Here is a 72089-nt window from a genome sequence, read left to right as displayed (position 1 = left end):
TGAGAGAAGAATGGTAGAAGGAGTAAGGGACATGTAGGGTGACTTTCATTGTCATCTGGCATTTCTGACATTTTTAAGACCAGAGATGTATGTAAGATAATTAATAAAATGTTTAATTATTCTTCTTGATTAAAATAGTTTGATTCTAATTTTAATCAGAAACAGAAGATAATTTTGTATTCTTGCTTCACTGAGATTTCATGACTTCAAGCTCAGAGACAGATAGAAAATACTCAGTGTATTCAAGTGAAAAATGTCTACTTCCAATGCATGAATTTTCCTGAGACTTTAATAGTTTTAAATTTTAATAAGGGAAGGATTTTTATCCCTTTGAGGACCACTTCTATGGCACTTTTAATGTTACATCATATAAAGATTGTCTTCATAAGGAAATTGGCCAGCAGAACTCTAGTGGGAAAAGTATATCACACAGCTATGGTGATGTAAGTCCCTATGCAGGCACTTTCAACATGAGTACCAGTGCTTTTTTCAGTATAGTTCAACACTTCACCAAGTATTAATGAAATTCTGCTGGCCTTGCTGTTGCAATACAGTAGTACCTCTGGAGTTTTGCTGCCAATCTGTCCTTAAAAATAAGACCAAAATACTTCTACCTATTTGGTGATGCAATGTCACTGGGGAGCCCTGATTTTGGCATGACTTGCTCTAATCTACAATACAGAAATCAGTATAATGAAACTAATGAAGCCACTCTACATGCAGGATCCCAACAACTCTCCTGTTACTTTCTTTATATTTATAAGCCATTTTTGTTATGTATGTTTAAATATAGACGCTTAGAAAACCAAACTGTGCTGAAAGTAATTAGCATCTTCATGGACTAAAATAACTTAGCAGCAGAATAATCCATACTTCAGTCAGATGGTTTGCTTAAAAACCTCTCAATAAGAAATGAAGCAAGATGAGATACAAATGAAATGCATTCATAGCAATAACAAAAATTACCACAATTTTCAAAAAATAAGCGGTTTTGTGACATTACAGTGGATGCTGGTGAAGGCAAATAATAAATATATGGATTAATTCAGAGGAAAACAGTTGAAATACAGTTTGAGAATGTCTGAAAGAGGAAGTAGAAATGCATAAAATGGACAGAAGGAAAAGAATAATTGATCGAAGTAAAAGGAGAAGTGAGAGTCCTGGACTTAGGAAGAATGGAAGCTGTCTCCTGCTGGGAGCCACTGAAAGAGAGCAGAAGTGGGAACTTTACTACAAATAGAAATGGAATTCATGTGACAGCTCTTTGGGCAACAAGAAACAGAAATTAATTTCTGCTTTGAAAAAAAAAAAAACAAAACGTGGAGAAATTTGAATAAACCGGGGTAAAAAAGCAGGGCAAAAGGCTATTGATAAGGTCAGCAAAGGATGGAAAGTGTCACAGAAGAAGCAACTGCAGAAGGGAATCATGTGAGTAATGCTCATTCTTGGAAAAGGCTAATTAACTCCAGAAAATGGATCAAACTACACTTGCTTCTTCAATAAAGTTGACACAACTGTGGCATTACTTCCTAGAACTGAAGAAACAATAGAAAAAACAAGTTGTCCCTCACTGACAGATTCTGATTGTCCTGTAGAACTTAACTACCATGTAAATTAGCTAAAATTTGGGCAGTCTCAGTAACATCCTTTGAATCTGCTAATTATTTGTACTGTTCATGGCAAGTGTACTCCATTGGGGGCAATTATGATTGTTTATTGAATAATTGCTGTCCTTGTCAAATGTTTTCTTGAATATTTGCCTGCACTGTATAACATTTTTACTGAGTAACTGTCTGCTGTGGATAATAGCTTCACTCAGTAATTGCCTACTCTGAATAATGTTTTCACTGAATCATTTCTCATTCAATGTAATGTTTTACTGCATTATTTTCTTTTCTGAGTCATGTTAATGTAAGTTAGTTGCTGAATTACATATTAAGTTACAGTTGGATCAAATCCAAGTTTGTCTAAGTGCAGTGCATTTCGATAATTTCAAAGCCTGTGGTGGTGATCGTGGTATTTCCCTTTTAGATAAGGTAGAAAGGGGTAGCAGTTGGAATTTCCTATTAGAGAGGCTGGAGACAAGAGAAGGAGGTTGGCCTCCAAGGAAAAAGGGGGAAGAAAAGAGCAAAAGTGGGGAAAAAAGAGCAAGAACTTACGGGAGATAATTGAACTTTGAGAAAGGAATTCTAGGAGATAGGAGAAACAGACAAAAGGAAAAAATGAAGACAGACTGTAAATGAGTAGGCTAAGAACTAACCCAAGGGAACAGTAAAAAGGAGAATTAAATGAAAGTAATACATACCAATGATGCAGACATAATGGTCAGCCTGATGTTCTCTCACTTGGCCTCTGCACTAGAGTAACCTTATAAAATTAGCAGCTAATACTTTGCAGTGGAGAGAAGAATAAAGGTGTTAAACACATCCTAAGGTACAAATGCCAGTGTTCTCATTGCAAGGTTCATTTTTCCCTTTTTCTTTACTCAGCCTTAGGCTCTACTTCTGCAACATAAAGAAACTGGACTGGAAAACAATTGGACTCCTGTGGAAATAATTAACCTGCTGAGGAAATTTTCTCTTAGCTTGGGAACACTGGGCTCTGACTTGCTCCTGCTCGTGTTGGTGGTCAGACTGGAGCCAAACAAGAACAGAAGTTAACATCTGAATATCCCTCCACCTAGGCCAATATGTGCTTACAGGAAACTTCTGTAAATTCTACTAACTTGTTACACTTAATGTGCTTGCCCATTTATTCCCTTCTTTGCCTGATAATTTTTCAATAGATTAAAGTGGACTGAATCAGCTTCTATAAATATGTTATTCTTTCCTCCTCTTTTCAAAGAGTGGAAAACTATTCCTTTTTTATATATAAACATGCCTTATTATGGTCCTTATTAGTTGGGATTTATTCCTACTATAGGCCAATTGACATTACACGATCTTACATGAGATCAAAAATAACTTTGTTAATTTCCTGCTCTGAACTTCCGTTTTACATATGCTTTTGTAAATGAAATCTACTACTTTCTTTGTTTCTTTGTCAGGGATGATATTGCTTTGCTTAGTTTTCTGATGTCTTAAAGCTACATTGTAAAATCACACAAAGAAATAACTAATATCTGAACGTCATTTTGACAAACAGTCTAATAATTATTTTCTTCTTTAGTTTCCATGTCTACACACTTTTATTATGAATGTTCTGTAAACACTTTCACACAAGAGAATACTTCCATTGTATTGCAGAATTTAAAGATGATGGCGGTATAAAACACTGAGAATTGGAGGTACCCAGGATTTCCAGTTCTTCCTCCATTGTTATCATATTGCTTTATAAATCACTTCCATAACCCATATGAAAAGAGAACAATGGCAATGTGTCTGATGACAAAGGAGTTGAATTGATATTAGAATTCCTGCCTATTTCTACCTAATTCACATTTTACAGCATGATCTCAACCTGCTTATTATTTTTGAATGACATTAATAATTTGTGAAAGCAGGTCTAACAAGACAAGCTCTGAGAGCTTTGAAACAGTAAGATTTAAGACAGAATATGCAATAGGTATCTCAGCATTTCCTACTTAACTATATGAGAACACCTGGGGCTGTATTCAATAAAAGAAATTACATCAGTCTTTTGTACATTTGTCTCCTGTGCCAAGGGGCACAAGGAACCTTCTGAAATATACATTATGAAGTTGATTAGGATTTTGGTCTTCCTTAAGAAGATGAAAGCTGTTGGATAGACATCAGTAAATATATGAAAAAAAAGTGCAAATTTCTTTGATTTTTCTCTGCTTCAATCTCTTTGGGATACCTCACTGGAAGTCAATCAGGTTTGTATGCAGAGCTTTCAACTGAATATTTCTTTGTGTTACATAATTTTTTAATAAATAATGATAGCCATTGAACATTACCTTTATAAGCCATGACTTAATAGCAAATCTGAATGTTTAAAAACTTGTCATTTAAAATTATGACAAAACTTGAACATGACAAATCATGAACTTGACCAGAGTTCTGTGCTGGGTGGACACCACACGCCCACCAGGGAGCTCTATCTCTCCCCTCCCCAAATTGCATAGGGGAGAGAAACAAAGATGGAAAATTATTCATAGGTTGAGATAAGGATTTTTACTGAAGCACAGTGTTCCTTGTGCCACAGTGGCCTCAATAAAATCGTGAAAATTGATGAACAGTGCTTCTCCAGCAAGGTTTGGTCTCCACAGAGGAATAACATTAAAATAACATTTTACATTGTTGAAAGGCAAGAACAGAAATAGAAAATGCCAGAATATTTCTTAAAATACAAATAATTCTCTACCTCTCGCCTAATCCCGTCATCCACTATGAAGTGAGGACATTAAATGAACTTTTTGCACTGTTGAAAAGCAAGAATGGAAACAGAAATTCTAGAATGCTCCTTCAGATATCCTACAAGTCCCCACCCCTCATGCCACACCCACATAATAGTTCCTACTGGAATAATTCAATACATCATTTTTTTTCTCCCAAAAATAGTTTTTTTGTTCTGCTCTGAAGGTAGATCCTTTGGGGGATAGCCACCACTTCAACCTTGAATTATAAAAAAAAATGAAAACTTCTACATTTAGCCTAGTTAAGTATATTTTCAGAGCACCAAATAACCTCAAAGGTTACATTTAGGACACGGAGGCACTGTGTATGTGATGGTTGCCTTACTAAGGGCATAGGACACAAGAGGCATCACCTCTGCCTTGGGCACAAAGGCTTTACTTGTAGCTCAGGAAGTCCTTGACACAAAGTCACTGCAGACTAGAAAGTAATCCCAGACCAAGAGCCACTGTATGGGTTTCTCAGCTCCTGTTTGCCTAAATTGTATTTGACTTGGTTAAACTAGTCTGGCTAAACACTTTCAGTCCTTCTTGTAGGACCAGTAAAGGACCACATTTCTTGGCTAATTCCTGCCGTAGGAATTGGTTTCAAGTATATGCTAAATATGTTTAATTTGCACTTGTACAGGTAGTCTAAGTGTCCTGGATCTATACAAATCAACTGTTCACAGACCTTCTTCTCTGTTTGTTTGTTGCTTGTTTTTTTTTTTTTTATTTAAATTAATAACTGTTGGATATCTAGATTGCATCCTACAGAATAAATAGTAATTTAAAGGACGCTACAAAGCACTGTTTGATGCTTTCTTCCTTCATTTTGCTTTCTTCTTTTGTATTCAAGCTTTCAATGTTTGGCTAATGAACAAGACTTTTCCAAAGGCATTGGCACCAAAGACTTGAATTCCAGTCTTTGGAGTCTACAGAACTGAGGTGAAGTCTAAGTACTTTCCTCTCCTTCCCTTCCATTCTTTAGAGTCTTCTCTGTTTCCCTGGAGATGAGATACAAGTATGGTGCAATCAGCTTTTCTCCCACATGATTTCAGTGTGCTTTGCTTGTGGCTAGAATTTGTATATGAATGAACAAAATAAGAAAACTTGGCAGTGATAGGATAGCCGCATATTCTAAACTTCAGATCTTCAGTTAGTTTTTTGAACTTGCAGATGCCTTAAATTACTTATGAAAATAGGTTCCAATTGGGACTTGGGATGTGTCCCATGACACAAGTGACTGTATGGATAATTAATGCACAATGTGGCAATGACACTTTTGGGAAATTGTTTGCAAAACACCTGTTTGTTGACAGAGAGTGTTGATTCCTTAGTGTATTCACTTAAAATCATCCTGCAGTGGAGCTTCAAGAATAGGTAAAGAATTAGCTGGAGTGCCAGGTGATCTATAGCTATGGCATTGGCAGATATGGTAAAATGCCCAGTTGTACAGCCACTCATCCAGGACATGGCTGAATTCAGCTTTGCATACCCCTAAGGAGAAGAGAAAAGCCAAAAAAGGGAGGGCTTTGTGGCCTTGGCCACCATTTCTTCTCTGATATCATGCCTCTGGGAGTTACTTTCACAGTTGTTTTGAAATATGCTCTTTCTAAAATTACCTGGCCCCCAGAAGTTTCTTTCTGATAAAAATAGATGGCAATGATTGTCAGTGGGCAAGTTCTGACTTTTATCACCATCTGTTAAATTAAAACAAAAACAAAAATGAGTCCTGCAGAGAAGCCTTTTTGTTTGGAGATTCAAGACCAGTTTTCTCACCAGCCTTGGAGCCTGCTGTGCTGCTCTAATAGTACAAGGAAACCATGGAGCTAGTGAACCCAGCTGGCAAAGGATTTTTCAATCTAAGGAAATCTCTTACTGGCTGTCAGCCGGTGTACACAGAGCAGAAGGCAGCACTGGACAGAGAATGGTAGAGTCACAAAGGGTTTTGGTATCTTGTGGCATTTCCGATTTGTAGCGCAAGAAAGTCTGAAATGCTCTGCCAAAGAAAAGAGTGCCCTGGATCTAAGGCAGCCCATCAGGATTGCTGGAGGGGAGCTGGGCCAAGTGCTTGATGATGTTTGGTTGGAACACCATCAAGATTGCACCATCTCATTTCAAGTTTGATAAATCAACTTGATAAGTCTACTGAGAGCAAGTTATGCTTGACTCTTGCCAAATACAGCAAATGTAGAACTTCCTCTTCCTTCGGCAGAGTGGGAGTGGGGAGTCAGATTGTAATTTGGTCTTTTGAGCAGAGTTATCTTTTACACAGAGTTATTCAGAAAGTTGCTGTGAAATGCTCACTGTCCATTGACAGCGTCTTACTACTAGATCTATTTAAGGTTAAGACTTTCCATGAGGTATTACCTTTGTCTCAGTCAAGACCTTCTCCTTTTTATCCATCAACTTGGACGCATATATGGAATTTATTAGTTTCACAACCTCGTCCACAATCTGTCCTCAAGGGAAATGTCTCCACTTCAGAGAGGACAGATTCAGCAGCAGATGGTTAAGTGTTATTGCCATCCAGCAAAATCACAGCCATGCAACCCCCCCTGAGAACTGACAGCTGAACCAAGGGTCTTTCCTGGGATACAGCTGACCTCTCTATTGACATGTCTGTAGCCGTAACGAGCTTTCCTGTGTATTGATATAATCCCAAGCTTGACCAGCTCCTGATCCTGCCTGGAAAATCTCTAATCCCATTAGTAATATGTTGTGGGAGTAATTTGAAATTATATGGATTCAATTAAGGGGGGAAATATTATAGATTTCTGACTCCTCATATCTACCCACATGTTCTAGGTAGAAAATTAACGATTGTTAGTTTCTCCCACAAAAATTTAGTATCAATCAAATCAAAATTTTCTCTATGGCTCCTTATTGTTCATCAGTAAGAAAATGTGCTGGTATTACACTACTACTTGAGGATAAAACATATTGCAAATGGTCACCACTTTAGTATAATTCACAATAATGATGTTTCCTTGGTAAAGAAGATCTGCATTTAAATATGTGTGAGTTTGTGCCTCCTAAGGATATATTTAAGTCTGAGCAGTCTCAAACAACTGAAGTAGTTATCAAACTGACTACATGACCATTTTTCTTAAAGATTAAAATGTCATAGTGATGATGATTACTGTAATCTCATTTTAAGTACCTCATAAAATGCTTGAGAGGTTTGAAGCAATCTTGACTTCAGAAGTTTACTTCTAATTACAAGCTCTGTGTACAATTTGGCAAAGATGATCTACTGTTGTTTCACTCTGCCTGGAGAAGAGCAATGTAAAGGAAGAAGGGCAAAGGAGAAACATTCACAGGCGGACCTGGATTCAGAAACAGAGCAACAATATTCATCTTTCACAGAATTTGAATATGAATAAGGGTAAAATCCTCCACTTTTCCAGACAGCTCTTCCAAGATCGGTGGTCTGAGTCCCTTCTAAAGTTGTCTAAGATTCACTGAACTTATTCACTCACTTCAGTGAAATATAATTGAATAGAATTCATTGGCCAGCATCCTGCCAGACATGATGATTGTCATCATTTTTTCTTAGACTATCTGGACTATCTGTTAGCAAACTGCTGGTCCATGACAGTTACCACTGCTTTTCCCTTATCCTTTAATTTCTACAAGATAAGAGGCTGTTCATGTAAGTGGGTCAATTTTCCTTGATGGGCAGAAACTCGGGGAATGTGCATGGCCTGAAGAACATAACCTAGCAGAGGCTAAGCAGCACAGATGAAAGTTCACCCTGGTCTTTGCATATAAGTAATGTACCAGTAAAGAGTTTTTGGACTTGTTCTTACATGCTTAAATTCAGAGAAGTTCAATTCAAATTGTACATTTTCCAATTTCTTCTTCATCCCCTGCCCACCACAAGATGGCCATTTGGTGATATGAAAGTCCCCTTTTGGATTCAGTAAAATGGAGTATGTGATAAGACATCTGATAACATTCCCTAGATAAAGGAATAACACTGATTTAGAATAGTATGGCTGTTTAATTCTATTAAAAGAATAAGCTGTAGTTCCTTCTGCCAGCTGCCATTTGCAATGCTTTTAATAAAAAAATTTAGGCTCGTGCTTTCAGTCTCCAAATCAGTTTTGCTACATCTATTCTTCTTCCAAGCTATCAGTTTTTCATGGTTTTTTTCTGTTTTGTTTTGGGGCAGTAGGTAATGTCCGATCTCATTACTGCATTTTAATTTCCTAATTCCCAAATTAAAGGTTCTTTCTGTCCTGGAAGTATTTGAAAAAAATGGATCTACTGGAGACTCATTAACAAACAATAATGGGACTACAGAATAAACATAAAAAATGTTTATTCTAGACATGTTAGACCTTATAACTTGTATTACTCTCAACTTGTGCTTTTTCTAAAACAGATGTTTTGAGATAGCAGATTTACAGACAGCAGGTCGCATGAAGACAGTCCAGATATGGGTGGCATCATTTCCAAATCCTTTTGATTTATGATGGGATGGAGTTTTAGACTGCCTAGTTTAGGATGAACTATGGTTCTGTCATAGCACAGAGGCATAGACTTGGCTAACTGCAATGTTGCATGTGTGATTATTTTAACTTTACTTGTCCAAATTTAATTGAGAAAAAGAGAACCAATTGGAATTACTATAAACATTGAAAATGGCATTCTTTTTAGCCAGGTAGCTATTGAGTTGGTCTGTTCAGATAAAACTTCTCCTATTCCAGCTTGTGACTGTTGTGTCTCAACCTCCCACCACACACCACTGAAGACCTCAGCTCCACAACTCCACTGAGGTACCAGGGGCTGCTGCTGGATGCCCCCAGAGCCATCCTGTCTCCAGGCAAAGCCAGTCCTGGCACCACAACCTCCCCTTACAGAGCAGCTGCTCAAGCCTGACTGAGCTGCTGTGCCTCCAGTGACCTTGCTACAGTTTACTGATAGCGTTCCCATATTTGGTGTCCCAAATCTGGGTGCACTACTTCAAATTCAGTTTAACTAATCTGGAAAGATGTGGAAAATTTCAGGCATAAAGATAAAAAGCAGAAGAGAATGAGGGAATGTCAGTCTGTTCATTTATCTGATTACAATACCATTATTAGTATAGTTATTGCTGCACTTGCACCCTACTACAACTGCAATCAGTTGCTACATTCATCTTAGAACAATGCCTTGATCAAGAGGCTACCATATTAGGACCAGAGAAAAAGTAACTTAAAAATCCCTTCAAAATATTTCTCAGGAGTAAAAAGAAGTTGTTGAAGTGTTATGATTTGAAATGTTGACCCTTTTCTTTCCTATCTTGTGTCAGATTTTCAAAGATGACCTTGTGAGGGTCATCTCTGCAATAAAAAGTAAGCTTTGCAGCTAGACAGGTTGTGTTCATCTTTCTTTAGAGCATTGCATGGTCTCCAGGCTTGATGTCAAATCTGTGGAATTCTTGCACTGCTACTTTAATAAAAACAACAATTATTTTGTCTGATGGAACTTTAAATTCATGTAATGTATTTAAATTGTAAATAACCTGAATTCTGTTTTGACATTGTGCATTGTAAAAAATTTAGTTTGCTGTACATTTTGCCTGATTGATGGCTTGAGAAAACTTTTTTGACATTTTGAGGAGTTTACTCTTTTATACATACAGCTTTATCATTTGGGAAAAAAAACAACCCAAAACCAACAACAACAACAAAAACAACGAAGAAAAAGCCAAGGTCATAAATGTCTCTCTAAAATCAATAAAAGCAGAAGGAATAAATTATTCTGGACCTTCATTCATGCTAACATGATTCTGTTTTCTAAATAAAAAAATTTTAAGTGTCATTAGAATCCTGGCATGAAAGCTGCAGCATCATTGACAGTATTAGAATAATATAGAAAAGCTGAGACATAAATTGCAGGATGTTTATTCAGCTTCTGGAATTTTCCATTCAAGAACTAGATTTAGAGTTTTAACTGCTGCTGGGGAACCTCCTTAGTGCAAGCTGTCTCCACGGCTTCAGTATGAACCTACTTGTTGCTACCTTTTTAACTCTCATTAATGGAAAGTTACTTTACAACTCCCATTACAACTCTTCAAAACCACAATTTTTTTAAAGCAGTAAGATCTCATGAACACAGTGTCTTGGAAGACAAGACATGTCATGAGTCAATGTCAGCTCATGTGGATTTCCCTCCAAACTGGGCTCTGGGCACTCTGTAATCTGGCAGCCACTTCTGCCATTCAGCTTTAAACCCCATTTCTTTGGTGTTTGCAGATTAGCTAGTGATGCCTATCTTCCAGATTTCCCCCAGCCATCCCAAAATAACAGTGGTATTTCCAACCACTGTTAGAGTGAGATATGTATCTGAAGTTATGTATGTGCAGTTGAACAGCATCACCTATGTGAGGACAAAATAGTTAAAAATACAGAGACTCGGGCATGAGCATTGAACATAGATGATGAATTCAGCTGAAGTCATGGATGACTTCCCAGCATATCTGTTGTGTTGTGAAGTCATCTGGCAAGTAGTTCTAAAAACGAAAGCCCAGGGACTTTAAAATTCCTCAACCAGTGCAAAGCAAAACTAAAAATATTCGTCTTACGTAAATACGTTATCAAAAGCCTGCCCATGGGTACATTACATTCCTACACATCCTGATGTATAGACCTCAAAGACATTGTTTAGCATGGAGCTTAAAAGCTGAGTGGAAATTCTCTTACCACTCTTGAGAATGAGAACAGAACTGAGAACAGAGAATGTAAAATAACTTGCAGGATTGATATTCTAAACTTGCTTCCCTGAGAAGACATTAAGCTACACCATGTGTTATTCTTTGCTTGACCACTTTCAAATATATCTTTAATATCCCCAACAACAGCCAAGAGGATTTGCCACTTCTCTAAGTTAGAAGAGGGTTTTGTAAACTAAACCCTTTGCTGGTAGCTGGTAAAAATCTTCCAAGAAGAAAAATAAATGCCTTATCCTTCTATCTTCTTGTTTCTTTGTGGGTTTTGGTTTGGGGTGGTTTTTTGCTCATTTTCTGTTCGTTGGTTTTGGGAGGGTTGTTTTGCTTTGGTTTGTTTTGTTTATGCTCAGCTGTGTGAGCTATCTGAATTGTGCATAAATTTGAAAGGTAATAGAGATGGCTTTACAAATATGAACATTTTTGCATGGAGAAGCAAAAACATATGAGGCAAATATTCTCAAAAATCTTACAATCTGAGGAAAGGAGAATAAAAAATAATGACTCTCAAGGGCAGTCAGGGTTGGCAAGCAAGCTGAATGCGAGGTTAGGCTGACTTAAAATCTGATCCATGGAAAGTAAGGTGAATTTAACAAGAATATTTTTTTGCTTTCATTTTAAAAAATTGACTGAACAATATAGCAATGGCCCACCCAAGCTTGTACAAATATACAATTTAAGACAGTATCTCTGTGATCAAGTTCATCATCAGTTCATCAGTCTAATGTGCATTAAATTCCTTCCTGTTAAGATTCACCTCAATGAACTAATCCTGTAGAAAGTTACAATTAAATTTAAAATTATTAACTGTATATTTCCCCCTAATGGGGCCAGAGGAGCACTGGAGAGTGCAACTGTGAAGGTGATCAGAGAGATAAGAAAACAGCTTAAATCTTCTTCCTATACTCAAAAATCAGAGAGAAGACAATATCTCAGCTATCTGTGGTCATGGGAGTGTTGAGAGTCGTATCATTAAAGAGAAAATGAAATAGATGTAGAAGAAATACAGTTTCCTCCCACCAAATCTGCATCTGAAGAGGTATTCTAGAAACCAAGCCATCACTAATTGCTTGCCTGTGTGGGGAAGTTTTAAAGGAGACAGAGAGGATATTAGTCAGTAATATATGGTGTGGGTGGGGGAGTGGGATTCTGAGGTACTGTGTGTGAGGGTGAGAGCACAGAGCTCTGCATTAGTACCAGGGGCTGATGCAGTGAAACGTCCTAAGAAGGTGAGGAGGGCAGCAGTGCACTGGAAGATGGCTTTTGCCTTTGAGTTTTTCTTTCAGGGGAGGGATGTTTTCTTGACACCCATATTTTCTGAGTCATTCAAGATATTCTGATGGTGGGAGAAAGAGAAAACAGGACAGGATATGCCAATCACAACAAGAAATGTAATTTTCCATATTGTCTGCATGGTGTCAGTGCTCACTCTTGCCATTGTATATCTTTGCTAGAAGATAAACAGTTCTAAGGAGTGTCAATAGATTGATCAATTATATACCTAAAGATAGACTGATTACTGTCTGTACTGTCTCGAGTCATGAGTTAGGAAGGCACTGTTGCTAGGAAGCCAGGAGCAGTGAGATTTCAACTGCAGCCAGAAAACCTGGACACACTGTGCTTCACTCTATATATCTCTTTTTAAGTTCTCAAAGTGAGTGCATTTGTTTTTCCAATCTATATATTTTTCTTTTTTCTCTGACAGATATACAGAAAATCACCAAGGTTAATGCATGATCTTATAATATAATGTCTCAGCTTCAATTTTTAAAAATTAATTTATCTCCTGAAAAGAGCACTTGTACCCTTGTTCCAAAGATGGTGAACCTTTTCAGCACTACATCTGGCAATTATTTTAATAAGCTGATACCAGAAAGAAGAGAATAACCTGGGGTCTTAAAACTACCCTTATGATCTAAATTGGGGTCTAAATAAGCAGCTGCACTATAGGTCAAAGAAAGAACTCTGAAAATGAAACTATTCATGTCAGTACCTAAATACAAATTTGAAAGTCAATGTAATGTTTGAAAGTCAATGATAAGAATATTTTAAGTAATTTTAGCCTTAAATATTTAACCTTCAGCTCCTTCCAGATATGACCTGTTTTTCTACAGGTCCTATCAGAGAGAGGATGTTTTTCAGAGCTTCTGAGCACCCAGTGATCCGGTCGGCCATGCCTTAATTCACAGACAGCCAGCTTTCCTCAGCAGAAGGCCAAAAGTGCCTCAGATCAGTGTCACAGAAGGACACTCTTATCCTGAGTTTAAAGAGGTTTTTACATTGACTTGGAAATTGTGATTTTTCTTTTGGCCGTGGTACCTCTGCTGCAGCATTGCTGTGGCAATAAGTGGAACCTGATAACACCTGAAGAGGATTTGAGGTCTGGCAGAGGAACCTGGACAAGGCTGCAAAGGCATAGGTCCCACAGGGCAAAGCTGTAATTTCCTGCAGGAGGCATAGATTCTGGCCATTTCCAAAACCCATTTTCCATTGCAAAAACATTTTCAAAGGCAAGGATTGACCAGTCATAAAATATTTTCCCAAACATTCCTTCCCAAATGTCGTCATTATTTTCACTGTCATTGATCAAAAAGTCCTGCAGATCATCTTTCACTTCTATTATCAAACTCTCATCTGGAAATCCTCTATAATCTATGGGATTCTGCAGATCATCCTGGAAAACATTAGTCTACATCCTAATTTGCTCAGAGGCTCTAAAAATCACCACTGAAATAAACAACGAAAGTGGCTGAGCAAAAGAATTGTCACTTTTGTTTTTATTGTTTATGTTGTGCAACACTGGTATAAGTATTGTAAAGAAGTGGAAAGAAAGAAGGGTTCGGTTAAAGCATAATTTCAAGGATATATTAATGTAGGAAAGTTTTTTTAAACTATGCAAACATAAAATTTGCTTTGAAGCACCTTTAGGAGAAAGTGCTGTTTTATTTATTTTATTTATAAAAATTTCCAAACCTTCAAATCATGCTCCAAAACTAACACAGAATGTCTAGATGTCTCTTTTAAAAGTTCCTCTGTAAAAGTTTGAATGTTTTATTGCATCATTTCTTTGAACAAAATTATGAGAAACTAAAACTAAGCCAAAACAAATCATGTGTAACCCCCACAAAAGTTAATTGGAGTCTGTACATTTATTTTTAAATTATATTTTGTTGGCTCCTCTGATCCAGATGGGCCATAGGCCAAGCTGAATCCCTCAACCTTAACTGAAGCCCAATTAACTAAGATAAATTGTCAAATCACTGTGGAGAGGTGATCAGCATTATTTAATCTTCAAAGCTGAAGCTGTAGGCCAAAATAGGTGTTCCGCTGAGTGTCACAGAGCATGTGCTATCAAATCCAACGCTTCTTTAGCTGAAGTATTTTGTGTCATAGCCATATCCCTAAAAGCTGGGAAATGTCAAAAAGTTCCTAGTGTTTCAGACCAAAGGAAAACAGCCTGTGATGGCTCTCTACACAACATAGATTTTTTCCCCATCTTTTCTCTGAGGACTTAATACTTTCCAGCTAACTTTTTGTCTTTCTTAGACATATTTAACAAAAGCCCCAGTCCTGCAGCATTCGTATTCCAGCCATTTGCTTCAGCTGCATCACTGGAGCTATACAGAGCTGAGTAAAACACTGGTTTTATTTACATTTCCATGCATAGTTTCTGATGTTTCCAGACTGAGGTGTTAAATACAGGCATTTTGTCAAGTGCACCTCTGGGCCCTAAGCCTGCCCCTGCAAGAGTAACTTTGAACCCAACTTTCTTGCCCAACCCAGGAGCTCAGCTCAGTGCTGAGCTACAGGGAGCTCTGGGAGCTCAGGGAGCTCAGACTTGGCCTTTCAGACCTCCATGGGCACTGAGGCACAGCATTGCCCTTTCCCATGGCACACTAAGGTATGCCCAATGTAAGCCACTCCCAAGGGCAGGATTTTAACTCTCCCTGTGCACTGCATCACTCTTAAATATGAAATACTCCTAGCCAATTTTGAATAGAAGTGTAAATTTCTCTTGTGTCGTTTCTAGAAATCGGAGTTAAATGCCAGCTTCTCAAAAGACTGAGAAACTTTAAAGATGGTTTATCTTTGGCATTGTATTCCTGACTATACTATCTCCCTTTTAATTGTAGTTCTTGTCTCATATTTCAGTTATAAACCCATGAAGCTATGAATATCAAACGTTGTAATTGGGATTTTTTTAGATAAAAAGAAGCTACTATGATTCAAAGCTATAATCTTAGCTGCTTATACTGTTTATCTCTGTGTCTATCAGGGTGAGAAGCATGTTTATCAGGATTATCTGTAGTATGGAAGGTATTGCAGCTGTTTGTCATGCATTTCAAATGCAGTCTTCTCAGCAGCAAAATCAAAATTCTGCAAGGAGCACATGTGGAAAACTATACAAAGCACCTTTGAATTTAACCCTCAAAAATCAGATTTCACTAACAGTTTCTTATGCTCAAATAACCTACAGTGTACACTCTCATTATACAAATATTCACAGAAATTTTTTGTTCAGATTATTCTTCAGTGATGTATAATAGAAAAACCTATGGATGTTTTGCTTTTTCAAAAATTGACAAAACCATGTCTATTGAACAGGGTTTTGATAACTCCTCAATGTTAAAAAGCCTGGGCCCACTTTCACGTACACGTTCTACTTTCACATACACATTCTACACAAAGCTGTAATGGATTTTTACACAGAGGATTTGTTTATGAGCATTCAAGAATGCTCAGGCTATAGAAAATTATGCTCTTGAACTCTTGAGTGAGGCATAAGGGATGGCGAGGACATTTTTTTTTTCTATGAAGGTAGAAAAATGCTCTTAAGCTTGCATTACTGGTTATGTGTATGGAGGAAAAAAACCCTGTCTAATTATGAAACAATTTTGTTCATTTAGTAAGAATATTTGCTTTGTATGGAGAAGGTGATAAATGACAGCTGAAGTACTAACAGTAATATTTATTTGAATGTGCCCTGGTGGAGTAGAAGAAATTCTGAAGACAAAACAAATTGTCAGCCTAGGTTAATAGTTATAATTAAGTCAAATGTTTCCTTTTTCCCTTTTTTTTTTTCCTGCTGCAGCAATGGGATTCCTTTCATCTAGCAAAGAAAAACAGAAAGCACAATATCCTTCAGTTGCCATACATTTAGGATGGAGTAGTCATCTTCTGCCTATAGTGACCACAGATGAAGGTTAGACAACTGGTTTAATCCATGGTGAGATGAATTTTATTATCATTGTGTAAATACCACAGCTCAATATCTGAAGCCCAGAACTGTCTCTGGGAGCAGAGTAAGTTGCAGATGGCTTAGGACTTCTGAACATGAGGTTGTACAGTTCAGATTAATTTTTTTTTTCTGAGAAATAAGCATATGCACATGTTTTGAGAGTCTAGTTCATCATATGATATATATAAAATGTTTAAATGCAACAATAAAATTGTGTTAAATAAAAAATCATTTTACAAGAATTTCACCAGTTAAAAATGAACATTAAGTTTTCAGAAGAAAACTAAAACTTAAATTTAAGAAAAAATTAATGTTGTATTTAAAGAGAAGAATTTAAAAGACCATAAGGTCATAAAGTCAATGTGAAGAAGGAAGATATTCAAGGCCAACAGGGTAGGAAAAGAGAAGGCTAAGGATTGAAAGGGTAATAGAGTTCTTTGAGTTAGCCGAATCGTTGTGTGGACACATTTAGGATAAGACTGGTAAAGAGAACAGAGATTCAGAGAATATGAACTGTGGTGTAGGTAATTTGAGAGATCTGGGGAAGGGCAAGTCATAAAAGATGATAATGAGGATGACATATGTAAGAGAGCAAATGTTGTATAATGCAGTACATTACTAGAGAATTCTAAAATTCAAAACTTCTCTTCCTAATTACTATTCTATTAATAAGAAAAGACATCTTAAACTGGTATATGATGTGGTAAAGAGCTGCTTCATTTAATATGACTTGCTCTTTGCAAAGAACAAAAACCTTTTGCCTTCATGATTAAATACTCTTCTTTTGACAAAAGCAGCCAATTAATTGCACTTATGTGGTATCCTACTGACAAAACCCAAACAGCAAATGCTCTCTGGGAGCCTACACTTTATGTAAGAGGAATAAAGGGTCTCTTATATATGTAAAGACAAATGACTTCAGTGTCAACTTCAACTCAAAACAACTCTTCCAGAGATTGAAGGCAATCATGATTCAGGGAATGGAAGGATCCAAACCCTGACAAAGAATCTTATTTGTCAAAGGAGAGATGCAATACAAATCTCTGGAACTGAAACAAAAGACATCAGTGAAACGTACCTTTTAAAAAGTAAATATCATTAAAACTTGTAAATAACAAGTATTATTTTTTCCCTTTGTCCAGACTTTACACTAACAAGGTATGCTAACTCCCTGTCAGAAATATGAAAGTTCACCTCTGCTTTCTTTTGGACCTCATATGGGTGAGTACTGATTCAACTACTGAGAATAGCAAAAGGATGGTTTTAATCAGCTCTTTTCTACACCTGTTCAGGACATAATTCTTATTAAATTTATGTCTATTATTTATAGTCTATTGTAGAAAAGAAAATCTGAAATCTGACTGAAATGAGAGGGAAGAGAATGGCATGCCAGACTTGAATGATATGGAAGGCAATGCTATTGAAAATGCCAGCAGCATATGCTAGCTTCAATTAGAACATGAAAGGAAAATCTGTTGCTAAAATATAACAACATGCTTTGAGGACCTTACATGTCCTTGTTTAGAACTTATAGGGTTGAATATCCTTTAAAAATCCAAAATTTTGACATTTTGTTGAAGCTGTTGTTATGTATCGGTCTTACTGTAGGAGTCTCTGAATGAAATACTGTGTCCTGTGCTTTGCAGAAATTCAAAATTGATTATCTGGCTTGAGAACCTTTCAGAATAGTCTGAGAAATTATTCATTAAAGTTATTGCATCTTGTCCTTCCATGTCACATTTCCCAGATAATTGCCTACAGTAGGAATGAGAGAGCTGCTTTCCAGGTGGCTGCGTCTGTGGGCAACTGTGCTCCCTCACATGCTGGAAAGACAGTGAAGTGTAAAGAGCATTGTTCCAGAGAGCATGAGGTCAATCCACGTGGCAAGGCCTGAACTGTATCAGACAAAAAAAGATTTTTCCTTTAGTTTCCATTGCTGCTGAACATACCCCATACTGTTGCTGAAACAGCCACACAGCACAGTATAATCCTGTCATGGTTTAACCCCAACCAAGAAGCAAGGACCAGGCAGCCACTCATTTATTCTCCTCCTTGCTCCCCTGGTGAGGAGAACAATTGGGAAAAAAAAATAAAACTCTTGGGTTGAGATCAGAACCGTTTAAGGATTAAAGTAAAATAAAATAAAATAAAATAAAATAAAATAAAATAAAATAAAATAAAATAAAATAAAATAAAATAAAATAAAATAAAATAAAAATAAAACAAAATAAAATAAAATAAAATAAAATAAAATAAAATAAAATAAAATAAAATAAAATAAAATAAAATATAATTGTAATGAAGAGGATAGAGAGAGAGAGAGAGAGATGAATAAAACCCAAGAGAAACCAGTGATGCACAATATGATCACTCACCACTGACTGCTACTCAGCCCACCCCTGATCAGCAATCAGCAGCTCCTGGCCAAGTCCCCCAGTTTATATACTGAGCATGAGTTCTATGACATGGAATATCCCTTTGTCTGGTTCTGTTAGCTGTCCAAGCTGTGTTACCCCCTAGATTCTTGTGCAGCTCCCCTCTGGCAGAGCATGAAAAGTCCCTGACTTAGATAACACACTGATAGTTTAATTCTTGTTAAATAGTTCTTAACAAGAATTAAACTATCAGTGTGTTATTTTTATCCTCATACTAAATCCAAAACACAGCACTGTACCAACAACTAAGACGAAAATTAACCTTATCCCAGATGAAACAAGGGCAAATCTACAGGTTAAACTGATGTGAATCTCATGTAAAACCCTGGAGCATTGTTTTAAATCAGGGACAGCTCAGGAATCCTTGTTCCAGTAGTCTGGCACTCCCTTTGATGAGGCTTATTTCATTTATTGGAATTGGTTAGGAGCCACAATCCATGTCTTTGAACATTTATTGTCTTAGACACCAAAAGTGTCTTTGGAATAGTCTCAGACTTCTTATCTAGGATCAGTACCTGCTATCTAGGATGTTTTCTAGGAAAAACTTTGGTTGATCTGCACAGCTTACAGAAAGTTTTTTAGAAGAACGGACAGCTGTCATGAACTGTGGCTTAATTCAAGCAGTCCTGTCCTTAATAGAGTTTATAATACAGTTGAATCTTAATTACTGATATTTTCCTATTATTTTTTATGTAAAATACACACTGTCCACTTTCTCTGTGGTGCACTAATGTTTTGTGATGATAAAATGTCATTTGTTTTTAAAAGGCCCCGTAGGAGTCAAAGTAGTCTTAGTTATCCTCTTCCTGGTATTATAGGGAAATTGTCATAAATTTAACATTAATTACTTTTAGTAGTCTAAAAATCTAGAACAAAAAAATCAAATTTGAAGTAATTCAATAATTTTTCCCGTGAATAAATTTTTAAATGTATCAAGTGACAGAAGAAGTTATTTCTAAGACTTTGGTTTAATATGACATTGCAGATGACCTTCTGGCCCTAATAGGCAGAGCCTTATTCTTGTCTGCTAACCTCTCAAGCACTCCTTTAAAGACATATTGGACAGTAAAAACAAAGAAATATTAGTGGGAATATAAACAGAAACTAGATATTCCTGTCTGAAAATACAACAGAATACTTTTAGTCAGCATTTAGATAAAATAAGCTCATTAAAAGATTTAGATTTTAAAATAAAATAATCTAGTTTCCAGATCTATGGCAGACAAGACTTTTAAAATATTTACCCTTTCACACAGGGGCATAACACCCCTTGAAGCAGAAGCTGCCTGAACCGCTTTGTAATTGAAAAGTAAGTGTGGTCTCTCTCAATCTCTTTTCCTATGGGACATTAGCAATGGTTCTCTCCCCTGCCCCCATTCAGTGGTATCGTCTTTTTGCCTGGTTTTATTTTATTTTCTCATTTGCAAGATGTGTGTATCATGCTAAGGATGCAAAGCTCCTGCTTTTGCATCAGTGACACCGAATGCAAAAATTATAAATGAGGCTAATCAAAAATCATTCAGAAGTCCTTTGCCTTCCCCAAAGAAAAAGGAGCTTTGAATATAATAGTCTGTAGAATATGACTAATGTTGCCATTTTTCTTCTTTCCAGTAGAAATAAAGAAAAAGGAAGAAGAATATCTTTTGTGGGAGCATATTACCACCAAAATCTTATTTAAAATATAACTCCTGTGTCATATTGAGCTATCCAGATTGTTCATGGTCAGAATGTTGTATTCAGCTCCTGATTTAGGATTCTGGCCTTGTAATTCACTTTCTCATTACTGTATCCTGAGTGTCTGCTTGGGTAGTCTCAAGATTCTGCTCCCCAAACCTCTGCAAGAACCCCTAGGAGAGAAGAAACAAGCTGAAACTTCAACCAGAGGATCAGAAAGTCTGCAACTTCAACTGCATGTGGGCTCCAGCCATCAAGTTCAAATTCAAAGTAACACCAGTCAGGAAAACAAAAGCCCTGTTTTAGTGAACATACAGTCATGTTCAGTGCAAATCACTAGGGAGGACATGCAAATCTCTCAGCAGATGATAACTCTGCTACATCTTCTGATTCAGAGACTGAAGAAAGCCAAAGAGATGAGCTTTATAATTTTAAGTAAAGCAGGTTATTCTGTAATCATTTTGGAAGGAAATGATTGTATGTTACAAATACAGTAAGGGGATGCCTCATGTGCAGAGCTACAAAGACACAAAAAAAGAGAAACAAAGGGAAAAGAACTAAAGCATAGTCAAGCCTAATTAGCATCCAGTGTGAAACACTGAGACAGGTCCCAGCCAAGAGAAGGATGGAGAGGATCACGGCAGCAGGAAAACAGTGCCCCCTTCAAACTGCAGCAGCTCCATCACCAAGAGAGTCTCCTCTCCAACGCAGGGCTCGTGCCCTGGGAAGGCAGCCAAGAAGTTGCAACAGGTGGAGAAGTTACCCCAATGTCACTGATCAAAGGACAGAGTAAAATATTGCATCTTTCTTCAAGAAAATGCAAAATTTTAAATACTTAAGAAAACCAAACCCAAAGTAGACAATCAGGGAGTTTTTAGGGAGCTTTATAATCAGCATTTTGTTCAGCAGCAAACATTTTGAATCATAAATTGGGATATCATAGGAACATAAGGTAAAGGTTTTCGGGGTTCTATAGAGAAATGAACAACACCTTATCTGTATTTGAACTCATGTTGCTACATCTACTCTGCCCAGGGTTCAGGATGATTATTTTTGTTCTGAATATGTGAGACTGTTCTGTAACCAAGAGACATTATGTGGGGAAATGATGAAGATGGACATCAATAAGACAACAGAGCACGCATGTGTGTCACGCTATGTCCCAATACCACCAAATATTATGCCAAAATTAGATGCAATTAGAACAGGAATTCTGTAAGGGCAGAAGACAGCACACTGAAGCAGTGTTGTGAAAGTTTGCAGATATCCGTGTATTTGTTTCGCGTGAATTAAAGTTGTTAGTCCTTCCCTTTCAGGAACTTCCTATTTCCCCAGGAAAAAAAAAATAGATATGGACAAGAAACAGTCAGTCCTTTAATAAGGAATACTGAGCTGCCTTGTCAGGAGGCTGCAATGACTTACTCTTTTCCAGAAGAAAAATATGTGGGATGAATTAAGACACTCCCTTCCTTCCAGGACAAAGCAGTTTCATGTAATTCATACTTAATATCAAGATGAAAACTTGTCCTACCCTAGTTGTCTTCCTTTAAATTTATGGGAAAATTGCGTGGTGTTCTCAGTCACTGGGAGTAAAATAAGCAATCTGGGAATGCCCAGTGAAGCTTTCCCTAAAATATCAAAATTCTCTCTATATTTTCTCTACATTATTAGGAGAGGGGAATTGACTTGGTAAACTTCATTACCACATTTAATACTGTGAAGAGGAAGGTGAATGGATCTCATAGGCAGAAATAGGACAAATAGGTACAGAAGAGACTAAAAAGAAGTTATCAACCCAATAGAACCAGCTTGGAAAAAAAGCCACCTTGGTTTTCATGAAATACAACAGGAAATACTGGGGAGGAAGAGTACATATAGTTTTATTATTGAATTTTCAAATAATAAAATAATTATTAAATACCAGAAAATATATATGAATCACAGTTGATGGCCACAGCATAAATTTGATTCTGGAACTGGTATGAAAATAGCTTTCAGTGTTATGAAAAATTTTGAAATTTTAAGAATTCACACTGAGTAGAAACAAAAAACCTCAAAGACGAAAAATTATGCTAAATCAGCTTGAGTATTTTATAATAATAATAATAATAATAATTAATAATAAACAAAACATAATTTCTTATTATCTTTGTATTTCTAAACAAGAATACTTTAAAACAAAAAAAACCACTCGAAATTGTAAAAAAAAAAGTCATGATCAGACATTGAAATATCACCATATAAATATAGCTCTCATCTGTCACCAAACAGTTTGGTTCCACATGCAAATGAAATAATATGAATCAGCCATGGCCTGTTTTTTTACAGATCAGATTGCGTTCTATGCCATGAAGTAGAGGTCCAGAATACTCCTAGTGGAACATCCTTGCATAACCAAAATTAGTTCCACAGATGGCACACTCAAATAGAAAGAGAGAAACATGCTCTGTGAAGGTCATAGAGCATAATGCTAACACTTCTGAGGATGACTTTTTTCAGTAGAGAATGGAACCCATCAGAGGGAGCAGAAAAACCCTGTTGAAATAATTGTGCTGCAGTCCATTTCCATTGAAAATATTCTACATGATAACATTCATTATAAGCTCCTCCACAAAATACAAGATCTATCTCAGAAATACTGAGGCATCACATAAAAGAACCTTCTGCCTTAATGAAAAGGGTAAAATCAGATATGGCTAGAATGTGTATACAGAAAACAGGCCAGTGGTGCCATTGATTTTTAGTGATCAAAGTAAAAATCAATGGATTAATGCATTTCAGACTCAGTAAAAAACATTTTTTGAGTCTTTCATTTAATACATAGTACTCTAAAATCCAATGGTCCCCTCTCTAAGTGGTCTTTTATTTCCATAGGACTAATTAGAAATGTGTTTCTGCATTGTAAAGCGCATCTGTCGAAACTCCAGCTTGCTTGAGAGCATACTGGCACAAGCTATCCTGCACAGCAAGGATAAAAAATCATATGTGATGTGGTGTAAAAAATCCTATGAGGTGATCCATCTAGTTCTGCCCATATTTCAGCCTTGCATGTACAGAGTTAGGATGACTGGAGGATATTCATGAGGACTGGGGACTATTTTGTATGATCTAAGTGAAGAAGTCTTGTAAATATAGCCCAGCACTTTCATCATTCTACATTTCCTGAATCAGGAAAGAGATTCTTTCACCCATGTGATATGTTTTTCTAGTCATATTTCCTTTTATAAACCTGTAAATCATAAAAACAGGAGCATGCAAAGGAAGCAGTTATTTTTAAGTAATGTTAAATACACTCATTGACAACTCTCGTCGGTGTCTCTTTTTCTGTACATCCTTGCTGGATCACAAATAGCACATACAGTGCCTGATTTGGAAGATGCTTGAAGAAGGAAAAAAAGGAAAATGTAACATTGCATCATTTCAGGTCTGATGACTGTAAAAAACCAATTGCTGCATTGCTGATGTATGCATCTAATGTCACAGATTTTAGAGTGCTTTAAGACATACATTAAGGAGATGTTTAGAGTAGAAAAGGACATCCAAACATATGCATTAGGAGAGCCAGCAGGATTCTGGACTTTGCAAGTAAACATTTTCGTCCTGTTCCTATGAAACAATGTATCCTTCCAACAAACCTTCCGTGAGCTTAATTATGTTGCTCCTGAAATAATGGTGTGAAGTGCCAAAATACTGAAGAGTAATTAACCTTGTTTTATTTTAGATTATCTTCTCAGCTCAGAATCAGAAGAAAAATAAACCCTGTGTCTCACTAGAACCTCAAGTCAATACCACATAGAGGTCCCTGACAAGAGAAGAGAGTGAAGCACTAAAAAAAACATGTAGAAAGATAGAACTAACAGTATTAAAATAATAAGACAGGTCATTTTCTCAGAATAGAAGGTCTGATTTGAAAAGAACATCATTCCAGGTCTAGTGGAATCTAAGGAAAACAGAAAGTATTTAATTTCTTTTAATGGAATGTGCAGCGAGGCATGGAAGTACTTTTTAAGGAGCATGCAATTGAGGAGCAATGTGGTTCTGTATATCTTGGGGAAGGCCCTGCTTCTATGATCTCTGCAAAGTACCATAAAAGCACCAGCAAATGAACCAAGTTTATTTGTCTCACCTGCACTGTTAGTAATAATTAAAGCAAACTTTAAGTCCATGCACATGAATTGAACAGTGCAGCAAAGGTTGAGAAGAGAACATGCGAGAGAAAGCAGAAGAAAGCAGCCCCCTGTGGTAAGTCCTCCAGGTACCTCCTTGGACAGGGTCCTCCTTTCTCTTGGGATCTTGAGCAATTTTATTTTCTCCTGATTTTGATTAGGTCAGTTTCTCTAACAGTGCAGCATTTAATTCGACAAAGAAAAAATACCTTCCTGTTCCACTGTCATTTTCATATCTTTCAACTTTGTTCACCTTTTCATGCTGCTGTCTTCAAAACAGGAGCCAAAATGAAGTTCTACCATGTTCTCATTTGGAACAAGCTTCCATTTTATCTTTCCCCTTGCACATAAAATTCCTTCTAATGCTGCTCAAACGGGAATGTGCTGGGTTGTGCTTTTGTTACTATAGGACACAAAATAACACAACATGAACACATACCTCTTCTAAGGGTAAAAGAGACTATTTAATTTCTGACTCTAGCATTTATAGATTTCTAAAAGTGACAGTGGATTGGAGGGTGACAGTTCCACCTCTCCAATGACACTGGACAAACTAACAGTCTATTAAATTTTTCCTCCTCTCTAAAAGAATGTAAAACAATAAGTTATTTATATAAAGCATGTAAAAAAGTTCATTACAAGAATGTAAACATCAGAAGGCTTAGAAAATCTTCAAAAATCAGGGCGACATTCTTTGACTCCTGCAGGAGAGGAGAGTAAGAAAGAGCTGTTGGCTTCAGTCATTAAGCTGTACCAGGACCTGAAATAACCACCTGACTGAATGATCCACAGTTTTGACCACTGAAAACAAGAGTGAACATATCAATGGAAAACAGAGTTCCTCAGAATAGAAGGGGACTGTTATAATCATCTCTTCCTATCTTGGATTCCACCAATGTTTTCTGCTCCAAACTGAAGTGGTGTGTAACTTCAAGATGACATTGTGTTTAGATTTGTAATGCAGACCTTCAGTTTTGATGAGAAAATAATCTTATTTTATGCCCACTCATATTTAATGACTTAACAAATTTTATCACAGAAAGAGTGGTGTGAATGATAGAGTACTTCAGTTTGCCAGTAATTTGTGGATTTTGAAATACAGCCTAGTTCCAGATGAAAAGGAGACTGAACTTTTAAAATTTACATCTGAAACAAAAAGTCCAGGAGTGTTGGGCAGAAAAAGATATGTTTTTCTAGTAATTGAAATAATTATATTTTACTGTTTAATCTTAAAATGTTATGAAAAAAAATCCCAGAATTTTAAAATGAAGAAAGCTCTACCAAGCAAAAACTGAAAAACCTCCATCAAAAATGTCAAATTTAGTTATGTTGACATTGTTGAAACTTTGTCCCTGCTCTTTTACAATTAAAGCCCAGCTAAAAATGCCTCATTTCATTGAATAATTGGATTTCAACAGAGTGACATAATATGATGGAATATGCTTGTGTCTAAGTCTCTCTCAGCTTGTCTCATAAGTCCAGACTAATAGGATTCTCAAAGCAAACACCTAACAACAACCCTATGTAATTATCTGATGGGGACTTTGAAATTTACCTTCCTTACACATGTAAATCCTTCTTTTAATTTGAAGATTAAAAGGTGAAGGGTTGGAAATTTGATATCTACATTGCTCAGTGATTTGAAATGGATATATTAAAGTCTATCTGATTGCATTGTAGCAAGCTCTAGTGGCAACAATGTGAAAAATCAATAAAGCAAAAACATAAATGCAAGATCTAAACAGTAATCTGCATTGTAGGATAATCCAGTGGTAATTTAACCCTCCCTGACACTACAGTAAGGAAGTGTTTTTTTCCAGGGGTAGCATTTAAAATTTGAAATACCTTATAACTCATTTAAGAGCAGTATAAGGTACTGCAATTAAGTCCATGTTAAGATCTGCACTTACAATCTCTGTGGTACATTTATCCCAGTAGATAAGGAAGAAGTCTATGTATAATATATATATATTCTAGTATATTATACAGAAGTCTATGCATAATATATATTACTGGTGCAGTGGAGTCCTTTTGAATGTTTGCTTTTAATGTATTTTGCTTTATGTGTCCCAGTAAGCTGTCCCAGCTCAATATGCCATGAACCTCTTATAAAAAGTCCCCTGGCTTTTCCTCTCTGTCCTTCTTGTATAGGCACAGATAGCAGGCATCTCCCCACAGCTGTGGCAGTTCTTTGAACCATATTACATTTTAACACTGAAACACAAAGCGTGTCCTATCCCCCCCTACCTGTATTTTTAATTCCTGTTTCCATGCCAAGCACAGACCTCTGGCAGTTTCAGACAGAGATGTTCTCCTCACAGCCTTATTCCTCCCACTGTGTTGTATCCGTTGCTGAAGTGAAGTGAGTTCTCCTATGCACTGATGTTTTTAGGGTAGGTGTCTCCAGAGTGTAGATGCATTTAAAATTACTTTCATACATAGCTGAACCTGTCAACAAATGCCATGCCAGTCACACAACTGAACTACAGTCAATCCCTCTCTGGCCTTTATTTACAAACTTTAATTATAATTGTCTGTTTGAGGTCTGTGTCTGTCAAGGCACTGCATCATTGGGCTCTTGGTACAATTAGAATTGGAATTCCCTCTACTGGAAAGTTCTTCAAGAGAAACTGTTTTGTGGTTGTCTCAAAAGTAAACTTGCACAGGACTGTTCATAAGAGCTTCATCAGTACCTGCTGGGAATTACATTTTGGAGACTCCTGTGCCTTTTTTGCTCTCACTTGCACTCATCAGAGCCTTCCACTGTGCTGCATTGCCCAAGACATCTTGAGTGGGATTACATTAAAATTTTTGGGGAGGGAAGTGTTATAGAAGAGATGCTTTTCATCTTGTAAGACTGATCTCTACACACACGTGCCTCCCCAAAAAAGAACCAAACAAACCAAAGGAGCACAAAGCAGTGACACTACAAATCTCAAAGTTAATGGCATCATTTTAACATATTGATGTTTCTTATGTTTCTTTTTTTCCTTGGTTTCTTTTTACATTTCCTTTTTTTCTAAATGAAAAGCTCAACATTTCCCATGAATCAAAAACGCCAACATTTCTAACAAATGTGAAGTCATGGGGGAGCTGCACAAAGATGAGGTAAACTGAAAGAATGCATTTAACTGCCAATTTTATCTCTGTCGTTATTACCTGGAAGATCTCATCTGCCTAATTCAACATCTTTAAACACACTAAGAAGAGAAGAAAAAGTAGCTTGTTTCATAAACTTATCTTCATCTGCTGGTGCCTGCTGGGAACACCTTTCTGTATTGCCAGATTATGTTGCCAGAAAACAAAATCTTTTAAGCCTACTCCATCTGACTTAATTTTCTCTTCAGTTATTGTCTTGTAAATCAGAATTTATTATCAGGCATCTCATCTACAGAAATGCTAAAAATTTGAGCCAGGCTTTAAAAAGTATTTCTTGTCTGTGACTTTAGAAAGGCAGATGGGAATAGTTATTGGAGTGAAAGGCTTTTTGCTCATCTCTTTCCCTTCTTTGACACTTCAGAGTTCTGTGTCACAACCCACTTGCTGTGTAAACTTCCAGTAACCACAGCCCCCACCTTGACTGTTTGAAACAACATTGGCATTTTCTTAATGAATTTATCCCTCCTGCAACTATTCACATGTTTTCCTCTCATCAAGCACTCATTCTGACTGTTTCTTTTTACTCTTTTTTCCCTGCATTAGCTATAAGCTTTTTCCTTTGTCTCAAGTATCTGTATTCACATATACATGCACAGACACATTTATACATATATAGACATACAACTATATACAACTGTGTACCAACAGGTATAGCTGAAAAACTGAAATAGCTTTTTGTGGAGAGGAAGGGTGGCAGAGTTTGGGTCTGTAAATTCAAATATCCCTGCCCAAGCTATACAGTCAATATATGATAATCCAGATGAGCAAACTTAATTTATAGGTTAAACCCAAATTCTGCCTAGGGAATCTGAAATATTCATAAATTATGATAAAGGGAGGGTTGTACAGGGGTGGAAAATGCTGGGAATTAGGTCCCAGCATTGTGATTTGTTTACTACAATTTTTTTTCTATGAATATCATAATTTCATAGCAGTCTGCTGAATTCAATAATTTTACTGTTGTGTAAATTGTGTAAATAATGTGTGCATTAGGTGACAGGGGCACAGTTCAGGTCTCACTTAATCTTTAGCACGATTAAGATTTTGCTTTTACAAAACCTTCATGTATTAAATTCACATCGTATCCATATGGACATTAAAAGAACAAATCCAACTCTAAAAATTAAATCCCATCACAAAATACAACAGCAACAACAACAATGACAACAATATCTTGATAGTTTACGGTAGGAATGTTTTTAAGTATCATTGCTATTTCTGCTATGCTCACAGATACAGAAATAAGTATGCAAATATTATTTAGTCTGAGTACTCCTAGGAACATTTTTCAGCCATTTTATGGGTTCGAGTTGCATGGTAGCATGTGTAAGAACAGGACATCCATCCTTGTGTCCCATCCTTTTCCACTACAGATAATTAATAGACATAGACCATAGCTCTTGTTTATGTTCTTTGGTTTAAGGTCCACATGAAACAGCTGACAGTAGATCAATTAATTGTGAATGATTAATGAAATAGTAATTGCAATTAATATTTTGTTCTGTCCTGTGATTTTCTTTCAGATTTATAACCCAGTGAAGACCAATCTGACTTCAAGTACCTTTTCTGAACTTAAAAATGCAATCAAATAAGAAGAAAACCAGCAGCTGCTCCCCACTGAACAGTAATCACCACATTAAAAATTAAGCTAAGCAATATTCCATTCCTGATATAAATATCAGTCATCTTCAGCTCCATTTCTCCCCCAAAACTCACTAAGCAACCAGGCCTTGCAGAAAACAGTGACATGAAACAGTGACATCACATTAAAATGCAGAGAAATATTCAAACTCCTAAAGCTTAATTAACAAAAAGACAACAAGAAAACATGTTTTTTTTCTTTAAAAGAAAACAAGACAAATTAACCAAGTGGTACAGTGGCAGTTAGCTCTGACTCATTTCTTTAATAAACCTACCTAAAAAATGTTTCTGTGCTTTCCTCAGCACATTGTGGGGACCAAAATGTCCCTGCTGGTCCAAGCACTGATGACCAAGGGATCCTGTCACTAGTGTGACACATTGTCACCCATGACCCACTGACTGTCACCATCCAGGGATGCTAAATCTTGCAAAGCCAGAAGCCAAGCCTCAGAGTTACTGGCTCTGCCCTGACTTTGTGGACAGTCCTTGCATTCCCAGCAAATTCACGACTTCCTTCCTCCTCCCACCAGCCTCTTTCCCTTCCATCCACCGTGCCCTCACTCCATGCTTGCTGTCCCTTCTGAGCTGATCTCTGCCACCTCACCACAGTACTTTTATTATTTCCCTCTACTGGTGCCACAATCCATGCACAAAGTCCCACATTATGCTGTTGCATATGATTTCCATCAAGAGATTCTAATTTATTTTTCTTTTTGAACACAATGTGAAACATTTCTCTCAGTTTAGCTATTTCATTATAGTGGCTGTAACCCTTTGGCCTGTACACTCAGAGCCTGTCATTCTTCAAAATGGGTAACAGACCTTATGTTCCTTGTACAGCTATTGGCTTCCTAGAATATACATGTTTTTCCTTCATTTTCACAGCAGCCTCCAGTGTCCTGGGCAATGCTCAACATCTGTTATAAACCATTTCTCTCAAAAAATGGCTTCATACAGACCAAACATTCCAATGTTGCCTCTAAAGGAGAGCCTGTTGGTGCTAATTCCATGCTATTTATACTCAGGTATCTGCTAGGAGGTTATTTTCATTTGGGGACTTGCTTATTGCTCTTCCTGGAGTATGATTTTTTATGGTAAGTACAAGTAGACTTTATTGATATCTTAAAAAACAATCTGTCAAAGAGAGGATGCTATACCCATATCAGGTAACAGCAATCCACACATTAAAAAAGTTAGTGAAATAAAGTTTTCTTGTATCAATTCTCTTATTATTCTTTTGACCGAGTTGTATAATTTCTAAAATTAAAATTGTTACTACTAATAATGTTTTGGAGATTTGCATCGTGTCTATTTCAACTATACTGATGATGTTTAACTACAATTAAAATAAGTGACTTGTACAAGCATTCTTTCAGTTTACTTCTAAAATCTTCATGGATCACACCATAAAAGTGATATATAACCAGTTTTCTTCTATAAAGTTTCATGTGGAATATTTGCAATATTGAGAACAACTTCTGCAAGTTACTAATTCATAGTATCATTAAGGAAGAAATAGCTGGCAAAACCAGGCATCCTTAGTTTTTTTGTCAATATAGATCTTAACAAGATTCCCAAATAAAGGTAAAGACTTTTTGTTATGATGCAAATCTAATTTTTTCATTGTAAATATTTCCTAGTGTAGATCAAGCAAAAATTTCATCCATTATATTTGTTTATCAGTCATCTTTTCCCTGGACCTTATAATATGCAGTTGAAATTCTGATCCAGGCAAAATTCAGTATGTGATCACTCCGGTGACATATTTTCTATTAAATAATCAGCAGGTAAAGAACAGAAATAGTTTTGTCAGCAGGCTTTCCTTTTTCTGAGTGCCAGGTCAGAGCTATACTTCCTTCTGTTTATCTTCAAAACAAAATGTACACAATCATCAAGAACAGTACAGGGAAAGGCCATAGAAATGGTCAAAATGCTCAAAATGCTGAAAACTTTAGGTGCAGGAAAAGATTAAACAGTGATTCTTCAGGCAGGAGAAAAGCAGGTAAGCTCCACAGCTGCAGGAGAGTAATTTGTATTTCTCACTTCTGTGAGAATTTCTGTAACTATGAGAGAAAGAGAAAAATGTTTTTCCCCCTCAGAGTCTTTCTGCTCTACTTCTTGCAAGAAAGTACCTTTGGGAGCCTGTGCAATTGCTGGTGAGAAGGAGTCCATGCCAGAGAATGGTCTGGGTAAACTCGGAACAGCTGCATGCACACCCTGTCTGGATCCCCAGGTGTTCAACATGGTCCTTCAGATAAATCTGAGCCAGGAGTATTCCAGTGAAGACAATAAGTTAGCTGGCACAGTCCGTCTGTAAATCAGGATTAGATCTCATCTCAGGAAGGCAGACAAGTAATTTCTTCACCAGCAGTAGAAGGGAAAGCCGCAGTCTGCTCTGTGTTTGGCTACCACCTATATAATTGTAGCAGTTCTTGTTTATTTTTAAAAGCTGTGAAGTCAGTCTCTTTTAATTTGAGGATACAGGATCAACTGTTTTCCTGGCAGTTTTCTTGCTTAAGAGAATATAATCCTCTTTAATTTTGTTGATGTTCTCTAACTAATAATGAGACTGTTTTTGAATCACTAGGTATCAAGTGACACAGAAAATCATAATATTCACCATGGGAGTAGTAGGTTTTCCATTTAAGTAAATTTTCCAGCTCTGATGTGTCCAATATCTGATTTTCCAGAAAAAAAGGCAGCATTCTGCTCAGAAATGGTGAATCCGAACTAGAAAATGTGCAGAAATGGTTACAAAAATTTTCATAGGGAAGAGAATCTCCCTTCAAATACAGAAACATAGCTTTTTGAAGAATATGACTGCATACCACAATGTATTAGGATTATGAATACAAGGGCTAGGGGAGAACTGTTTGCACAAATAGGATAAATTATGTGGCAGTTTTATGCTACTTATTTTCAACAATATGCTAACAACATTAATAAAATATACAGAAAGTGTTGTCCATATCAGGAATGAAAAGAAATGAGAGAGACATATCTATTGATAAGCATTCAGAACAAAATGTTGAGCTTGTTTGTAGGAAAAAGTGTCGGAGATGTATTTATCGGATGAATTTTGGGCAGTGAGATACATACTTACATGGGCTTCTGTTCTTTAGGGACCTAATGGGGGGAAAGGACTTTGTACACAGGCAAAAATGTATTTTGAGAGAGTAACTTTGATAGCAGTGAGGTATTTGCATCAGCAGTGCCCAGGACTACATGTGAACTTGTTTCCAAGGGAGACAGGATGTTTTCCATGAAGAATATCATCACACCTTGAAATAGCAATAGACTCCCCTTGCAGAGTAAGAGAGAACAGCCAAGAACAGCTTGACCTTTATGGGGGCTGTTAGGTGATAAAGCTGCATTTATTTACCTACTTGCTCTTGGTTGTGTAAGAGAAAGCGTGATCCCTTATTTGAAGAACTTTGCACAGACCCCAAATCACAGATACAAAACATCTGTTTGCCTTCAGACTTCAGCTATAAACTCCAGCAAAGACTTCTCTTTGCTAGCAAAGTGCTTTGGCTTTTGCAGCTGCTCTTTAGGAGTAGCAAACCTTCCTGGCTGACAGCAGGCAGAGAAAGCACGGAGTGCTAGTTTGTGTGACTGCTGAGGGGAACACAGACTTTGCACCCGTCTTCTGACGGGGTTCCTATGGAGTTAGGGACCTCACAAAGCAGGCAGCACTCAGAATCCTGCACTCTGAATGAAGCAGAGCATGATGCGATGCATCCTTACTTATCCTTAACAAAATTTATCTCTGAGACTCTACCTTAGAGTTATAATCATATCTGTCTAAATCAATTGTCTAATTGTCTTTCCTTTATGTACTTGCATATAAAATAAAGGTAAAATAATGTGTGAAATCTAAAAATAACTTACAGTGAACTGCAGCCCCTTTAAACCATACATAAAATGGGGCAATGTATAAGCTATGGATTACATCGGCTTCTTCAGCCTTGGCAAGTGAGGCCTGAGTTGAAAAAAAGAGAGAGGGCAACATTGTCCTTAAAAGTTGTGGACTAAAAAAGAAACAGGGGGCCTGGGGCAAAGCAAGTACAATGAAATGTGGGAGGCTATTCAGTCCCTCTGTTCCAGGACAAAATGTGCTCTGTTCCTCCCTGGAAGAAATTTTTCTGACCTGGTTTAAAAATTCTCGGGGCAGGAGGTTTAGCATCTTCTGCAGGGAGCTTGTTTCAATGTTTCACCTCCTTAACAGATAAAAAGGTGTTTCTAGTCTGCAACTCTCTTCATGGTTGAAACAGACAACCAGAGACAGCATGAGAGGATGGATTCAGTGACACAAGCTGAGTTTTTGTACAGACAGGTTTTCATCCATCTGAAATGGATGAATTACTCGGAGTAAGAGCAAAGTGAACTGAGTTCTTGTCCTGTCCCTCTTCTATATACCCCTGAAGTCCCCATCTCCTTCATGATCTCTGTGGCAGACCCTACACAGTATAAGAATGTGAGAGTTAGCCCATGGGGTCAGGGCTCTTTCCAGCCTTTATCCTCTCCCCATCACCTGCAGCATGCGCCATATGAAGAATATATGACCGAGGCAAGTGCACACTGACGTGGCCCCCAGGGAACCATTTCATTTTCCATCAATCTGTATTTCAGTGAACAAGGGTTTGGACTTGTGGGATTTTGTCATTGATGCATTTTTCTTCCATTAATTTAACTGCGTTCAGAGTGCCTGTGCAACATCCTTGTAACAATGTGTTTCACGGCTTCACCGCCCAGTGAGTGGATAAATATCACAGATTCACAGCATCATAGAATGGTTTGGATTGGAAGACCTCAAACATCATCTAGTTCTAACCCCCCTGCCTTAGACAGGGATGCCACTAGATCAGGTTGCTCAGGGCCCCATCCAACCGGATCTTGAACTTCTATGGATGAGGCACCCACAACTTCTCTGGACAGCCTGTTTCAGTGCCTTGCTACCCTCTAAGGAAATATCCCCTTTTTTGTTCTGATCTTGGTGCCTGTTTCTTTCTTCTTTCTTCCCCTTTCCTACAGAGGAGCTACAGCTTCAGGAGGTTGGCAGAAGAGAAGAGCAGAGTCACATCTAAAATAAGGTAGGTTTGTCTGTTTTCTTACGCTGAGCTATCCTTCACAGAGACAATAATTCTCTTGTCATGCCACTTGCTCACATAAAAATTTCCATTAGCCACTTATTTACAAATAGAGGTATTTCTAACATGACAAGATATCTTTTGAGGATGTATGACTGGGATATTAGTCTTCTTCACCTTAACAACGAAAAGAAAACATCTGTGGTATCTTCTTCATTGATGGCCGTCTAAGTCATAGTTTGGAAAGGCAAGAGTGTGTCTGAGAGACTTTTAAGCCTGTTTAGTCATGGCATTGCTGCAACCCATGCTTATAGCTTGTGGGAAGTGGTATGTGAAACTAGACTTGCAAAGCAGAACTGGTACAGCTAAAAATATTCTGCTGTTATTAATGGCTGGATTAATGGTTTGACAAAGATGGCTCAAAACCCAAAGAGCGTCTCCAGAAACACGGGTCCAGAAGTCACGGTGATTCATTGCCCTGGAGGTCAACGAGAGTCTAAACATGTGGTAATCAGTTCTGCCTGTAAGATTGCTGTGGCGTGATGGAAAACTGCCCTTCCATCCAATTCACCTCTGACCATTATCAGAGAGGTTCAGCTGCAGACACAGATACCTCACTGTTGACTACAGCAGCTGCTGAATGGTTGGGATCACACTTAAGCAGCTAACTTTGGTATTTTGAGGTTAGGAATGTTTTTCAATTATTTTTTTTAAGCAAAACTTGGCCATGCATCTAAAAGATGTGAGTTTTGTTCTTTCTATTTGCAGAAGGAATCAAGATTTTTGTATTCTCTTTTGTCTGTAAACTCATTGGAAACCTGCATTCATGAATAATTTAAAATTTGAATTGCATCTGCTTTACTGTAAGTCTTTCTCTCTAGGCACATTATGACCTCACCCAGAATTAAGCTTGCTATGTGCAAGAAATAAAAAGAAACATAACAAAATTATGTAATTATCTCAAAAACTTTAAAGTTATAGATTTCTCATAACTGCCTTGACATTTTCTATAAACATTAAAAATCATAGGACTAACTTTATGGTTTTAAATTCTTTTTGAAATGCAAAACTACTATAGTACCTATTGTTATCTATCATTAAACAATTACTTTAGGTTAAATAACATTTTTCTTCAGTAATGTATACAGATCCCATTCCAATATTTCTACTCAGAGGCAAAAGCACATAATTAGCCTTGCCTGGTAGAGACATTGTGCTACTTTCAGGCTTTTTAAAATTAAAGTTATGCCATAAAATATGTTTAAATATAGTAGTCATCATCTGTGGCATCAGGGAAAAAAATCAGTTTCTAGACTATAAAAGACCTTCTAAAAAAGCATCACACAGATCTCATTAATTTTGAAGGGAACTAAACACCTCTATTTTTTTTTAATCCAGCTATGAGTCAGTGCTTTGTGAAAGTCATTGCTGAATACTTTCTGTGAGTTGAAGTTGCTCTCAGATCCTTCACTGAGCCCATTTACTCCATATAGCCTCTAAGTATTCATTTAAATCACAGTAAGCTAAGTGAAGAGCACACTCAGTGCAAATTATCAGAAAAATAATTACAGGCCTTTCAAGACTTGCAAATATTTTTGGGACTAGAAAGAAAGTGGCCTATTACTACTTTACATAATGGGACTGTGCATTTATCAGCAAAACAACTTATTTCATGGATTGTTTGACTGTCTCTCTCTAAATAAATAAGTAAATACATACAGAGGTGGACAAGTATTAATCTAAATTGAAATTTACTCTAAATTTGACTTCACATAGAGTTTAGTGAAGTTCTACTCTTCTGTAAGGAAAACCCCACTGCTGTGAAAGTGATATTTAATATCCCTATTTGCTCTAGGGTTATCAATAGAATACGAAAGTCACTCCATCCTTCAAAATAATGTTAAGTAGTCTTTTCTGAAAATTCCTTCGATTGTTTTCAATTAAAAATGTCTTTCTGCCCATTGACACTAATAGCAGGTAACTTAAAAGAAAGTAATTTTGACCATCACAGGTAGAAACCAGCTCAGGATAGTCTTGGGTGAATAAGAAAAAGTGAGAAAAGTGAAAGTGAAAAAGCTGAAAATATACCTGCTAGCTAAATTCCGTGTGGAGATTGGTTATTCTGTCAGAATGTGAAAATTTGAGGTGCACGCTTTCATCACACATGAGGGATGTTAGATTTCAGTGTTCACAGTATCAATGGACTACTCTTTCTCCTGTTGTTGTGGTCATTTAATAGAGCATGTATTTTCACTTGTCATTAAGCCTAACACTCCTAAGGCAATGCCCTCCTGACAATTCAAAATTATTTTTAAAAATGCAAATGATGGTTCTCTTAACAGCAAACTTGAGAAACTTAGTTCTGAGAAGCTACCAAATCCAGTAGCATTTCGCATTTTAACTGCAGAAAATAGGACAGACTACCACATTCTCAAAGGAAAGATTTAAAAGAGTAATCATCATATAATTGAGGAGGTAGTAGTACCTACACACACTACATCACTTTCTTATTGTCCATATCTCTTGTACCCTGGACAAGTATTCCAGGTGGGAAACTGGAAAAGATTATTCCAAGGAGAAACACAGAAATGAGAGATGGCCTAGTAGAAAGCTGCATTAGAGAAAATGCCATTTCTTGCTTGAGGTTGCTCTCATATAAGAAAAGGCTGTAATTGTTGCTGTAGGTGTATTATCATTGCCTCCACTGCCCTGGGGAAGACAGTGGAGAGTAATGAAATCTAATTAAAAAGAACAGACTTTTTTGTCTTGAACTAAAAAAAAAAAATTGTGCTGGGGGGAGATAATTTGAAACAAGTGAGCATCAGCAAGTGTCATTGCCTCTTCCTCCGTTCCAGCCAAACCACCAGATCTTGGGATTCTGACATTTCTAGAGGCACAGTTGGCTGTAGAGCTGGTGAAGGGGAAAGTGGGTTCTGTCCCCAGGAACTCATTGTAATGCAGAGGAATTGCTCCATGCAAGACAACCCCACTACAGTTTAATGCAGGTTGTGATTCTGTATTCCCAACATGGTATATTTGGGGCCATTAAAGAAAAAAGAGCAAATTTGATGTAAGGAGTACAGCATGTCTGGCAAGAAGGGCAGTTGTCTGCACCAAGGCACGCAAGCTTCTGAACACCCATAAATTAGGGGTCTTCCCTTCGCTTTCAGGCCCAAAGCAGCCAGGGGAGAATTCTCACAATACAGCAGTGCCCCCAGCATGTGCGTCCGTGAGTGCCTGTGTGGAGGGGGTGGCTCCTTTTGCTGTCCCTCGAGAGAGCAGCACTCTGCCAGCAGTGTGTTATGACATCTGTTTTTACAAACCCAATAATGCTCAGCATGCTGAGAAGCCAGGGCAGTTGTGATGGATGAACCCACTATAGCAGCACGATAACATTCTGCGAGCATGCACGAGGGATTAGGCAAGACACCAGCCCACTTCAGCGAGGTCAGGCTGTGCTCAGAATCTGAAAGGATGTAATATTAATGTCTATCTAATTGGTGAATTTGTCAATGCAGTGTTGCCATTAAACAGCCAGCCATCTGGACCCCAAGGTTTATGTGAGCACAGCTGATTGTCAAAACAATGGCATTTCACTGACCTTAAGAAATTTAATTAAACTGTTGTATTTCTTTCCATGCAGTAAAGGTACACAAACTGATAGCTAAGAATAAGGTTGTTGTAAGGGCTGCTGCTTCTGTTTTGTACAGTGTAAAATCATTTTTACATAGACACATATTCCTGGTAAATCTAAAATAACACATGGAACTGCACCGGCACTTAGAGCAAGTCAAGTTTTCTTGCTGTGTGACACACAACAACATACAGAGGAGATTTTTCTAGAAATAGTACTCTGTAATTCCATTCATGCTTTTTACTTATTACTTATTTACTTATTTAGCTTATTTAGGACATTCATTGTTCAAAGAGCAGCTCAGAAGCTGTTATAGTATCAACTCAGTATCTCTTCCCTTACTATTATTTTAACCATTGTTTTATAAGTTGTGACCAAAAAAAAAAAAAAAAAAACAAAAAACCAAGTTCTTCTTTTCCAGACATTGACCCCTAAGGTATGGAAATGTGGGACAAAAGAAGTTTCCTGGGTGACTGAGTTTCCTCCTCCATACTGCATAGCTGTTTTCATAAATGCATTGAACATCATCTTAACACAAGTTATTATTGCTCCTAGCCAGACTGAGAGGTCGATTGAGAACTTCAGTGTTCTCGTGGTTGCAAACCTTCCTTTAATTTCCATCTTAAAATTATTCATGGCCAGCTCATACTCCTTTGTTCTTATGCCAACATTGCCTTTTAGTTTAAACAGCTCTTCCCTAGTGTTTGCCCTCCCTGTGAATTTATAGAATGCAATCACTTTCTCTCAGCTTTCCTTCTGCTGGAATGAAACACACTTTCTCAAATCTCATAAAATACCCTGGCTGTTCTCCTGGACATGTTTTCTCCTCTGCTCCTTTGACACCATGACTTCACATTCCTTGAATGGGGGAAGCAGGGATGCAAGCAGCATTCCACATTATCTCCAGCAGATGCCCTAAAGAATGACAATGATATTGTGTTTCCTTGCTAGAAATCTTCCATGTAAGATGACTTTTGCTTCCTCATAGCAGCTTCTCACTGCCATTTCCTCATCCTGCTGGCCGACTGGAACACAAACTCATCCTCTGTAGTCCACTTTGCTTCTGTAGAGGGCCTGTAGCCCTTAGCAGCTTTTATAAGATTTCCAGTGCTTGGCCTTATGCTTTTTACAGTGGGATTTTCTTTGTGCTGGTCTTTAAAGCCACTTAGACCTTTTATTAAGGTGTTCTGTTTTTCTTTTTGCCAGTGACTTTCAAGTGGGGTCCTCACAAATTATATTAGCAAATTCACCTGTTTGTGTGAAGGGCAGTAAGGAGTAGAAGAGGGACTCCTGTAACTTTATTACAACATATCTTCATGTTACCTGTTGTGTCTTCCCCTTCAGACCTCTTCTTACACACCTTATGTCTTTGATAATGATTTTTCACAGAATATCACATCAGCTATTTTGTTGAAGATAAATAAGATGTACTATTACTCAGGGATTTAGAAAATGAAATATTTTTATTAATTTAGAATTATTGTTTCTCTTTTTAGACATTTTAGTTTATTTTGCTTCCATCTCTTCTGTAATTATTTCTTTCAAAATATATTTAAAAGCTTCATATGATACTGAAGTCTAAGTAGCAGACTCAGTGTCTCTTTTTTGTTTTTAAGGAGGGTTTTTTGATATAAAAGTTATATCGTTATTATTCTTTGGTCATGTGGTGCTGCTCCAATTTGATAATTCTTTTTTTAATATTGCATTATCTGGAGTTCAGTTCCTTCCCATTACTCTGCCACCTTTTGGGAAGCTTATAAGCTATTTCCCTTGAACTTGCTGTATGTAGTGAGTGCATACCAATGGGAAATGTTCAACCTGTACAAGAACAAATACATTGAATTATTCCATCATTTTCTATTGTGCCAAGATGAGGTTAAAATAAATATAAGCAAGAAGTTTCTAAAGTAACTCAGCTGTAGACTACGTGAAAATGCAACAAAATAGCCCTCCAGCTCATGGAGATGATACAGGTATTTATAAAATGTGTCAAAAACACAACCTCACTGATGTGTTGCTTTTGCCATAGTGTGTGAGGTGGAGAGAGATGCTTTCAAAGGCTCACTGGGCAAAGCCTGTATGGCAGGCTTATTGTTCTGTCACTTGTGAGTAAAGCACCAACTGTAACTTCTGGTGACATGTTTTGTTTCACTGACAGCTCATCTTTTAGTACCAGAGGCTTCTATAATATGAAACTCCCATCCTGCAGTTGCTACCATGTCAGTGCTTAAATCTACTGCATGTACATGAGCATATCCTTCTTCAAACTGTACCATAGGAAGTTGGTGAGCAAATGTTTGATATTTTTATACCCTCTGCTAGCTGCAAAGGACTGATCTTGTTTCAGTCCAGTGGGTCAGTCCTGCACATTTGTAATGCGTCACTGGTAGAGTGTGACAAAGCGATTTGAAATCAGACACTGATTAAAATGCCTGATCACATACCAGGAATATTGTTAGTTAGAACAAAGTTTTCTACACTGTGAATCATTCCCACAAAGCTGACTGTCTTGAAGGTTAGTTGTAGTACATTTTTTTAATCCCAGTCCACCAAAAATGAACTGCAGACACATTTCTCATCAGTGAATTAATTATCCTGTGGAGATCAGCCAGTGAGTGCTAGAACATGCTATTTAACCACCTTTGGGAAATTGGATCCTTTTTTCAAATTCACATCGGCTCTTTATTAACATGGAGTTTGGTGGTGGGAATGGGGCTTGTGATAAAGGTCAGAGCTGCTCATTAGAAAGTTAAATGAAATGTGGTAATACAGTTCATTCCTCTAACATTACAGCTTATGCGAATGAAAAGATACATAAACATGCATATCTAAAAGGAGGGCAGTTGACTACATGGATATCCAAAAGGAGGGCAGTTGTACTTTATGTTACTCTCAAGCGCACATTATTAAAATACTTTGCAACAGCCCTTCCAATAATACCGAATTACTTCAGGTAGGAACTACTGCACAGGCTAGTTGGATTTTTGCCTCTGAGAAAAAGTGTCAAGACTAAGTGTTTGAGTCAGTACAAACAGATGGGAGAAGGTACTTTCTGCTCCCAGTGACAGAAGAAGAAAACCATTTGCTCCAAAACTTGAGTGCAGGACAAGAACAATTGGGTGGTACTGGGTTATGCCCATAAACACTGAATTTCTCAGCATCTGGGCTGTTGCAGCCCTGGAGGAAAGATAGATGACAGCTTTCAGTGTCTTTAGCATTCAGAGAAGTTAATATTGTCCTGTTACTGAGTCAGTAGTCCATGAGGATCCAGACCTGCTTTATTTGCTTGCTGGCTGTCAATGTAGTTAGGAATATCAGGCCTCAAGTAAGAGCTTCATGTGCACCACGGAGCCTGGATGTCTGCACAAGGGAGCTCAGACGGTTCTCAGAAAAACCTACTATAGCTTTTGACACTGGATCTAATCTCTTGCTGGTAAATATTGATGTTGGTACTGACACCAGTTTACCTGTTCTGAATAATGTTTTTTGAAGCAGGAACCTTGATGAAGCCCCATGTAAATGCTGCTGGGGAGTAGCTACCCCCAGGCCTCCTGTATCAGAAGCACAAATACTCTGGATAAAAATATAAATAAATATAAAAATATTACAAATATGGAAGATGGCAATACAGGAAAACAATGTATTTTTGCTTTCATACTGGGCCAAATCCCTGGAAACTCTAATCATGGGAATAGATCCTACCTGGAGGACTGACAGGGGTTACTGCAGCAGAACTACTCCCTGAGGAAGGTAAAGTCACATGTGTGTGAGTTGTGAGAAAGAGTCCATTTACAGGGCTGATTCCAGTGCTTTATACTAACCCTTCACTGTCTCCCCTCTCTAATTTGTTTCAGCGTTTGACAGCTTGTTGACAGCTCATTAGGAAAAAAAAAAACCCACATGTGACCAAAGCACTCAGTGCAAGCAGGGAGATCTGCTCTCTAATTGTGAGCTGTACTGAAATCTGAACCAGATGTGGCACTGCAAATCAGAAACCAGCCCAATTAGCATGTTTAGTAAAATACTTTAAAATTTATTTAAATTATTAGCTGGTATAAAATGTAATAACAGTAGCAGCTTTTATGGGAATCAAAGTCATAATAAGTGTCAAATCAAAGGAAACCAGAGAGGTTTTTGGATTTCTTCTTCCTAAAAGAAGATATGGTGCAATATCAATGGCTTAAACCATGTCAGCTCTGTCATTGAACAGGAGCCATCTGTGGGCAGGTTCCTCTGGTCTCACCCCAGACTCCACTCAGCACTGAGTGAGAACTTCAGACTTATAGCAAAACCAGAGCTGTAGTAAGCACTGTAAAATTCACATTTCACTCTTTGGATTTTTTTCTTTTGACACTGGTTAAATTTAAATTAACCATTTGGGCTTATATCTCTAGGTTCAGATTGGCAATTCTGTTCATTAGGGTCTGTTCTCAAAGAGAATTCTTGAATTAAGGGTGTCAAGTTTTCCTAGTATAATGTAGACTCTACAAATCAAATTGCTAGATTTGAAGCTTCTCTGTGGAATTGCTGCATCCTTAATCTGAAGGAAGTCTTTCTGAATTTGTTTTCCATGTCTGAGAACTGGGAAGACAGGCAGCTCTTCATGCAATGAAAAACTCGCCTTTTTTTTTTTACTTTGCAATATTTTCAAATTCAACACACTTACTGAAACATCAAAGTAAACACCCAGGCTAGGAGGGATTCAGTATATACATGCAAACAAAGGCATGCAGCTTAGGTCCATTAGGAAATATTTGTAACTTCTGCTGAGCAAAGACAAGCTGGCAGAATGTTTTATGTACCCTTCTAGATTATGTGTTTATGTCATGGAAATAACAGTCAAGGGGTAAGATGCAGGTAGTATTTTCCAGCCCTGTACTCAACAAAAAGAGAAATGCTTGCACAGGGCTGAACTAAATTCTAACCTGTGTACACCATGGGGTAGATTCACCCATCTATCTCCCCCACAAGCTTCCCTCAGAGTCCCAGTTGTGAGCTGACCATTTGTTTTTAAAAGTCTTTTAATTATTTTCAATATACTTGGTGGAAGGCACAGGAAGGCAGAATTTTCTGTTTGAATAAATTTAGAAGAAAAAGACCTCTGTGAACAACAGCTAGTGCTTCATCTAAGGACACTAAGGCCTTTAGAGCTATAAGAATGGAAAAGCACATTTTGCAAAGAAAACTCTGTAGAAAAAGATTACAATGAAACAATGGCGTTCAGTTTTAAATCCAAGAGCATGATAACCTGAATAAAGTCACTCAGAACAAGTACGTTCTGAGTATGTATATCAAACAAGATGATATCAGGACAATCATCTCACTATAAAGTACAACTTCTTAAACAAAATAACTAAAAGCTCTGTGCACACACTGTTAGTTTACTGGAGCCAAAATAATATGTTTGAAATTAACATTAATGTCCTCTGCACTTCATTCCTTTAATCTTTTTACCTGCTCTTGAACATTATTTTCTTCTTGTTTTTAGAATAGTGTAAATATTCTCCTTTATGTTCTACAGCTAAATGAGCTACAAAAGCTTACTTTTGTCACTTCATGGGTAATTGATCTGCATGATGCACAATTTCATAGAACATATGTTTTTAAATCCTGCAGCAATTGCATTTATGTGACTGTCCATGCAATTGACAGAGCAGGGAATTTTTGCACTTTATTGCTGGCACTGCAGGTTCAACTTTTCATTCTGTAGCTCTGTCCCTGTCTGTCTGTCTGCCTGCAATGACATGTGGTGCGTTGTTTCCCAGCAACACACACTTGGTGCTGTTTTAGAGTCTGGTGCTCTGAAGCTGCTGGATCACTTGCACAAAAAGAAAAACCAAACCCCAGCCAAAACAACCCTTTGGCACCCTGGTTGCTAAAAGGGAAATACTCACTACATTGCATTGAAGTGCTTTCTCTTGGGAAACATGGCAAAACCAATAATATAGGAATGATTCAGATTCCTGCCGTCAAGAGAAGTTTTTCGAATCTCTTGGTTGAGCTTGTCAGGTATTACCTCACTCCTACCTCACAACTGCCTGAGCTTTTGCTAGGCTTTGGCAAGCCTTTCATTACCCCTGCTTTCCCCCAGGCACCATTCCTCTGCATTTTGAGCATTGCCACATCATCTATAAGATGACACTGAAGTGCTTCTATCGTCAGCATTGTGCAAATGGAACAGTACAGAGGCATCCATCTCATATCTGCATAAAATATGTCATTATTATAACCACACAGGAGAAATCACCAAAAAAAAAAAAAAAAAAAGATGGATTCAAAATATTTGTCTGATCTAATTTTTTTTAAAAATCTGATTAAAGACAGTTTTCTACTTCTTCAGGCAAATAGGTGAGGGAAGAACATGGTTTCCTTTCCTGCTCTTGAAGGGTTTCAGTTGCCTGCTGGCTGTGGTCATTAGCAGTCAGCCTTTTAAGAAGAGTTCTTCAGCACTTTATTCCATCAGTTGCAACAACTGCCTCACTGCTTACCCAATTATTTTCTGTCACTATGAAAATCTTAGTTTTATATGAATTACTTAATTTAATAACAATCTTCAGATGTGTTATAATCATCGGATCGTCAGGACATTTACTCTGATAGGAACTGCAGGTTATTAGACACCTTCAGGAAGTTGATTTAATCTCATGAATTTAATGCTTTTGAAAATGTGTTAAATTCTGTTCACTTCATTTTTGCAACTCTCAATTTTACAAACAGTTTTTCTGCTTTTTAACTAGTTTCGGTCTGTCTTTCCCCTCTATTTTGAATCCAGGTTTCTGAAGTTTGTTCTAATATTTCTTATGCACACTGAGTTCCCCAAATCCACAAGAGACATGAACAGTGTGTTGATCTGTTACCATATATATTACGAAAAGAAGCATTATTATGTGGTGGCATTTTATGATTTTCAGGAAACACTCAAATATTTTTCTTCTTGGCACCATAATGTAATGGTTCTCTTAGTCTGTGACTAACATTTATGAGGGGATGCTATGGCCCTGGATGGTTGCTCTTTTATTTATTTTTACATCCATGGCATTTTATGAAGGCATTAATACACAAATCCACAGAAACAGCCACACGATACAATTGAAAAGTACCAATCAGATGTTTGTATTCACAAGCAATATTATATATACATACCCTCATACTGTTTTCTATAGAAGAGACTTAAGACCTAACTCAGCATGATGAAGGCCACATGTTATATCCCCAACTGCACTAAATTGGGGGTCCAAAATCTTCCCTGTAAGAAAAACAACTCTGCTTAGCTTGAGAGACAGGCTGAATTCCAAGGACTCTATCTCTCTTTTCCCAACACAAATCTGTCAGGAAGGTGCTTAAATTTGCATTACATGTGTTTCATAGCTTCCTCAAGAAACACTTCCTTCCAGCTAGACAGTTGAGCTTTCTCCCTTTGAAGCCCTGTCCTCCCACAGCTTCTTGGGATTGTTATTTTTGCTTCATTCAGTAGCTTGTACCTAAATTGCTGGCTGTTTGTATGTTTGGGGGGGGGGGAATTGTTATCAGTGATGTTAAATCAAAGCACTCCATTTGGACTTTACCTAGGAGAAAAAAAAAATAAAAGTAATGGGCCCTCCTGAGACTTAACAAGCATGTTGGAGAAGAGAGTGGAGGTGGAGCTGCTTGTAGCCAGCATCTCCTCTTTGAAATGTTCATGCCCGGAAAGCACGTTCCAGACCATTTTAGCGACAGCGGGGGCGCTTTCACATTTCAGCTTGTTCAAAAGTTCAATCAAAAACAATTTTGAAATTTTAATTGAAACTGAAAATAGAAGGGAGCCCAACTGCCCTCTGTTGATCACAGCAACAAGGAGGATAAAAGAGAAATATTGCTGCTGTGAAACAAAAACAAGCTCTGCAGGGATTTTCACAGAGGATCCTGCTGTTGATGCTAAGTAATTTTTTCAGTGATCTGTTCATATGGTCTAACGGGGAGTTTTAAAATTAAAATTCCCGGTATTTATTGGTGTTTCGCTCCACCTTCAGATTGTGTGTGCATGGATTTTACTCAGTAAATATCCGGAGGCGAGGTTGCCTATGTCACCTGCATACACAGAATATTGGTGGTACCAAAAGGGTTGAAAAAGTGAGTGGCAAAGCAAAATCCCTTCAAGTCATAAAGGAATATAGCACTGCCAACGGGAAGGCAAATGCTGCTTTATGAATGCAGCCAGGCTTTCAGCTCATAAAGGACACTCACGCTCATTACTCAGTACAAGCTTTGGGTTTGCCAAGTGATCTTGAAACTGCTGTTAGCAATCATCAAAATTAGGCCACTTGACTGGATTCCACTTCTGGAAAAGGATGCCATGGCCACAAGTAGGTGATCCACCATCCACACTAAACTTTAAGTAAAGAGAGTCTATTAAGAGGCATTTCCTAAGGAAAAAAAAATCTTATTAAGCAGCCCAGAAATCTTTAATACATGCCTGTGTTAGATGTGCTATTTTCAGTTCCTGTAAATATGTTACTAAGAAATGATAATAACAAATGTTTCAAAAGGAGAAGTCTTAATTGTAACAGAATTTGTTAATGGAGTGTTGAGATTAAGAACATATTAAGGTTAATAAGAAATTTGTTGGAATATCATATATCACAGATAAGATAAATTAATACCAAAATGTGTGTTGGTTGACACCAGCAGGTTATATATTAGATATGAATGCAAGCACACTGACTCACAAAAATAAGCACCTTATTTAAGACTAATGCTAATTTTAAATACTAAACAGTCATCTCATTTTTCTCATCCCATCTGTTGCCAACAGCAAAATATAAATTATGAATGTCATTTTTTTTTTGCCTTTTATTCACTGCTTTGCAAATACAGCACACATTTCATTGAAGAGTTTTGTGCCTTTGGTAGGTAAGGATCACTTTGCACAACCAATTATTTCACTTTTTTTTCTATCTTGGTGAAACAAAGAAAACTAAGGGCAATATTTCTTCCATTCTTTTTTTTCTTCTTCTTTTTTTTTAATAACCCACAGACATTGCCTAACACTATTAAATATAGCACTTCATTTACTCTCTGGAGTAAAAAGGAAATCATATATTATATTTCCAATATGAAAAGTCACAATTCAAAGCAGTCTGAGCTGCAATGCTAGCTGGGACAGAGGACAGTTTTGAATTTCTTTCATATTTCTGGCGCTTACAGGGAGTCGTGCCTGCAGATCCCTTCCCTGGCCAGCAGGGACTTAACAGCAAGAGCTTAGTTAAGCCGCACTCAAGGAGAGGAGCGGGCACTGGACTGAGGGCAGCACTAGCTGTTTGAATTGTTCTTTCCTCTCCTCTCAGAGGAAAACAAGAGGCAAAAGTTTGACAGAAATTGACATTCATCAAACACTGTCTGGTCAGTCAATGTTTCTTTCATGAGATCATGAAGAGTGATGAGACACTCTCAAAGATGTCACATAGTTCTGAGGCATAGAGCAGTGCTGTAGCTGGATGAAAGCTGCAGTGTGGTGATGCTCTGCACTCCCATTAGAGTCATTTGTTTCTCATCTGTTTAAGAAACCTGAGACAAACTGTCTGAACTGAGCTCAGGTAAATCTCTTTCTCATTAGCTCCAAACACTGAGCCAGAATCAGCCAAGAGCTTGGTGGATCTCACAGCATAAATTCTGCACATGATGGAAAGCATGGAAACTTTTTGTTAAATTTTTCTGGTGTGCCTGCAAACTGTTTGACTGAAAAAAGAACAAAAGTTAAGACAGGGTCTGTTTAGACTGGATCCAGTTTTAGACTGGATCTTTATTTGTTTGATATAACAGCTGTGTGAGACAACAGGTCACATAAGTGATTTTATCTGTATTAGCCTTTTCTTTTTTATGAGGTCAAATTCATTTTCATTAATAGACTAACATCCAAAAAAAAGCAATTTGCAGGTACAATAATGCATATCAGTAAATTAAGAGGATTTCAGATTACCTTCTAGGCTGCTTAGTGTTCTATGCTGTCTGCAACCCAGTAATTTTACCTTCTGGCACCTCATCTTACCAGTTTAGCCTGCTGCCTTACTGGAAGAGCAGTGAGAAACTTTCACATTCTGTAATTTTAAATTTAAGAGGTTTTCTACCTATTTGATTATTTTCACTGTGTAGGATCGATCTCTGACTGTGCCTTCTGTGCTGATGTGAGGTGTGCTGAAACATTTTCTGTCCCTTTCTTCTGGTCTGTTTGAGAGGAATGACAGCTGTAAACTGGCAACCTAATTTTCTGGCAATTGAAAAACATGTCATTCAATATGTCTGTGCAGTAACTCAATACCATCGGTTTTTCTAGTCATTCATATTTGCTGTTTAATTAGCATAGGTATAGCATAATTGAAGGGAGATGAATATTTGTCTGTCAGTGCAGCATCCAACTCTGCCTTATGTATCCCTGAAAAGAAACAAAGATTTATTCCATACAGGAGCCTTATTTGGTAAAGTTTTCTAACTCCAGGCCAAAGCCACAGATGAAGGTTTTGCTGGATGACCCCTGAGAGAACAGGGAAGCTTCCAAGCCCTGCTCCATCAGGAACACAGAGCCTGACCCAAATACCTACAGAATGAGCAGAGGCTTTCCAGCATTTTCAAGTCACTGAGAAACAAGCCTGCAAACTGCAAGGTGCACTCCAGGGGCACAAACACAGACTAAATCAAGGCAGTATAAATTCAGTAAGTTTCTTTTAATATTTGTAGAAATGTACAATTTAAATAATGTGCCCTAAAATACGAAGCCAAAGAAAAGTACTCTTACTTTTTGTTTTTTCTTTCAAAAAATCCAACAAATTCCAGTCCTGGTAATAAGATTAAGTAGTTGAGCCAAGAATATTTATGAGCATTTTGTCTTTATGCCTTGCAAAGGTAAAACGCTGCATTATTTGGTAAAATCTGCACTCTATTGTGGTTTTAAACCAAATAGGCTTACACATGTAGCATGTCGTAATGTCACCCATGGTGAATTTCTGAGAACAGGCAGGCCTAGAATATAGAGGGATGTTTCAGTAAACTCAATACCTACACTCTATGGAGTACATACATGCAGGACATAGTTCAGCCTAACTCAGAAACAAAGAAATTCAGAGCCCAATTTTGAACATTTAATTAGATAACACTCAGCATTTCAATTTCTAACTGTTATCAGGTTAAATTAAGTGAATGATTTTAGTTCAAATGAAATGGATTGGAAGCGCTGTTTTTGTAGGATATATTTTCAATATTCTATATTGAATTTGTCCATGACAGGATTTAAATACTATTTGAAAATCACAGGGATGTCTTCTTACATTTAAATCTTTATTTTTCTTTGACTAATGATGGTAGAGCTCAGGAATAAAAAGCCCAGTTACTGTTTTAATTCACACTGAGGACAGCAAAGGAATCTTGTTTTAGCTGTGGTAGTTTCTGATGAGATGATTCATGAGAGACACCAGATCAGAGCAATTTAATTTGGAAGAGCATTACACAGAAACATTATTAGGGTTATTATTAGTTTGGTGGGTGATTGGTTGATGATTTATGATCATGGTTTTTATTTTTGTTTGGGGTTTTTTTTGGAGGGGGGGCTTTCTTTTTTTTCCTTATTCTCGGTGCATATAATCTATATATCACATTTATCTGCAGCATTTATGTTTTCTTTTCTGCATTTTCTCCTCATCCCAAATGATTACTGCATTGCTTGGTGTTTCTGAAAGTGTTAGTCATGTGAAATGGCACTGAAATAATTTTGCTTTTCCTGTCAAAGGAAATGAAAGCAAAAAGATTATTACTTTTCCAAGTTACAGAACAGTATTGTTATAGACACCAAGCAAGCAAAAGCAATAACTCCTGATGATGTGCTAATAAATAATATATGTTTATATACATTGGGCCTCTTTTTATACCACTTCAAACCTGGCTTAACTTCACCATAGCCAACATATTTATAAATAAGAGAATACTCAGAGCCACTACATGCCTATGAATTATGTATTAATGGCAAGAAAAAAAAAAATTTATTGCATTCATGTCTGCATTGATGGGTGAAAAAAATAATGGTTCAATGTTAGAAAGTGAGTAAATCTTAATCTTACAATAATGAAAAGACATTTCCTGTGCCAGCCTGAACTCATACAGTCAGATCCTCCACTGTCCCAGGCAGTGTTGATGCCAGGAAAGTTTTGGCAGGCATGCCAAACAAATTTTCTCACCCATTTAAGAGATCTGTACAGCCTAGAAAAGCATCTAAATATTCTTTCCTACAAGTCCTTCTGCAGCTAGGTAGTTAATGACACAAACATAATGAAGAGAGCATCATAAATAGCAATAGGTTCAGATCATTTTAATTGCTTAGCCTGATGAAATCATCCATGGATATGTTACCTCAAATGCTGCTGGGTTCATGTTCAGAGTCAGGCTCAGACTTCCACTTCTGGTTTCATGGCAAAACACCTCAGTTGTTCCACCATGACATTAAGGAAAAAGAAGTATCTGACTCCTCAAATCATGCTGCTTTTGAATGCTCCTCCTTGGTTGTTCCGGGTAAATAGCTCCAAACCTCACAGCAGGCAGATTTAAGCATGGTCAACTGTTCCCACTGCCTCAAAAGAAGCAACACAAGGGCATCACCCCAGGATGAGTTCTGGTGGTGGCTGCTGGAGCAAAAAAAGGAGGAGTGCTAGGGCTGAAGGCTGGCAATCCTGAGAACAAGGAGGACACACAGAGCTTGGAAGAAGCCTTGGCATATGTAGCAAAGTACCACCAGGTATTCCTCATGCCCCAGAGGGGCAGAAATTCTGTGCTAACCTGATAAAATGGCCAACCACAAGTTTAGCTGATGTTCTAGAGACAATCTGTGTGTCTAATTAATGTGTGTTTAACAGCAGATAATTAAAAACAGTAAGTAAGGAAACAGCATGTGACATGAACTGCCTTCCATTCAGACCAAATGCACTTGTGAGCTGAACACTAAAACAATGAACATGGTAATATTCCCTGGTTCTAATTTTGTATTTCTTAAAGTTTGTTTACATGCAAAAGGTAAATTCTGTTAAGATAAAGTATGAACTGAAAAATACAGCTGCTGCTGTTGAATTTCCCTTAAGAATATCTGTACATGGGCTTACAGATGCATAGAGAACTCCAGAAATAAAAATCAGAGTAAAGGGAAATCAAATGGAAGAAAAATTACTTTTTGTTTACTTGACTTCAATTTTGATCTTAAATAAGTTACATGTTATGTAATTACTTGAAAGTCAAACCTTTGATTAACTTGCTTACTTGCAGAGCACAGCAAAGAATGCACCTCCTATTCCACTATAAAACAGAATTATTTCAAGATTTTTAAGACTCTTAATTTTGCCAATTTTTCTAAATCAGCTAATATATTTCCTGACATTGTCTGAAATGAACCAGTGCATGCTTACTGTTAAACTAACATATGTTAGCAAGAGGGCAGTCTTACCAGGTTCCAGCTTGAGTTATGTAGCATAAACTTGGGCTTAATGTAACCTTTCAGAGATTCTCCACATTTACATACGTCTAAATACATTTAGTCGGCTGTTGCCCTGATTGCAGAGAATATGGGTAACATGGAAATGCGTGTGGATGCCCGGGAGTTTGAAGCAGTACCTGGTGTCCTCTGTTGCTTAGATCAACAAGTTCTGTGCTCATCCTGCCTCTACCACAGACTACTCTTAAAACCTGACTTTTGGGACTTTGTTTCTTCAACACTTTCTTCCTGTTTACATAAACATATAGTCACTCTCAGTGTCCTCTCAACAATACTGAACAATTTTTGTGGTGACAGCTATAAAAGGAAATGTGCCCTGGCAGTCAAGATGTTCAAATGCTCATTGACTTTCTTCTTTGTGATAAGTAATTTCCTTAAGTTCCACATTAACTGATGTGTTCTGCTCATTAAAAATTGTTCTATTCAGAAATGGATTTACTACTATGAACTCACGTAAGATAAAATTTTCCAAGATGCATAGTGTGTATTTCATCAGATCAGCACTTCCAATTCCTCACAACATGTGCAGGACTCCACTTCTTGAATCTAATTAAGTGAATAAATATCTGGGAAGGACAAAAAATTCATTGCTTTTAACATGAAACAGATGACAGAATATGCACAGACAGATACAGAATTTCCTCCTCTCAAATGTTGCAGAATCTGAACTTGCAAAAATCCATCTGGGAAAATATATTTGTTGTGCATATAAATTTCACATTATCCATGAAAAGAGTTTAAAAAATATATATAGATTTTGGTGGCTTTCTATGGGCAAGACTGGAATGTCACTATCTACCTGTTAGTCAGGCATTGATCTTTACCTAACACAAACAGAGTTTTATGTGACTGTTTAGGGTTCAGCACTGTGATACCACATTGTAAACCAAGAGGAAAACAAAGAGGAAAATCCATTTTTAGAGTATGGATCAAATTTTGGATGGTGCCATAAGCTATGTTTCATTTATTACCAAGTAGCTCATAACAGTTTTTACATGGAAATCTCACATGCCATTGACCATTTGGCACACTTGAGGAGAAATACAGGGTTTTAAAGAACCACAGGTAGGACTGTAATATAATTGCAGGATCAATAGTAGCGCTCAAGTAGGCATGTAAAACAGGTGAGATGCTGTGGTGTGTTCATCCAATCTTCCAGGCAAGTTTTCCCCCCTGTGGCATATTTTAAGATATAAAAAACCTAGAACATATTGTGGCTGCCAGCTCTTGTGATATTATTGCAACTCATACAATTTGGTCTTTTTTTCTTAGAGCAAAGGTTCCTCAAAAGATTCAAGAGACATTCAGTTCATATCTCAAAAAAAACCCCTACAAATAACAAACAAATGAACAGACAAACAAAAAACCATCTAGATCTATGTTGCTGTCAAGATTCTCTGTTACAATGATACATATGCAAATGCACTGGAATCAAATATGTTTTAAAGTCTTGGAAGCCAGAATACAAAGGGAGCAGTAGTGGCATTGGTAGAGGCAAAACTTTGGGCAAAGAAGCAAGAGACAAATTCAGAACTATTTCTGACTCTTAGACAAATCTCATCACTTTTGCTGCCTTGAATCATGGACTTCTGAAAAGTGGCAACTGATGACTTTGAGAGTTTGCTTTTTGCTTTCATTTTTAAATGTAAGCTCGATGTTGTTGGCCCTGAAAGCAACATGACCTGTTGTCACTGAGCTGGTGGCTCTCCCCTGGGCCGTGGCCAGGGCTGCTGTCCTCCCTCCAGGGACAGTCCTTGATTGGCACCAGGGACTCTGCGGGCAGCACGGCTGGCAGAGGAGGCGTTACAAGGTCCGATGGGATGAGAAGAGAGAATGGATGGGTTTGGTAATAATCCCTCCTCCCTGACCCCTAGAGCCACTCCTACTTCATGTACAGAACAGTCTTTTGTGCCTGTGTTTTGGTTTCCTTCTGTTTGATTTTTTCAAAGCCTGAGGATACAGAACACACTTGCCTTTCAGAATAAGAGAAGAAAATCCCCCTTGTGGGTTTTGCCAGCCCCCTGACCTTTAGGGCTGCTCATTCACCCCAGGCAAGTGGCTTCAGAGACAAATGAACTCCACAGAATCGCCCAGACAGAAATTTCCTCCCAACTAATTTAGCCAGTGGGTCCCTGCTCACACCCGAAGCTGCATAGCAGCCCAGCACCTGCCCTCTGTGCTGGCTGTGCCTAATAATCCCAGGAAAAACCAGATAACCTCATTAACTGTCCTTCAGCTTTTTCCCCAGGCAAAGTTCATTATCCCAGTTTTCATCATTTAAGAGAAGCAGGCTTCTCCAAGGGACCTTGCAGGGCAAGAAGCAATAAGTGAGGTGAGGCTGTGAATATGCTGCCAAAGGAGAGGCTTTTCCTTCTTGGAGATTTTTTTGTCTTTCTAGCTGAATTTGCGAGAGCAGCTCCCATCACCTTAGTGACCAGGGGGTTTGTTAGTAACCTTTTCCAGGTGGCTGACAGGAATTCTTCCTGATGGACGATGGACGCTTCTCCCTCCTGTAATTCAGAATATTCCTCTGGCGCTTCCTCTCAGCCACAGGTACACACTGCCACCACCAGATCAAACTGATCCATGTAACAAATTCAGGGGGGCTTAGGTAGACTAAAACTGTCAGGTTCATCTGGTTTTTAACAAAATGACAGGTTTTAGGATGCTGCACTCTGCTGCTTGCAAACCTTTAACTAGAGCTGATTGGGATTTTTCTGTCAAATTATTTTTTGAACAAAAATACGGACATTCATAGAAAGTTCTGATTTTACTATTCCCTGAGTTTCTGCTGGGAAACAATTTAGATGGATTTTTGTTTACTTGCTTTTATTGTTGATTTGTTAAGAATTTTTATTTTCATTTTTTTAATTTGGTAGAACCTATTTGAAATTAAGTTTCATTGTATATAGAACTGTTTTCTTTTGCCAGAGTAAAGTGTTGTAGAAATTTACACCTAGCACCTCTGTTTGTGGCCAGTCTCTACTGTGGGAAATGTGTCTCCTAACACATCCTGAATTATCATCCGCTCAGGCTGTAACAGTGCAGCACCAAACACACAGTTCAGTCAGGAAATCTGACCACAGTGCATCAGATAATAATCGTCAGATCTCTAAGAAACATCTGCTGATGGTTTGATCAGGCTGTTGCTGTTACCTAGAAGTCCATTTCTGCTTCTATCTTGAATATTCAGATTCTGGGTATCAGAAAACTCTCAATTTCCTTTACTTACCATGATTACTTACTGGCTTTACAAGTTACAGGAAGAGAAACTCTGTTCGTGATCCAAGTTCAGGTGTACCAATTATTTGTGTGCTTTAGCCGGCAGTTTGGGTTCTGTGAGAATCATGGCTGCAGATGTGCTAAAATCACTCAGTTAAGCTATGACATGCCCTGAAACAAAAAGGGTTCTTGCTCTTTCCAGGATGCAATCAGCATGGATCAGTAAAGAAAGCAGTGGTGGCTCAGAGCTTGCTGTCATTTTCTAAGTTACTCAGGGATGAATGTCAGATATATGGCAGAATGAAAGCAGGGCAATTCATTAAACGAATTCTACTCTAGTTGCTAAAAACAGAATGCTCAAAATCTGGATATGTAACAGTCAAAATATGGAAGAAAATTAATCTCTGCTGCCTCCGAAGAAGCAAAATTGTACCATAATGTTATCCAAATCATTTATGGTAGAGAATTAAATACTGTTGTTTTTCAACCTTCCACTGTAGTTACAATGGTAAGTCTTGATAGAATGAAAGACTTCCGTACTGCAAAAACCTCCTAGAACTTCATTCAGCTGAGAAAACAATTAAAGGCTTGTTTGAAATAAGGATTTTTTCAAGCCACACAAAGAACAAAATATTTCTCACAGCTGTTAGCTGCTGTGCAGCTGAAGACAGAATAATCTATCATGTCCTTGATTATTTTCCAGAAAGCAAGGAGATTGCTGTAGGAATATTTAATAGTAAGTTACAGTGAAATTGTTTTTCTATAAAAAGAGTAAAATCTACACTATCAACATAGACTTTGCTTTATTAGTTAACAAGTTCATATTCTTCTTAATGTAGCAATAATGATAAAAACTGTCATTTTATTTTAAAGGCTACAGCATGAACATTTTGATCCTTTTCTTCAGAATTATGGGGGATATTACACTGTGTCAGCCCCAAAGAGTTGGGAATGCTGAGTGCACTCTACACAATAGTACTGCTCAGGCTGACCCAGAAGAAATCTTTGACCATTTTTCAACTATTAACAGATCCTTTGTGTGCTAGAAATGGACACCTAGACAAAAAGTTTAAGTTCTTTGAGGTTGGGAATGATGAAGCCAACCATTTTTCAGTTACTGAATACTGTATCTGTTTCTCAATACACTAAAAGACATTTATGACAGTTTTAAAATAGCAACTCTTTTTGTATGGGGTGAAGTGAATGACATAAAGCATTCACTGATGGATAAACTACAACAAAGAATGGATGACAAATCATTTAGTCATAAATATGACTCTTATCTGAAAGCACACCTTGGCAAAGAAGAACAAACAGCAATGTCATTCAGAGTTGTGTGCTTTAGTTCTCAGGTATCGAAGTTCACATCACTTCTGCAAACAAAAATATTTAAGCCTGATTCAGACACTTCACAAATAAAAAAACCCATTAAATAAAAAAGTATGAGTTTTTTAGAGTTCTAAGTGCTTTCTAATGAGATGGCATTGGACAAAAATGTTCTGCATATGAGCTGCATAATATTGCACTTGGAGAGTGACAGATTGAGTAGTAATTAAGCAGATATTTAATAAATTAGGTAAAGGAATGATTTTATATTTTGCTTTGAAATCCTAGTTTTTTCAGTCTTTAGTTTTAGAAAATCCATGTCTTATCTTGCCTCCCACCAAATACCTCCAAAAATAATGCTTTCTCTGTTTATACAGGACACCTCAACAGTCTGGCAGGAATGTGCCAATTATTGCTTCTGCTAAGGCTGAAACCCAAGCTGAAGTCAATTCCAGTTTGACAACCTGGTCCATAACCATGAAGTCTTCTGCCCTCCAGAGCCAGTGAAGCTTGAAAATTCATCTTCCTAAACTTCTGCAGATAGAAAGGCTGCTAAATGGCTGTAGTGTGTTCAGCGTTCTTCTTCAGCAAACACTTCACACGATGGAGTCTGATCTGCCAGGTATCAGAGCGCCCTCAGCCTCCCGTGTTTGGCAGCATCCTGAGTCTGTGTTCAGACATGCTGGGATCTGGACAAGTACTTTGCCCCATTCTTGGTTTCTGCTGGAAGGCAAACAGACTGTCCCCAGTCTTCCCACCTGTTCCAGATAGGTGGGGGCCTCCATCGCACTACACTAGTTCTGCACTGCTGACTTTTATGTACTGACACGGGACAGTTTCTGGTTTCTGCTGCTAATATTTACTGCCTTAATTGTATAAAATTAGTACAAAACCTGTGCTCTGACCCTAGACATTATCATTAGTTTCAAATGCTAATGGATTTTTTTTCCCATTTAGATTTTTGTATTTAAATCTCTGGCTTAATCAATGTGAGGAGAAAGCTACAATTTCAAAGGCAAGCATTCCAGTGGTAGGAAATGTCAGATTTAATGCTGTCTGTACAGCATTAATCTACAGCCTTGTGCATTCTGATGCAGCCTTCAATTATATAATCATTTGCTTCATGCAGTGCTCTAAATGAACAGTGAGAAGAAAGGAAGAACTGCAGGTAAGCTTGTTAAGTTGATACTCAGGAGGTTTGAAACTAAGAATCATTGCATGCTATTGTATAAACTCTGTATTAATACAGTCAAAACACCAAGTTTGGGCCTTCTTCATTTGATGTTTCCTAAGTTTTACATCATTTGTCTTGCTCAAGATTTGTTTGGTTTTTGTTTGGCTGTGGTTTGAGGATTTTTTGGGTGGGTGTTGGGATGTAATTTAAGTCTTTATTATACCTATTATAGCAGCATGCAGGAGGCTCATTGCCCTGGGCTGTATGCAAATCAAGTTTGCAGCCATCAGTTACTTTTATCTATTATAGGCAATAAGACAGGCCTATAAAGTTAATATTCTTTTCAATTTAGTTGCCCTTTCCTTTTTTGTCTCTTTGCGTCTTCCTTTACAGCCTTATCACCTATTTTTCTTATTCTTCATTTTAACCAGATGTTTCCCTCTGACAGCAAATCCCAGAGTTTCTTTGTAGACAGAACTACATTTATCATTGCTGTTGATCACTGCTACCTCTCTTAGGACTGCTATACACTTGTTTTTAAGTGAAACTACCAGCTTTAGTTTCCTCCCCAGTGAAATTTTTGATTGTAATAGTTGAATTGCTTGCCTATCTTCATTTTAATCATTATGGTTGGTTTGTGGAGGTTTTTTTTCCGACAAGTTTCAGATATTTATTCTTATGCTTTCTTTATTCTTCTTTCCTATAGTTAGATAAAAGTGATCATGGAATGTAAAGTCTGGAGTTCAGTATTTGGCATAGGCTTTTCTGTGGAGACTAAGTGGAAAGGTCACCAAAATCTGCAGCATCCTCACAAGGGGAAGCAGAGGGACAAGCACTGATCCCTTCTCTCTAGTGACAGGACTCAAAGAACAGAATGAAGCTGTGTCAGGGGAAGGTTAGGTTGGATATGAGGAAAAGGTTCTTCACACAGAGGGTGGACAAACCCTGGCTATCCAGAGAAGTGGTTACAGCACCAAGCCTGACAGAGTTCAAGAAGAATTTGGACAATTCTCTCAGGCACATGATGTAGTTCCTGGGGATGTTCTGTGCAGAGCCAGGAGTTGGACTTTAATGATCCTTGTGGGTCCCTTCCAACTCAGGACATTATATAATTCTTCCAAATATGTGCCCTACTCTAGCTGCACCTGTCCCACGCCACAGATTTGGAGTTCATTGTCCTGCCTTTTTCCTTCTGAAAACTTATGGTCAAGAGCATTTGTCTTTCAAAGGCTCTGGCTCTCCAGATCATGATAGTTTCAGGCAATGAAATGGGATTGATTTTCTGGCAATAGATGGACATTGATTCTACTTTTGGGAACAGGAAAGAGGTAGAGAGATTACAGAATCTGTGTCCAGTGTCCAGGTTAATTAGAGGGACAGCTTGGCAGGGGCAGGGTAAGTGTCCTATGGCATTTTTTTCTCGTACTTGTTACAATGTCTGCTGGAAGTCCCAGGTCTCCTGGTGCTTGAAAGAGAGGGATGGGCTGCCTGCACTTAACCTGCTGCCATATGGTTTGCTTGCACTTGCACTGAACTGCCTCCTGTGGTTTGTAGGGCAAAGCATGAGATGAGGAAAGCTGTCTCTTCATTTGTGCACAACTGGTTCTACTGAACCTTGCTGAACTTGACTATTTCCAAAATTGAAATTCAGAGAATTGTACACCATATTCATATTTTGGGATTAGCAGTTATTAAAAGACTGGAAAAGATGTGCTGGGTAGTATTTAGAATGAACCACTGCACATGGTAAGTGGTACAGTAAATCCTTTGCAAACAGTCATTAAAATAGCAATTCTATTACCTCATCCTCCTGGGTGCAGCAGTTCCAGCACTTTGCAGGGCTCTCTCATGCCTGGTCTGCAGGGAGAGCAACAGGAATGAGCCAAGGGTCATTCTTTGTGTGTGCAGGAGGAAGCAAACATCTTAAAATAGCTGGACTCAGGACTTCCACTGCTTATGTCAGTGAATCAAGAACATCAAACGAGCCATGGGTTGTCTACATGAGCCCGTGCTCCTAAAGCACATTCCCTGATGTAGCAAGATTTGTTAGATCACTTACTTTGTCTCTTATATATCACACTTAATATGTTCAGGTGGACGCTGGGAAGGTAGCAATCACTCGACTCTAAATGGTGGACTGTAAGTTCATTTATCCTAGGCTTTTTTCCCTGTTGAAACAGGAGACATTCAAGTATGAGTACTCATTATTTTGCAGTAGAAGCCATTTCCCTGGGGATTTTCAGTGTCAAGATTTAATCCCCATTTGGCACTTGTCAGGGTTTGACACTGGCACAAGGCCAAATGCCCCCATGAAAATACACCTTCTCTCCTGTCTGCTGTGAGATATTGACCAGGAATAAACAAATCAGGCTCTCACTTGAAAAAAAGAAAAGTTTATTAACTAAACTACAAAAACAATTACTAAACTACACACAAAAGAAAAAAAGAAAACACAAGGAAAATGAAAACCTCACAAAACCACTCTCCTCCTCCTCCTCCCCCCTAAATTCCCAATACAATACATCTTCCAAAATCACCAGTTCTGGGTCCAGCACCACCCTTTAGAATGCTCAACTTTCAATTCCTCAAGAGGAGAGGGAGTCCTTCCATGTGTCGTGGTGGCTTTTTCCGTCCTTGTTCCGGTGCTCTCACCACCGAACAGGAACCAGGGCTGCTTCCAGGGTTGTCTTTTTAAGGATGCTTTGTTCAGTTCCAGAAAAGCACAGTATCTCACCTTTGGGACATCTGTCCCCCCCATATTTTATATACCCCCTGGGGCCGAGGGGTACCCACACTGAATCTTCTTTGGCTCTGGGACATTTCTCCCCCTGGACTCAGTCTCTGTATCACACGGAAACATAGCTCTGTCCATGGCTACACAAAAGAGTCCAGCATAAAATGCCACTCCTTCTTCTCCATTCTTCCACCATCTCTCACTCTCTCTCTCTCTGGTCCAGACCTTCATCACTTGTCTAGGAAGGGTTAATGTTCTGTAAGGTTTTCATTGTCCAAGAATTGTTAAAACTCCTCCGAGCGGCTGGACTCCTGGCTGCAGCCCCCCATCTCCTCAGCCGGGCTGCCTGCTGCCAGCACATGTTTACTAAATTTCCAGATAACGACCACAAACACAGGCTGCACTCTCTCTCTCTGTCTGTCTCCAACGGGGGGGAACAGGCTGCCCATTGCTTCCCGGCATTTCTTTACTTCTTCCTTCCACCCTCGGGGAGTTGCCAGGCCCACCTCTCCCGGGCCGGGCCGCATGGCTTTCCCCTCCCCCCGCCCAGCCAGCAACTGGGCCGGGGGAGAGACCCAACTCCTTCCCGCTGGAAATCCAAAGAGAGACTGCCAGGGGAGAGCCCTGCTTTTACCCTGTGTTCTCAGAGGTGGATCCAATGCCCAGTGGTTGGGCCAGACGGCAATATTCAAATCTGAGCACCCATTGGCCCTATCCACAGCAACCCAGAAATCCTGTTTCCAGGTCAAACCATGACAGCACTCTATGAGATAATAGAAACTTCTTACATGACTGCATGATATACTTGAAAACCAGAGACACCAGGACAGTCTCCAGTCAACAGAGGTTTATCTGCACTTTTCTTATCAGCGACAATGGGGTCCCTGCCATTAAAAAATACCATTCAACAAATGAGAATACTTCCACACACATTATGCTGCTCATTATAATTTCTAAGCTTAAGAAATAAGATAATACTGTTCACTGAGAATAACACAAAGGAAAAAGTCTCTCCTAGTCAATTCAAGTTGCCTAGCTTGGATTTCATGTGAAAAATGTTGCTACATTAACCTATGCCGATAACACATTGGCTACAGTATTTTCCTAATATCAGTAAAAAAGTAATTCAGCACAAGCTCAATATGGTTGGTTTTTTTCCTATTTTGAAGTCTTACTAAAAGATGTTGTAAGCTCTGAAGCATCCCTAAAGCTTTACTCTGTGCAATTTTCCTCTCAAATGTCTTTTACTTTTGATGCACCGTCCTTCAGACTGAAGTGTGGTAAAATGTAGGGGTGAGCAACTCAACATCACAGAAAGCAGGAGGTTTGAGAAATCAGGCTGAAGGGAACTTTTCTTGCTAGGTGTGAGGTGAGAAGCTCTGAACCATCCAATTGCTCCATTTCTACTGTGAAAATCATGACAAAAGACATTTTTGGACTCAATGATCCCTATGGGTCCCTTCAAACTTCAGATATTCTATATTCTAAGATTTTTAAAATCTTAACAATTGTTTGCCACCACTTCTTTGGCTCTTGTTTCCATTGTTGGATTGGCTGTTCATAACAAAATCTCTTGGAGAAACAAGGGTGTCAGGCTCTTTGCTCTCTATCCTGTACAGCCTCATGTGCTTTTGGTTAATGTTGGGCAATATTAAGAACATCTTCCCCATAAATTACCCTGGTACATAAGTTTTAAAGAGCACTAAACAGCTTAATGGAGCATCTAATTGTATTGGAGATCTCATTTTAGATAATGGACTGTGCTAGAATTTTCAGATTCCCAGGTCTTAAGGATATGTCCCCTCAGTAGAAATGAAATGCCTCACTGTTTGATAGTGATCTCTAACACCAGAATAAGGTAGAAATCGACAGAAACACAATCTTCATCTAAGGGAACCCTAAAGCCACAGTGTGAATTTTTTCTTGGGAAACTACAACTGTAAATTTATTTCTTTTTATCATAGCCTTCCCTAGTATTCTGGTTTTGATCTCTGTGCCTAGCTGACCCCTCAGATAGGATTGGCCAAAAAAAGAGACATATTTTGGAGGAAATATTTAAACACAAAGCAAATTTCTCCCAGGACAGTTTATAAGCTTGCATAAACTTGTTCCGAAAAAAAAAAAAAAAAAAGGAAAAAAAAAAGATCAAAAGGAACAAATGTTAAAAATTTATTACTTTGAAAACCAAAATGAATATGAAGAAGAGAAAGTTCTCAGATGTTTAATTTCTTTGAAGGTATGCACTATCAAAGAAATTAAAGTAGTAGCTAGTAGACTCCACTCAGTACTTTGCCCTCAAATATACAAAGCAATCTTTCAAAAAATTCCTTTACAAAGCTTGCATGATTCTGTGCAGAAATAAAATAATTTATAGCAGCTCATGCTTACATCAGTTCCATGAGGGTTCTCAGCCTTTGAATCAGTCAGTGGTCAGGATATAAGTACTGTTTCCCAAGCCTGGGGACAAATTTCTAATTTAAGGTCCTCAGGTTTGCCATCCTGGAGGACAATCTGGATATGGGAATTTATGTTCCGTCCCATAACCCAGTCTCTTTGGTGTGAACAGTCTATGTTCACGCTTCTCCCAGCTCCACTCTATAAGGATTTCTGTTAAAGTAGTCAGATTATTAGTTTTTTAGCTCTACTAAGGGAACTGAATGTCTCTTTTCCTTAGGAACTCTCAACATTTAAGATGCCGACTGAAGAAAGTAATTTTCTACTAAAAATGAAAAGCTATCCTGTTTCTGACTGTGCCACAAGCTGGATAACTGCAAAGAAATATAATCATATAATCACATACTATGTAACTGATTTCTGGAGATCACCCAGCTTACCTCCCCACTCAAAAAGAGGCTAAATTTAAAATAAGATTCACCTGCAGAGTTAAATTATACCCTTGTCTAATTAAACTTCAAATAACTCAGGATATATTTCCCATAACCTCTCTGAACAACTTGTGGTGTTTGCCTAGCTGTAGTGTGATATCCTTTCTAACAACTAATTGACAGTTTCTACCTTACAATTGGATCTGCTTTTTGTTTTACTCCACTTTCTATAAACACCAACAGTAGGTAGATGAAAACAGTTCAAGGCAGTTCCAGATTCTTAGATATTTCCACTACACAAACTCATCTGCCTTTCCTCATTCATCTTGCTTTCCTCTTAGCATTGTGATATCCATCCATTGTACTTGCTTCAATATATGAGGGTCTTTCCTGCTAGAGTACCCAAAAATGGTTAGAGTACTTCAGCACTCTGTTCAGGCTGCTGAAGAGAGATGAGTGGTCCTTTGCCTCAACCTGCCACCTGCAGCCCCAATAGTTCACTTGGAGGTGTGGTTACCTTTGCCATGGCAAAGCCACACTCCTCATTCATACCCAGACTATACTGCTGACCATTAGGACTCCAAGGCTTTCTAGCCATTCTGCTTCATGAGGTTATTCCATCACTTGTGTAAGATTTTCCATTTCTACTCCTAAGATAAATCAGTGTTGACTATTCCAAGTCACTCACTGGTTCCCAGTCTTCTTCAGAAGCCTGGGTATTATTTCCAGGGGGATTTGCTCTACATTCTTCCTAGGAACTGAGATTAGGCTGACCAGCCTGTAATTCCCAAGTCTGTTGTGCCTTTCTTCCTGAAGAGGTGTGTGACATTTTCTTTCCTCACCAGGGAGATTTCCCAGTCGCTCTGAACTTTCACAGGTGATGTGAAGCAGCCTTGCAATAACATTGGCCACTCACCTCTCATGGCACCTTTGGAACACAGTTGATTTGCCTTGTCCTGACTCCTTCTTAAGTGAAGGGCATCACAATTTTTTGGATTAAATAAGTATAACCACATGATCATCATCTCCGGCACTTAGTCAACTGCAAATTTTTAGGTGAGTGATTAATTCTTTCCCTACAAGAAAGAATGCCTGCCAATTTGTAGCTAAAATTTAGTTACCTCATACAGCCTACAAAACAGGCTGTATTCAAAAATTACTGTTCAGGGGTGGTTTGTGGTTTGTAATCAACAGATGCCCTGTAGGTTGCAGTCCATGAAACTGAGAAATTTTTTTTTCCCCAACACATTACACATGATCACTTATGTCTATGAGGGGTCAGACAGTCAGGAACAAATGTACTTTAAGTCTGTACTGTTTCAGTGATTATAATGTTAATCCTCAAAATTTTGGAGGACTTATGACCCTAAACCATCCAGGATTCTGTAAGAGAAAATAGTCTATGAGAAGGGGAAAAAATGCATCCAAATTTCTACTATTCTTCTTTTGGAACAAATTATTGACATTAAGTTTTGAATTCTCATTGCATAACTTCCCAGCAAGCTTCTATCAACAACAGTTTCTCTTTTATTCTTCCTTTCTCACTTCACATTCTAAATCTTCTTGCTAATCACCTGGATTCTTGCTTTGGTACATAAACAAATAATTAAGAATAGCTCACTTGTATGCCCTTTTGTTCTTGTAAACTGTGTTCTTAGTAAGGATTATGACTGTGTCTAGCTTGCTTTTTCTTTCTCTGTCTTCTGCTTGCTAAAAGTTCTTGGCAATTTTTGAATTTATTTTTTAACCTGTACAAAGCAATACTGCTTTGAAACATAGATAGGAAATAAAAGTTGAAGAACTAACTCTGTTGATATTATTATTGTTGTTGTTGTTGTTGTTGTTGTTGTTGTTACTTTGTGTATTGAGAGAAATTGATTTTTTCACTGGTAATGATTAATGGAATATTCTACCCTAGCACTGAATGTTCTCCTTTGTCACATGGGCTGCTTCCTTTGATTGCCTCTATATTAGTATGTAATGTCCATGATCAGGTATTTCTACTTGAGCATTTGATTAGATTTAGGTATTTTTCTCAAAAACCTGTGTTTTTTCATAGATGTTGATTTCTTCACTGATAGCTGTACCATTAGCAGTTAAGAACCTGTGCCTAGGTCTGCACACACACTGTGTTAACATTCCATTCTGTGGTCTGCAGTTTCTCTGCCCCCTACCTTAGGCCAATTTTAGTACTTTGAATTAGATGTTGCAGAAAACGGACATGGAAAATTGTTTTCCTGGCCTGCAATTCTTGCAGTAGCTATGAGGACCCATTTTGAGAACTTTTTAAATGCAACTTTCATTACAAAAATAGTACAGAGAATGTTTCCACACTGTGCAAGTAGCACATAGAACTGGATCTTATCTCGTGGGAGAGCCTGTTGGGATCTGCAGTGAATATTGTGTCTGACCACCACAAAAAGATGCAATGTTCCTTTAACACAGAATATAAAAGAGTAAACCCATGTCTTTGCTGTAAAGGGGTGAATTAGCCTTTATCCATCCTTCAGAAGTCTCTGCCCTAGCTCAGAAGTGCAGTTATTATCAGTATTTTTCACACAAGCAACATAAGAGTACTGGATTGCTAAAGGCCAGAGGCTGGCTAGTTTATCTGTCCTACTATTCCCTCTAACAGAAGGTCCAGACCTATCTGATTTCTCTCTTCAAAACCTGTAGTTTTTCAGATACTATCAATAGAATCAGACAGCATTGCTGCTTTTCACCTGTACTGTACACACTGGTTTAGCTTTGTCATTTTCACTCTGAGCAGCACATTTCTTCTTTATCTCCCTAAAGTCCCTTAGTTCTGGCCAGCTTTGGGGTCCTCCCCTTCCTGACATTCCACTGACTGCATTATAATTAAGTAAGTAAATTCAAGGTGATGCTGCCTTCAGCTTCACAATGAAAACAACAGATGTAGCTTCAACAAAAAATTTTGAAGATGCTAATTTTAAACTTGCTGTAATATGTACTTTCTTTAGCATGTTAAAGGTGAGCAGACTGCATTTTTATTTACAGAGCTGCTGAAAGTGAGACATCATGAGCCAAAGTGTCTCTGAAATGTAAAGTTAAATCACAAATAGAATCCCTACAATCAAAAATATTTCAAAAATGAAACATTAAACTTGAAAAGTTAATATTTAGACATATGAATAGTCCAATTCATTACTCTGATTCTGAGATCTACTGAAAATGTGAGGTAGAAATAAAAGCTATAACTTTAAATTTTGGGTGAGTCACTCACTGGGGCAGCCTGCTGCTATAGTCTTTACCTCAGAGATGTAAAGCTCCCTCCTGCAAGAACAAACTTATGCTGACATTTCTGTAAATGATTATCTCTCTCATACAAACATTCTCCTTCCACTAGTACTGATAACCCATTTCTGTAGAGCTCAGCCCAGTCTTTCCTTCATTAACATTTCACTGATAATTGTTTTATTGCAAACAGCAAGTGTCTGCAGCCAGATCTTTCCATCATGTAACTTTAGAGAAGTTATTTAACCTGGAAATAAGTCTTTTTTTCCCTGATGCCAGTAAAATCATAACAGGCATAAATCCAGATCAGCACAGCCAAAATATTTCCAGCATTTTTTCCTGGTGATTGTGAAGGGCAGATTGCAGATAATTAATCTGGAGAGCACCATGCCATGTATTATAATCTCTTTGTTACTACAGAATGCCTTCTCCTGCTTAGGAGGATGACTTATCACAGGTCAGGAAATTTAAGGTTGTCATGAATGGAAGGTAGCCAACAAAATCTTCCTGATGAGAGAAATATCTTTTACTAGCTGGCATCTCTCTATCTTGTGATAACTGCTGGTTGCAACAGCTGTCTTTACACCTTGGTGTTTAAGCATGCCTGAGGGGACAAAGCAAGTAAGGGACATGAAAGTCACTTAGGAACTCAGTAGCCTAAGTCTGAAAATCTCTTTGAGACACAAAATTTCCCCATGTATTTTTAATATGTATTTTCAGGGGTCATCATTCCCAGTGCCAAGCTTGCTGTCATAAGACGTGGTAATATACAGTCTAACACAGGGGTTTGGGGTGGGATGATTTGTAATCACCACAGAAATGTTTCTGAGCATCAAGAGTCTTTCTACACAGAAAGTATCAAGCAGCCGGGCATGAAAAATATGTGGACGTGAAATTTAGTATCTTATGGTTTCTAGATGCTGATAGGGGGTAAAACTCTTACTGGTCCCCTGTTTCTCACTAAAACTCCCCACATACATGAGAACACTCTCTGTATATTACTTTAATAGTTAAACTATAATGGAAAAAGCAGCTGTTCTTTTCCCCTTCAAGTTTTCCAAATGGAAAAGGTCAGTATTGACTGCATGCAAAATGATGATTGCTCTAAGTCGATATTTGAATCACCTCAGGATTTCCCTCTCTTCTTTTTGTTTGAATAGTTGTCAGACAAGGATTAAATTACAGAGATTTGGGCAATACAGTAGACCTAAACTATTTGTGGAATAAATACAACCAGTAACCCTGAAACATGCATATTTAACAGCAATGCAGATGTGCACAGGGGCAGCTGGTCAGGTAACAGCTAATGGCTTCAACTTTTCTGCAGAGTGCCAAAAAAAAAATATATATATATATACATATATATATATATATATATATATGTATATATGTGTATGTATATATATATGTATGTATATATATGTATGTGTATATATATATGTATATATATACATATATATACTGTTACAAAAGAGAGTTAACACACTCCTGAGAGTAAAAGCCTGTGAAAAATTCCTAGGTTGTGTATTTTTCCTTTTTTCCCTTTCTCCTTCCCCTTCACTTTCCCTTTTCTGCCTCCTTCTCCTTTTGCAATTCCGAATCACAGAGTAGGTCCAGTTGGAAAGCACCACAGAGAGTTCTCTGGTCCAATCTCCCTGCTCAAGCAGGGTCAAACCAGAACATGTGGCACAGGAGCGTGTCTTGAATATCTCCAGTAAGGGAGACTCCACAACATCCGTTGGCAATCTGTTTCTGTGCAGTCATCCACACAGTGAAGAAGTTCATATTCAGGTGGAACTTCTTGAGCATCAGTTTCTGCCCAATGACTCCTGTCCTTCTCCTTTCAGAAAACTAAGCAATAAATAAATATATAAATAAATGCATTATAGGGAACAAAGACTTCCCCTTTACAATGAATGACCAAGGATTTTAATACTTCACTTCTTCAGAATAATTACAATATAGTCAGGGGCTTGATGGCAGCACTGGAGAAACACTGAATTAGATATAATTTATCTGTCTGCTTTATACTTGTTTTCCACTTTCTAGGCACATGATAAAGTTACGTCTGACTGTTGCAAGCCTCTATCTTTTAATTTCTTAGTTCATTTCTCTATACCTTCATATTTTGCTTTTCATCTGCAACATTTCCTTCCCAGAGTACTCTTTTTGCATTTCCTACTTTATCTTTTGCTTATCCACCATGCCTTTCTCTTTCATTTCATCTTTGCTCTCTCTCCTTCCTTAAGGTCTGCTTTCAAAAGTGCATCTCATTATCTGTTATCTGATCTAACAATAACATTTCATTCTTTAGGGTAGACTCTAGAAATAATCCTATGTGAAACTCTGCAAAAAGGGAAAGAGACACTTTTTTGTTATTTTATCTGTCAAGTTTGAAATCTAAAATTTAAGAAAAAAATCTAAATCAGTTCTTTCTTGAAAAATTATTTTGTTTAAAAATTGAGGTAGTTAATTCTTTCTAAGTGCCAATTTTCAAAATCCTGGACTAAAGTTATGTCTTTTGTTTGCAATTACCTAAATATTTAGTGGTGAAGTTCACTTCTCTTAAGACATGTATGTCAGACCACAGACCCTGTAAAAACCCCAGTCTTGAAGAACCTTCATATTTAATTAGTCAGGTTGTTGATTTGGTCTTGTTTGGGTTTTATTTAATTAGGATTCTATCTCTTACAGGGATGTTCAGAAAGTCAGTTCTGGAGTTGTTTCTTCCCACAGAAGTCTAGTTCAAAAGAAAATGGCAAAAATGGCACAGAGGAATCTAGAAATCAAGAGTGAGTCAAATACCTTCATACAAGCCATTGTGCTTTTCAGTGAGACCTGAAATGAACTACAGCATTGTAGAGATGCGTGGCAAAAAACCCACCAAAAAAACCCTGTATCTGAAGTGAGTCCCATGAGGAAAAGATGAAAAGGACATATTTGCTCTCTGCTACAGTGTAGGCTTCCCAGAAAAATACCTGTGACCCAGACTCTGAGGTAAAACAACTCTTTGAAACTCAACAAACACTTTTCCCTGACAACTTGTCAAGCCACCGCATCCCCATATATCCTCTCAGCATTTCTGACAGTGTGTGATAGCAAAGGCAGATTGTATTTTTATAGTAAATATTAGGTCAGGGGTTGTGGCTTTTCTCACTCTGGAAGGCACCCTACATGTGTTTTTTCATAAAAGTTCTCAGGCACACGCTCATCCAGTTTAACAGCCACCTCATCCCACCCTGCCTTACAAATGCACCCATGTACAGAGCTGTGTAAACAGCTATTGCTACATCAAAAAATGGAAAAACACTCATGTCACAGGTTGCAGAAGGTAAAAGCTATTTCCAGCTTTCACAAAGTAAAAAGCAGTTTTCAAAGGTGGAACAGTGTCATCTTCCCATTCAAATATTCTCAGAAAAGATGTTGAATTCTGGAATATTCCTGTTTTTACAGCTGACAGCTCTTTGTTACAGCTCCAACACTCACACGGTGAAAAAAGTCCAGTTAAAACATGTCTATGCATTTGGATCAAAGGCATGTAGGTTGAACTGATTTCAGAATAAAATGAAGGTCACAAAGTTGGCATCACAGAACTAAAACAAACAAGGAAAACCTTAATGAATTAGTATTCACTACAGATATATGGATAGAAATGAGTTCTGTGAATTATCATATACAGAGTGGGACTTCAGCAAAATCTCTGACAAAATGACAGAAGCAATATCTGTGATGGCAAAGCTTGCCACTCTTAACCACCCATATCTATAGCTCCATAAAGGGAGAAAGAACAAAAGATAAATGCAAAGCAAATACATATCAGAGCAGAGTCTTGGAGGCAGCTGCAGTTTCACCTGTACACAAATGTGACATTGCCTTTCCAATTTGTTGCTCTGATATGTCAAAGCAGAGTCTTGGGTGGTGTTTTTCCACGGAATGCCTTGGAATAAAAATCTGTCCTTCCTTGATGTCAAGGAAGGTGCAAGTTCACGGCTGGCTGTGTGCATTATGAAACAAGTTCAGACTTTTTCTGAACAACTACTTGCTATGCAGATATTCTGACAAAGACCAGAGTAATCATTGTTGGCCTCTGTCGTGTTTTTGGAGAACAGCTGAAGTGGAGGGTGAAAGAACAAAATCTCAATGGAAAGACTCCCTAAGTAATCCCAAGTAGTTACCCTGTTTCTGGGTTGGGATCATCAGAGTATCTGTAGCCTCCATATAGAAAATAACATTTATGGATGACAGCACATCTAACCAAGAGTAATTTGGATTAATGTACCACCATTGTGAATCAATTGCTCTTATTATACACAAGAAGAAGGTGGCATCAAAAGAGAGAAAGAATCTACCTCTCTGTCCCTGGGTTGAACTCAATCTCTCCCTCTGTGGGTTCATTTATAATCTTAATATATTGATTTACACAGGGGAAGAAGAGAAGACAATGTACATAGATACATTAGCCTTTTTGGTTTTCTTCTTTTTTTTATTTTATCTGAAAACTAATGAATCAATTTGGAGAACTAGTGAGACTATTTCCCTTATTTGATCTTTTGGTAGTGAACAAACCATCATGGTTTAACTTACTGCACATTTTTATCTATAAAAATTATTGTTAAGTTTACTTGTTAATTAATTTGTGCTCTTGGATTTATTTTCTGGTATTTTTTGCGAGTTTGTGCTCTTCATAATGTGCTAGTCATTGATTCACTTCTATTTTTATGTACCACAGCCAACAAAATGACAAATCTTCTAAGTGAATCTTTTTTTTTAATATTTTAATGTTTGATATTTAAACCTTGCTGAAAGCTGTGAGGAAAATGAATCTAAAATATTTGTGAAAATATTTTGTAGACTATTTATGCCATTTGCTTAATGCTGTACTTAGAATCCCTGTCGCTACTCAAGAGAAACTGGCAAAAATAGGTCTTAGATGAAATGAAGATTAATCTGTTTAAGGAACTTAATGTAAAAATAGTAAAGGGAACTAAAAATTGTCTTCATACATAGCAGCAGCCACATCATCCCATACAGGTTCAGTCACTTCCTCATTGTGCCTCGCTTTTCTCCAGAGGAACAGTTTGTTTGCTGGGTCCCTCTCTCCTAAGAGAATTGGGATAGACACATTGCACTGATCTTCCTAGTCAAACATTGCACTTCTCAGGATATCATTAAAGGAAAATCACTGTGTTGTTTCACAAATTATCATTTGACACATACTGAGGATCTCACACTGGAAATACGTTATCTGGATTTCCTGAAGTTTCTGAATGAAAACTTTAACTTCAGGTATGTTATATTTAATTTTGTGTACCTGTTGTGATAAAGGAAAAAGTTCATCAGAGATCTGATTAAATCAGTGGTTGCATTTATTATATTCCAAACAGAATATTTTGCCAGCCAATAGCATAAACATTTTGTTATTTTAAAAAAAGGGTAACGTTCAGTTCATTAAGAAAAGGGTTTGCAAAGTTAAAAATAGTTATAAGCCTAATGAGTTTTTATAAACATTAAAAGTAAACAACAAAAATTAAATATGTCAAAAATCTGAAGAATATTTAATTTAAAATTCAAAAAAGTCTATCCACAGTCAAAATCTAGAATCCAGATGTAATGTTACATTGGTTTAAAGAGAACCCAAAATCTGACTTAGAGAAAAAGGGAAAGCAACCATGAAAATACCTGTATATAGGATGTGGAATAAAAGACAAAGTTTTTAATACTATAATTTAGAAGCTAGACCATTATTAGAGGAAGCCAATGAATGCATGAGGACCTATCAGCTCATAATTAAGACCAGTTAGAGGAGATCCTGGAACCTTGGAGCAGTTCCTAGTTGTTTCTTCCTTGATCTTGCAAATGTATTCAAGAAATATCCAATTTAGCAGGTCTTTGAGCAGCTGGGCTCATTGCCACTGAGAGAGAGCACAGGTCCATTAGCAGAG

This window comes from Melospiza georgiana, chromosome 1 (genome assembly GCF_028018845.1).
Source record: "Melospiza georgiana isolate bMelGeo1 chromosome 1, bMelGeo1.pri, whole genome shotgun sequence".
Taxonomy (NCBI): Eukaryota; Metazoa; Chordata; class Aves; order Passeriformes; family Passerellidae; genus Melospiza; species Melospiza georgiana.
This window is presented reverse-complemented; position numbering follows the sequence as displayed.